Consider the following 53,181-nt stretch of genomic DNA (forward strand, 5'->3'; position numbering starts at 1 on the left):
GTATATTTGATAATGTAACACCTTACTAAGGTGGTAAGTCTGTTTGTCATTAGATGAATAGTGTAATTGTATATATAAAGTGCCTGCACATGTTAGCGTCTGTGCCTATATTGTGCCTTTGACGTTGTACATGTTTTTTACTATAATTACCATCAGATAGGCCTGTTCTTTACGGAATGTGCAGACTACGTGACCCAAATTTTACCTCCTTTCTCCCTCCTCGCCTCTCTTCTGCCCTCTATCCTCCATCCCTATCTATATCATACTCTCTCTTCCATAGCTTTCCCCATCTCCTAACTTTACCCCCGCTCACCCGTCCCCCAACTGACCTCTCCAACTTCCCCCTCTTCAGGGAAGGTCATTGTTAGTAATGTGGATTAATGAAGCCATTGCTAGCAATATGACATCCACGCGGTTTCTCCTGGAAACCATCGTGATAAATTCTTGGTGAATTTATCATGATGGTCGATGGTCTAACTGACCTGATCTCATGCTCATCTTATCATGTTCCACTGGTGCCCCGCGTATACCGTTAGCCCAGGCGGGTGCACCATTCCATAAAAAACCCTCTCCCCCTGCCCCTCTCCTCCTCCCCCCTCTGCCCCTCGGTGACCATATGTAGTATTTTCCAACTAAGTTTTTATCCATGTATTTGTTCTCTGTACGCAATTAAGAGTTATACCCCAAGAGCATCCTATTCCCCTCTAGTTTTCACGTAGTAATTTATGAATATGGTATGTTTCTGAAAAAGTTTGTAGTGCGATGTAGGTATTGTAATATTTGTCGACCAAGTTTTGCAGTATTCTGTAATATTTTAGCGTGTACCCATCGAAGACATTTGTAATACTCTGTAATTTTAAATAAATATTTTATACACAATAAATAATTTTTGTACAAGTATTTTGTAAATAAACGCATTTTGTACCAATATGTTTTTTTTTATTTATCTATTGCAATGTAATTGTTAGTGTTAATTTTCAAAATAGGATCGACCTCGTCTCAGTCCCTATCGTTTTTAATTCCTGATGAATTTTCCCCACGATGTGCCAACTGAATTAGTGCTAGTTTGTATTCACACACTTCAATTTAAGAATGTAAAATAACAATAAAATTATTTAAAAGAGCAACAACCAAGTTTCTTGCTCGTTCTTGTGATGAGACAGCTTTCCGAATGAGCGGTAGATTGAAAAAGTCACATTTTTTTCAATCTACCACTCAACCTACTCTACCGACTGTTCAAAAGTGTTTCAATATAACTTATATTAAAGGACTATTTGGATATATGATTTTCTATTCTATTCTACTGAACTGACTACATGCTTATCCTATCGTCCTTCTCGGAATCAGGTGGTAGCATTCTACCAGGACTCCTCTGGTGTTTGTCGCCCTGTAGATGTTTTTTTTTTTTTTATCGGTGATTATGAAATGGTGCACCCGCCTGCGCTAACGGTTTACGCTGGTGGGGCACCAGTGGAGGGTGATAAGATGAGAATGAGGTCAGGTCAGTTAGCCCATCGTGATAAATTCACCAAAATTTATTAAGATGGTTTCCAGGAGGAACCGCGTGGAGGTCGACCTGACATGGACATGGTACATTGCTAGTAATGAGGTTATGAATCCACATTACTACCAATCACCTTCCCCCCCTGTAGATGGTGTAGGTCAGGCGTCATCTCGTTAGAGCGACCTATTTTGCCCTCTGGGTATACGCACAAGCCTCCACGGCCATTTATATGCCTAGGCCAAGGGCGCTGCCGAGATTCGATCCCCTGTCGGTGCCCTCAGATTAAAGTTATATCCATCAGAAGGGAGTTGGTCTTCAGCCGCTCCATAAGTCCTACCTTTGTTTTGGAGTGCCATCTGCTCTCGCCACCTGTGGACCAGCTGTGCACAGTATTGGAATACTTCTAAACAAAAGCAGTTCGTAATAGAAAATCATTATTATTGTATTTATAGTTTATTGTTAAAAAACATTATAATAAATACAAAATTGTTACTTAGTTTTAAACTTAAAAAGCAAATATATATTTATTCAGCATTGTATGCAGTAAGGCATTTTTCTAAGATTTTTCAACATGTTTAAACACATTTCACAAGACATCCACAGAATTAATATTTTATCATAATTCCTCTAGTCCACACAAACAGACACTTTTCACGATTTTACAATACTACCTATAATCGCACATATAGTACAATACTAAATATCTCAAAAAATACAAACATTTTTCCTTATGGATGATAATGGAATGGTGCACACGTCTGCGCTAACAGCTTATGCTGGCGAGGCACCATTGGTGGATGATTAGAGAAAATGGAAAATTCAATCAAATTCGCCCAATTTACATAATATCTTTTTAATTTATAGCCTGTGTTATTCTGATGTATAAGCTATATTACTGTAAAGTTCATATAATATTCCATTCAGTAGTTTTTGCGTGAAAGAGTAACAAACATCCATCCACACTCTCGCGTTTATCATTTTAGTAAGATTCCAGTTAAATATTTATCCTAATTTAATTATTGATTATATTAGAACGTCATGGTCATAATCTATACATATAAATAAAATTGGAGTGTTTGTTTGTAATATTGAAATAACCGTTTTTTACTACATGCATATGAATATAAATACACACCATACCGGTGCGGTGCGGTGCGATGGTAAAAGGTAGCCGTGGGCATCATGTCAAACGATTTTCAACTTGATAAATCTAATTTCGAAACAAAATATATTTTATACTACCTAGCTGTCCCGGCAAATGTTGTTGTGTCATATAAATTAATAACGCTATAAAAAAATAAGGGTTGGTGACAGAAGGGTAAAAATTGCAAGTACGTTGTAGGCCTTATAAAAAGGAATAGCTCTTTTCTTGAAGGTTTCAATATCGCATCGGTTGTGTGACACGAGAGTTTTATATATTAAACCAATATTCTACTAGGTCTGCGATATGTATTGTAAAAATGATAATCACAATTTCGTATTCTAAATTTGAATTATTCCATTTCTATAGCTCAGAGATATGTATTATTAAAATGATAATCACAATTTCGTATTCTAAATTTGAATTATTCCATTTCTATAGCTCAGAGATATGTATTGTAAAAATGATAATCACAATTTTGTATTCTAAATTTGTATTTATTCAATTTCCATTCAAGAGGCCACCTTGGCGGCGGCTGCTGCTGCGGCCGCGGCGGCTTTCTTCTTGACCGCCAGCGCGGTCCGCTGCTTGGCTTGGATCTTGGCTTTTTGGCTTTTAGACAACTTCCGTTTCTTATTGGCTTCGTTTGTTGCGGCTGGAAAGAAACACATCATCATCATCATCATCGCAGCCTGGAAGACGTCCACTGCTGGACATGGGCCTCCCCTAAAGATCTCCAAGACGATCCGTCCTGCGCTCCTCGTATCCAATGCCTTCCAGCGATCTTGACCAGATCATAAAAAACACATACATACACCAAAATAACATTTCTTACAATTTTTGTCTATCTGTCTATTTGTTCCGGCTAATCTCTGAAATGGCGGGACTTTTATTGGCAAGTAGCTGATGTAATGAGTAACTTAGGCTACCTTTGTTTTAGAAAAATAAAGACATAATCCACGCGGAAGTCCCAGGTACAGCTACTCTTAAATAAAAACAAACAAACAAAACTATTGTATCATACCGGCAGTAAGAGCAGCTCTGTTGGATGCTGTGCGAGCAAGTTCGCCGAGCGTGTTGGCGAGCGTGGCCCCGAATCTAGCACAATCAGTCCTTGATGCTGAATGCGCACGAAGGGCCAGTGTTGCCAGTCTGTAATTGTAAAAACGACTATTAGTATTTACATTGAAATTGAATTGTAACTAAAAGTTCGAAATACCGAGTATAGACTGTAAAAACTCGTCTACCTCAGTCTCACCTACTACACCTATACGGTTGTAACCCACTCATGCATTAACGAAATATCTTTGGAAAGTATACACTCTGTCCTGAGGAGATAAAAACCATCGCTCCTAAGAGTATCCTTCAATTCTTGTCCCTGACGGGTCTAGGTAGTGAACTTTGAAAAAGGGCAAGTACAATAGATCTATGTAGGTCGCAGTGCTACAGGTCTTGGCACCTGACAATAGTCCAAAAGTCCTAATAAAAATAAAAAACTAACTCAAAATATGCAATTGTAAAAACTCGTCTGCGTGTGTACCTCAGTCTCAGCTATTTGAGCCGCCAAGCAGCTTGCTTTGTAAGCTGTTTCGGTTGTAGGGTGCAGATTAGGATGTGAAATTGTGACTGTACACACATTTACAGGAAATCATTTGATTGTTTGTTTGTAAATTTCAGTGCTTATATGTATGTAAAATGTTTTTTTTTTTCATTTCTTTTATGTTATTTTTTTTATTGTTTTTTATTCATATTGTAAAAGTACAGAATAAAAAATTCTCCTTTCTTTCTTATATTATAGATTACTCAAAATACACTCGACATCTTATAAAAATGATTTCTCGAATAAAAAAAAAACATAAAAGAAATGAAAAAAAAAACATTTTACATACATATAGGCACTGAAATTTACAAACAAACAATCAAATGATTTCCTGTAAATGTGGTTAGAAATAAAAATAATCTTTATTCATAATAAACTTAATAAGCACTTCTGAATAGCCATATATTTTTATTCCACCACTCATTCGGACGCAGACTCATCACAAGAAGAACGAGCGAGAAACTTGCGTGTTGCTTTGAGGTGTCTGTCATGCAATTACAAATTTAGACGACAAATTTATTTGGCACTACTCCAAGTATCTAAACGCCAATATTGAATTTATTACTGTTTTATAATTTACTTCGAAATCTTGATGATAATAATATCTAGTGAATGTAATATTATAAAGTCTTCGAGTGGCGACCGCGGACCGGAATGCGCAGCGTGGGAACCTCCAGCAAGGTGATCGTCGGTCGAGATGACGTCCAGAGGACGAGAACAGATATGCACATACAACTGCTCAAACAAGAGACTAAATGTGGATGTAGGGTCCAACATACATTACAACTTAAGATTGTTATTAATAGAATAGATATAGAAATAATCTTATTTCAAAGAAACTTAATACATACAAGCACTTTTGAATACTCACATTTTCTGTTCTACCACTCATTAGGAATGCAGATTTATCACAAGAAGATTAAGCAATGAAATTGGTGTTCCTCTTTAAAATAACTGTTAATGTGCTAACTAGCGGTGCCATCTATGTGCCGATATAAGAAACTTTGATCCCGCATCGACTCACACCGGCTCTACACGTCACAGGCGCAACAATATGCAACACGCAACAAAATTTCTTTTGCGTCGAGATGCGGTAATGGCGGCAGTGTTCAATTCAACTGATACTGTACTAAATTAAATTGCTAATAATAAACTGCTATTAGCAATTAGTTTAGTACAGCTTGACTATACTTCTCACTGCTTAAAGGCTAGCCTTTAGGCAGTAACAAGTGTAGTCAAGTTTTGGAAGACAATCTCGGAGAGCCTTCAAGAGATCGCCTCAGCCAGCTAGCCCAGCGCTAGCCTTTAGGCTCGTTTAGGTCCCCAAGTATTGTTTAGAAAAAGTTAATAAGTCTTTTATGGGAATAGGTATAAAAATTTACAATAAGATACCAAAGGATATGTTGGAATTTCCCTTAAATAAATTCAAAACATCTGTTAAATCATATTTACTGAGCAAAGCCTATGTATTACTCACTAAACGATTACTTGAATGACGAGCGTGCATGGCAATAGTTGTTCATGCACTGAATTTTCATTTAATGTTAGACATAGACACTTATATAAATATACATTGTAAATAAACTGGCTTTAAAAAAAAAGTAATTCAATTGAGTTTCTTGCCAGTTCTTCTCAATTGGATCTATATACCGAACTGGACGGTAGGGAAAAAAATAAATTTAGAATGTATAAATTTGACGTTCATAAGCGGCTAAAATGTCCTACATGAATAAATGATTTTTGAATTTGAATTTGAATTAGGCAGTGACAAGTGTAGTCAAGTTTTGGAAGACAATCTTCTGAGAGCCTTCAAGAGATCGCCTCCGCCATCAACTGTGAGTCTTTCCTTATTTGGTTATTATTATTGTTATTATTATTCAGGTTGCGATCACTGATTAGATTTTTTTGTTTTTTTTTCAATAGCATATGCTGATGGTCACTCTATACTCCCAAATGTGAATTTAAATGAAATTATATTACTGTAAATATGTACAACATTTAAAAAAAAAATACGAGCTGAGTTTCTTGTCAGTTCTTCTCATCTCGAAATCATTCTGAACTGACGGTAGATTTGATATATCATAAGAGTCTGTAATATACCTACATGAATAAATATATTTAGAATTTAGAATTTTTTTGAATTTTTACCTTATGCAAACTAGCCATTGTAGGCATCCCTACTTAACCGCATCTTTCAAAACTGAGCTAAGAAAGAAAGAAAGAAAAATATTTTATTCAGTGCAATGTAAAAAATACAATATAAACAACAAACGGAAAAAAAAGAGCAAATAAAATGTACATATAAATAAACTTAATTTACCATAATTAAAAAATAAACATAAAATAAACATTTTTACATCCAATAATGCACTGAAATGGTTCCACTCAGCTTTAATGTATGTCCTAGATGAACATACAGCTGGTTTTCAGTGGCACCAAAAATATATATATAAAAGGGGGGGGAGAGAGAGAGCACTATTTAAAATATTAATGATAATAATTAAAACAAAATTACAACTAATAAATACAAACCAATTACATATACTAGAGATAACAAAATAGAATAGCTATCTTCTTTTTAACCCCCCCTGGTCGGGTTCCAGATTATAAACGGAATAGAATAGAATAGAAAATCATTGATTCAAATAAACTTAATTTAAGCACTTTTGAATAGTCTACATTTTTTTTAAATCTACCGCTTATTCGGAAAGCTGTCTCATCACAAGAAGAATAAGCAAGAAACTTGTGTGTTGCTCTTTCGTTTCGTGGAAGTAATCCTTTTGAGGCCCGACCAGTTAATATGATAAATATAAATTTACCTGCCGGCTAACTCCTGCTGTTCAGGGTCCAGGTCGCAGGTGAAGGTGGTGGAATTCTTGTTCTTTCCACCCAACGGCATCTGGAACCATCGCGACTATATGACAAAATAACATAACATCCTTACTAACATTATAAATGTGGAAGTCGATATGTTTGTTACGCTTTCACGCAAAAACTACTGAACCGATCATCATGAAATTTTGTACACACGTTCTTGGAGGTACTAGAATGAATATAGGATACAATTATTTAAAAAACAACAAATATTTTTATAAAAAAAACAGATAAATATCAACACTTTGTTAATTCAGTGCCATGTAGCGGCCAGTAATGAAGTTATTTAATGGATTCAATGCGAGCCAAGCCGCAGGTAAAACCTAATAATATATATTGTTGACCTGCACTAATTAATTTTACACTAAACTTAGACATATTTAATATTTTATTATTTATATAAAGATAAATAAATATTATCATATACACATTGAGTTCTTCAGTTTCGTTATAAGGCTCATTTATCAGCCATTTAGAAACTAGCTTTTAATTACCTTAAAAGTCTGCGGGCAGATCCCAAACAAGTATCTATCCAGTATCTGCTTCAGTTCTTCGGCGAAAATAAACGCAGGACCACCTCCTTCATTCGTCTGTGAAATAAGACAGAAACCGAGGTAATAAATTATCTAAATTGGGAGAAAGTGATAGTTAATAATGGGATTAGCAGACACATTCCAAGAAAAGTACAATTTGCTGCTTGTGGGTGTTATATTAAAGGTAAAGAAGCTATCATTAAAGGTATAAAAGATATCCACTTCCGAGCGATTCCCCGTCATACTCCTCTGATCTAAATTAAACGGGGATCGAAATTACGACGAGGTTCAAACTCCTAGCGGTTCTCCTCGAAATTACGACGGCCTGAGCGACGAATTTCGAGCCCATACCGAAGCCTTCAGACTTAAGTCATATCCGTCAGGCGGGAGTTGGCCTTCAGCCGCTCCATAAGTCCTTCCTTTGGTTTGGAGTGTCATCTCTCCTCGCCCCCTATCGGCTGGTGAAGCTGTAAAGACCAGCTGCGGCCAACAGCACTAGAGACGCCGGAAAACATTAAAAAAATCAAGTATTTTTTAGAATCTGTTTATTGTGCTTTAGTTCTAATGACATGTTAATCGTTAAAAAGATTCTAAATAGGTACACGATAGTTAGGACTGGTCTGTTCTGGTTAAGAGCACTGATTAGACTATTTTCTTTTGACAAAATTGAAATAAGATATACTGGTGGTCATTCTATTCTCCCTAAATAGAATTTAAAAATGAATTTGTATTATTGTAATCATATACAAGCTCATCTGAAAAGAATAAGAGCTGAGTTTCTTCTCAGGTTTTCTTAGCTCGAAAGCACTCCGAAATGACGATAGCTTTCAACATACATATCATAAGAGTCTGTAATAAACCTAATTAAGATATTTTGATGTGTAATTTGCTATGATGATAATGCATGTAAATTGTATTACGAGGAATTTAAATAAACTAACTTTTATTTAAAAAAAATTGGAGTCGTTTATAAAAAAAAACTGTTCCCAAGTATGAGTTAAATAGTTTTTTCTTTTTTTTTTAATGTATACTCGCCCAAGGGGTTCTGAGCCAGTCGGAGGTTGTTGCCCCCGGAGTAGATGGCGAACCAAATGTGTTCGCGAGGCCCCAACCTTCACCTCCCCAAGGCGGTGCAGATGACCAAAGAGTTCAGTCGTTTATAGAATTATGCAAATAAAACCGCGCTGTCAAAAACTTCCACACTTTACCTACTCTGTGTTTTTGCGCGCCAATTTAAAAACAAACAAGTCTGCGTACTCGACAAGTGAAATACAGTACAATAATAAACCGGACGTTTACTGTTCACACTCGACTGGTTAAAAGCTTTTTGATGTTTGGACGAAACACCTGGTCTGATATACATACTACAATTATCAAAGACCTGCAAACACGCATCCAGGGTTGCCAACCTTAAAACTTTATTAAATTACTGCCACACGACACAGTTGTATTGTACTAGTTGGTTGCCTCTTCACTTTGCGACAAAGCATTCTCCATTTTTTAATTTGTAACACCGAAATGTATAACTATTACGTATGTATAGTAAGTACCTACGCCGTGAGACTCATCTAAACGTACAACGCATGCGCGTCGACCGACCAATAGGAGCGCGTGTCTCGCGCTTCCAGAATGTTCGCGACTAACGGACGATATAGTAAGGCGATGAGTGTTCCTATTAAAACAGCTGTTTAATAATAAATAATATAAATTGCTTTGTCTTTATTTGTTTGTCTATATTCCTCACTTCGTTCATATCTCAACCGACAAAATTTTTGACCATCCTGTTATTTTCCCGTTTTGATCATAAAGTTTTATTTAAAAGAATGACTTTGACATCTGACGATTTGAATGACATTGACCTCTAAAGATGTATGTCAAATTGACGTACAGCTTTAGAAGGTAAGATTTTAACATTACAGATTATATTAATCGAATAAATATCTATTTTAAATATATGTATGTTTTATACAAAATAAATTATAATTAACAAATAATGTTACACTATTAAGTTTTATTGTAATATACAATTTCATAATAAACATGTTCCTCCATTACATATTTCTATATCTCATGCATGCTATATGTTTGTACTTGATGAATAAAGCATTTATCTATCTACTATAATTAAATCTAAGTTTAAAAGTTGCGTTTATCAAAATCTAAGAGTAATTCCAGAAGGTTGAGTGGTGTCAGAAGGTTCTCGTGTCACGTTAGTTACTAAATTTTATAAGCATATTCTTAAATGCATATTCAGTGGGTCTGAGTGATACCCCTAAGTGATAAGGGCTGTCTACCCCTAACATTTTAGTTTTATTCTTGGACAATAATTTTTTTATAAAGTGGCATTAATACATTTTATACATTTAACCCTAAATTTTCACCCTTCTATCACCAACTACAAAATAATTAATAGCGATTTTAATTTAAATGGCAAAACAAAGATTTTTTCTACAAAAATTTTCGTGTTAAGACCCGTTTAACTATATTAATAATCTATATCTGATTATTTTACTGTTGGCAACCCTGCTCGTATCTTTGTAACAATGTTTACAATAAACATAACCATTTTAATGATACAGCATGTCGAAACATAGTCATTAACATTACGTTTTACGGGAGTTGGCACTGAAGCTACGAGAAACTGCCCTCGAATTGATCCCCCATCCAATACAAACTGGGATCGAAATTACGACGGTCTGACCCGTGGTTCAAACCCCTAGTGGTGCCCTCAGATTAAGTCGTATCCGTCAGGCAGGAGTTGGCCTTCAGCCGCTCCATAAGTCCTTCCTTTGGTTTGGAGTGCCATCTGCACTCGCCCTCTATCGTCCGGTGAAGCTGTAAAGGCCAGCTGTTGCCGACAGCATTAGAGAATTCCAAAAAGGATCGTGTTAAATTCTTGATAAATTTGTCACTATGGTCTAACTGACCTGACCTCATGCTCATCTTATCCTCCACTGGTGCCCCGCCAGCGTATACCATTGGTGCAGCATACCATATTCTTCTTTAAAAATATACATATATATATATATATATATATATATATATATATATATATATCTTATATATAAAATTCTCGTGTCACAGTTTTCGTTCCCATACTCCTCCGAAACGGCTTCACCGATTCTCATGAAGTTTTGTGAGCGTATGGAGTAGGTCTGAGAATCGGCCAACATCTATTTTTTCATCCCCCTAAATGTTAGGGGTAGTCCACCCCTAAATTTTTTTTTTATTTTAAGGCAAAACAACGTTTGCCGGGACAGCTAGTATATATATATATTTCAGTGCGTTCTGGTATAGTGGTTAACTCCCCGACGGTAGCAATTGTGATGAAATTTTGACAGAATATAATAATAATAATCTCAGGACAATTCACACAGCGTTATCTAGACCAAGTTAAGCTAGCTAAAGCTTATGTTATGGATACTAGATAACTGATACAAATATATAGATTTTTTTTTCGAAAATACATATTTTACATAGCGCCCAAACTGATACAAACAATCATACTCGTGAATAGAAATGTTTGTAGCGTGCGAGGAATCGAACCCGCGACCATTGGAATTTAAATTATTTCAATATTACAAACAGACACTCCAATTTTATTTATATATATAGAAGTTACTATCGATTTTTTAAAACATATCTCAAATGTTGGCTTCGTTTATTATTATAATGAGTATAGGTGGCCGTTACACTATCAAAATAAACTGTTTTATGTTTTTCAAACATTTTATGTAGCGGAAATCCTTTGACGTTTATACTCATATAACGTTGACTAAAACAATATTATAAGAATATATATGTAATACATGCGATACTATACCAGAACGCACTAAAATGTCAGAATTATTTATTAAATATAAACTAATAGTTTGTCGAGAACATCCAAAAATACATGGAAATATTCATAATCGCCTTGGCACCTTTCTGCTTCTAGAGTTGTATTAAATTTGATCGCGACTAGGGACGGGAAAACAATCGATTATTAAAATATCGATTACAAAAATAATAGACTTATATTAAAAAATATTCAATTCAAAATATCTTTATTCATATAGGTCTATTACAGACTCTTATGATATGTCAAATCTACCGACAGTATAAAAAATAAGATCATATATAAAATAGTTGTATTACATTTGATCGCAACTAGGGACGGGAAAACAATCGATTATTAAAATATCGATTACAAAAATAATAGAATTATATTAAAAAATATTGAATTCAAAATTCAAAATATCTTTATTCATATAGGTCTATTACAGACTCTTATGATATATCAAATCTACCGACAGTATAAAAAATAAGATCATATATAAAATATAAAATAACAAGCTGTGACTGCGGTTTCATCTGCATGACATAATTCAAATTCAAATTCAAAAATCATTTATTCATGTAGGACATTTTAGCCGCTTTTGAATGTCAAATTTTTAGATTATAATTTTATTTTTTCCCTACCGTCCAGTTCGGTATATAGATCCAATTGAGAAGAACTGGCAAGAAACTCAATTGAATTACTTTTTTTTTTTAAAGCCTGTTGCCTGTTGTTTTTTAAATGTCTAACATTAAATGAAAATCCAGTACATGAACAACTATTGCCATGCACGCTCGTCATTCAAGTAATCGTTTAATGAGTAATAGCCACTGCCTTAGTAGCCAGTGACTTAGTAGTTTATACTATTCAATGACGACACAGCCCTACTAGTATTTTGCAACGGATGCCGGCGCACGTAGATTTGACAAAAATACACATCTCACTTGACTTTGAACTGATACCTAATCTATTCATCATCATCTGCTTCTTCCTTATCCCATTTATTTGGGGTCGGCGTAATATGTTTTTCTCTTCCATTCATCTCTGTTCGTAGTCATTCCGTTATTTACTCCCTTTCTCACCATATCATCTTTCACACAGTCCATCCATCTCTTTTTCGGTCTTCCTCTACCCTTATAACCATCCACATTCATATGTAACACCGTCCTTAGGATATGATCTTCATTCCTACCTATGATACCTAATCTATTATAAACAAAATATATGATTTTCTATCGGGGCCGTAACTAGGCTTTACAATCTGTATATGTAATATATAATCTGTATATATAAAAACTAGTCGCACCCGTGACTTCGTTTGCGTGGACTTTAACATTAATTTTCTAAAATAAAAGTAGCCTAAGTTACTCCTTATTACATCAGCTACCTGCCAAAATAAGTCCCGTCAAAATTGGTCCAGCCGTTTCAGAGATGAGCCGGAACAAACAGACAGACAGTAAAAAATTGTAAAAAGTGTTGTTTTGGTATATGTACCGTATTTATATTCATATGTATGTAAAACGGTTATTTTAATATTACAAACAGACACTCCAATTTTATTTATATGTATAGATGAATTGCTGTTCGTTTGTCTCGCTAAAACTCGAGAACGGCTGAATCGATTTTGCTAATTTTAGCCTCGAAACATGGAAGTAGCCGCGAAATGTGGAAGTAGCCTCGAAATGTGGAAGTAGCCTCGAAATGTGGAAGTAGCCTCGAAATGTGGAAGTAGCCTCGAAATGTGGAAGTAGCCTCGAAATGTGGAAGTAGCCTCGAAATGTGGAAGTAGCCTCGAAATGTGGAAGTAGCCTCGAAATGTGGAAGTAGCCTCGAAATGTGGAAGTAGCCTCGAAATGTGGAAGTAGCCTCGAAATGTGGAAGTAGCCTCGAAATGTGGAAATGTGGACGTGGAAGTCCAGGGAAGGTTTAAACGGAGACAATATATGAAGAAATTGCATGTAAAATAGTAAAAACAACAATTATATTTTCCCATACAACCTGCTGACATCTGTCAACTAGGGTGCGTTCAGGAATTTTTTTTTTTCTTTGGCAAGAGGCTAGTGTCGCCTATTATGCCACTAGAAACAGGAAACGAGACGGGATAATGGAAAGAAACGGAATAGAATAGAATAGAATAGAAAATCATTTATTCAAATAAACTTACATTGAAGCACTTTTGAATAGTCATAACATTTTTTTTTTAATCTACCGCTCATTCGTAATGCTGTCTCATCACAAGAAGAACAAGCAAGAAACTTGTGTGTTGCTCTTTTAAATAATTTATTCTTACTTACAATTTAAGTTTAAGTGTGTGAATACAAAGGTTCAATTTTGAATATACTCGGAATTAGTGATCATGGGTTTTAAAGTTTAATGTTATTATGGGAAATAAAAGACGCAAGAGATTATTGCGTAAACTTCAAAAAACTTTTGACATATTTAATTTTGAGGCGAAACGGAGTTTGCGAGGTCAGCTAGTAATATTATAAATGAGAAAGTTGGTGAGTATGGATAATAATAATAATAATAATAACGGTTCACTCCCGGGAAAGATGCAGAAAGCGGTGCTGTTAGATTCTGCCCGCATTGTACGCCGGTTTCTGTCCCTGGGGCCCTGAACCCCGGCCGACTGTGCTTCTGCCGGGGGTATGTTGCCATTTCCTCTCCTTAAGAGGGGAGATGAGAATTTTTGGATAAAAATAGTAATAATAATAATAAGGACATTTATTCAGCATTACAGTATTCTTAGATGCTATCTATCTTATATACTATACAACTTAAAAGCTAAAAGCTAAAACATACTAGTAACGCTGAATGTGACTCCCACTCAGCATTTATACTGCAGTATATATGTATATACCACAGTGCTGATTTTCAGTGGGGCCACCACACACGAGAGAGCGTACGTAAAGATTACTAAAGAAAATAAAACGTTAAAATTAAGACCATTTTATAAATAGGTATGAAAATGTATGTAAAGATAAATGCAATTTTAATTAATGTATGTATTTAGTATATTCTGTATATTATTTAAGTAGGTATATTGCTATGTAATGAGATATTTATTATAATAAAATTTATTAATAATATTTAAATATATAACGTACATAAATGGTGTAGTTGGTACATGTTTTAGATGCTTATTATATTATATATGTTCCCTGCTACAATGATTTTTGTTCTTTAAAGAGGTGACTGAATAATTTATGTTTGAAAGAACTAACTGTCACTCTGTCTAGATGTTTGTTACTCTTTCACGCAAAAACTACTGAACGGATTGTGATGAAACTTTACAGTAATATAGCTTATACATCAGAATATCATATAGGCTATAATTTAAATAGATATTTCACCTATTATGTGTTGCGGTTGTAGGGTGAGATTCGGTGGTCTAGCTACGAGTATTTAGACCGCTTTACTTCCAACGGTCGCTGGTTCGATTTCTCACACTTTGCAAACATTTGTATTCATGAGTATGATTGTTTGTATCGGTCTGTATTTTCTATGTATATTATGTATGTATTAACAAAAAAAAATCTAAGTCTTTTTCCCAAATTTAAAATACCAGGTTTGAAAGTTCGAAAAACCAGGACTCTCCAGTTTAAAAACAAAACGCAGTAATAGTGTTGCAATAGTTATATTAATATATAGTAAAATTAATATAATTAGGTTCTTAATAAACAGTATTTGATAAAATTATACTGTTGAAATTCAGTAATTAAGAGGCGTGCATATATTAACACGTTGACGGACAGTAGGAACAAGCGAAGTTCGAAAATTGACACTATATGTTTTTGTGATTTTTAGAATGTTAGAAGTATAGTTTTACTCTTTCTGCTTAAATAAACTTATATATTATATATTATATTATATATATAATATATATTTATCATTTACATTAACATTATTTATTTATATTTCTAAAAATAAATTTTGTTTTTTTATTTCTGTTTAAAGTATAAAATGAATAATAAATAAATACATACCAGTACAGTTATATAAATAATAATAAATCGATCGCACTACTCCCTTCACAACCACGTGCATAATGAATCTGCAACTCGTATAACAGGTGAAATATGAACTTCAACCTAAAAAGATGTTTTCAAAACACGACACTATGCTTCTACGTATACGCCAGTAAGTGCACATTTGTGCTGCTATAGCCGTAGTGTCTAAAAACGACCGTTCGTTTTGGACGGCTATAGCAGTCATGCCACATTGTGAACTTCGCTTTGACGGCTATAGCCGCAATTGTCCGTCAACGTGTTAAAAAACAGGACGTTGACAAATAACTATTCAGAACTTCCCAGGACACTTCAAAAACTAGGACATGTCCTGGAAAAACAGGACGGTTGGCAACTCTGTTATCTGGAGAGGTACTAATGGAAGGATCTCGAGTGTTGACAGAAATATTACAAGTGTAGGCAGAATACAAATAAAAATCTACAATAATTCATGCAATGGACATGTAATGCGTAGGAACGAGGATAATATTTTAAGAAAGATGTTACAAATGAATGTGGATGGTTATAAGGGCAGAGGAAGGCCAAAAAAGAGATGGATGGACTGTGTGAAAGATGATATGGTAAGAAAGGAAGTAAATAACGCGATGACTGCGAACAGGGGTGAATGGAAACGAAAAAACATTACGCCGACCACAAATAAATGGGATAAGGATGAAGCAGATGATGATGAATAATTCATGCAATAAAACAATGGCCAGTGTTAACTTGCGGACAAGACTTTCAGACACAACTATAAATCACAGAAAAATGTTATTTTTACTGTAAATGTTTTCGTTTCGGGGAAACGTTATTTACCCAAATAAATAATCGCACTTTACTATTCTCGTTGAAAACTTGAATTGCATTTTGAGCCAAGAAACGGTTGAATATAAATAAATAATTATTACGCCAAAACAAACATGTGGTGGGGATTGTTAGTGTGGAGTACATTTTAATTCAAAGATTTGTTTAATCTGGATCTCAAGGGACCAAAAAGTATCTGCCAATTATTAAGGAATAGAATAGAAAATCAATTATTAAAATAAACTTAATTTAAGCACTTTTGAATAGTCATAACAACTTGTTTTTTATTTCCCACTCGTTCGGAAAGCTGGAGGAGTACATTTTAATTCAAAGATTTGTTTAATCTGGATCTCAAGGGACCAAAAAGTATCTGCCAATTATTAAGGAATAGAATAGAAAATCATTAATCAAATAAACTTAATTTAAGCACTTTTGAATAGTCATAACAACTTGTTTTTTATTTCCCACTCGTTCGGAAAGCTGGAGGAGTACATTTTAATTCAAAGATTTGTTTAATCTGGATCTCAAGGGACCAAAAAGTATCTGCGAATTATTAGGGAATAGAATAGAAAATCATTTATTCAAATAAACTTAATTTAAGCACTTTTGAATAGTCATAACAATTCGTTTTTTATCTACCACTCGTTCGGAAAGCTGTCTCATCACAAGGACGAGAAAGAAACTTGTGTGTTGCTCTTTTAAATAATCCTTGTAAGTTTACATTTACAAGTCGAAACGTGTGAATACAAAGTACCAACCAGCACTAATTTTTTGGGTCAAATATAAATATACAATAAGATTAAATCAGTCGTAGTGATAAGAGCAGACCAGTCCCTACAAGCAGCACTCGTTCACGAGTATGACGGATGAGCCAGCCATCACTGCACTCGACCATATTTTAGGGAGCCCAATGACCCGGCCCACCACGCCGCCACATGTCTGGACATTTTAGTGAGCATGACTACTCATTCTACTCGACCACGTCACAGCTACAAAAATTACTATATAGTAGTTACAGTATTCGCACTTTACATGAGGATGCATGCGGCAATCAATACAAAAGCCGCTACGCTAACATATATCAAGAAAGCAGTATGAAAAATAAATTATAACGTTGTCCGCAAATAAACTTATTCTTGCTATATATTGCTATCATCTATAAATTCATCTATCCTATAATAAGCTTTTTTACATAACATTTGTTTAATATAAATTTTGAATTGCCTCTCTGTAAGGGCATCCATTGATCTTTACCTATGCGTGTATCACAGTTACTTGCTGCTTGCATTATTTTGTGTTGTGTTGTATCTATTTATTGCATGTTGTTATGTATGTATGTATATATATATATAATATTTATATTGGTGTATACTGTTTATATATGTAATATGTTATGTTTGTCATTATTATTATTATGTTTCTTTTTCTCTTCTATTCTAGTGCCTTTTCTCCTCTACCCAAAGGTTGCATGGAAGAGATTGCTTAAGCGATAAGGCCGCCTTTTGTACCCTTTAATTTTAATTACTCTATTAATGTAATTTTCCTGGTGCAATAAAGAGTATATATATAAATAAAATAATAGAAATAGAAATAATCTTTAGTCAAATAAACTCATTACTAGCACTTTTGAATAGTCATATTTTGATTCTACCACTCATTCGGAATGCAGATTCATCACAAGAAGAATGAGCAAGAAACTTGTGTGTTGCTCTTTTTAATAGATTATTAATTATTATTATTATTAATAATAATTTGTCTCACTTATACAGTGAATTGATCTACAGAGTCCTAATTATAGAGGTAAAGGTTGAAAAAAACTTACAATCAAATCTCATTTTAGAGGTATCTTCCTTACCCAAATCCCATTTAAACAGGGTTCACTGTATAAAAATGTCTCTCTTATACAGTGAATTTACAGAGTCCCAATTATAGAGGTAAAGGTTGAAAAAAACTTACAATCAAATTTCATTTTAGTTTCGAAAATTTCCCATTAACAGAAGTAATTCAGCGTAACAGTACCGGGACGTTTGCAACTTCCAATGTTAGAGGTTTCTCCCTTATCCGAGTCCCATTCAGGGTTCACTGTATAAAAATGTATCTCTTATACAGTGAATTGATCTACAGAGTCCCAATTATAGAGGTAAAGGTTGAAAAAAACTTACAATCAAATCTCATTTTAGAGGTTTCTCCCTTACCCGAGTCCCATTTAATCAGGATTCACTGTATAAAAATGTATCTCTTATACAGTGAATTGATCTACAGAGTCCCAATTATAGAGGTAAAGGTTGAAAAATTTACAATCAAATCTCATTTTAGAGGTATCTCCCATACTCAAGTCCCATTTAATCAGGATTCACTGTATAAAAATGTCTCTCTTATACAGTGAATTGATCTACAGAGTCCCAATTTTTTTCAATCTTTACCTCTATAGGTAAAGATTGAAAAAAACTTACAATCAAATCTCATTTTAGTTTTGAAAAGTTCTTATTGACAGGAGTAATTCAACGAAACAGTACCGGGACGTTTGCAACTTCCAATGTTAGTGGTTTCTCCCTTATCCGAGTCCCATTCAGGGTTCACTGTATAAAAAACTATCATTCAAAAGCCACACATTATATTTCTAGAAGATTTAAAACTATTAATAAACTGAATAACGAGAAAAATCTATAAAATCCTCGCCAACTGTGCCGTAATTTTTTATTATGATCATAAAGACGCGGTTAGGGAAACGTATGAAATATGTTATATTGTTTATAATAGGAACTCTGATAATATATTGTCTGTGGTTGGTTGGTTAGCAAGGAATAGGGTTGCCAGTTGTACCGATTTGTAGCCTCTGTTTTAAAACCAATATTTTGACATTAGTTTTTTATCAGTTGTTACTGAGACTTCATTGGCCTTGAACAGAACTTTATTTTTCTAAAATAAAAGTATATGTAACTAGCTGTACTCACGACTTCGTCCGCTTGGAATTTAACAAAAAAGTTAATTACATAATTTTTCTTAATTTATCCCCTTAGGGGTGGAATTTATCAAAATCCTTTCTTAGGGGATGCGTCATAGTAGCTTTATGCATGCAAAGTCTCAACCCGATCGGTTTAAATTAACAAAGTTTCATACAATCTTTCATCCCCTTGGAAGTAGGATTAATCAAAATCCTTTCTTAGCGGATGCCTACGTCATAACATCTACCTGCATGCCAAATTTCAGCCCGATCCGTCCAGTGGTTTGTGCTGTGCGTTGATAGCTCACTATGTCAGTATGTCAGTCAGTCACCTTTGAGTTATATATATTTAGATTTGTTAGTAATATTGTGTTATCTGTGGTAATAGTATATAACTTATGAGTGCTATCGTCGTCGAAGATCTCTTATTGTATTAATCTATATACATATAAATAAAATTGGAGTGTCTGTTTGTAATATTGAAATAACTGTTTTTTACTACATGCATATGAATATAAATACGGCACATACACCAAAAAACCACTTTTTAAAATTTTTGTCTGTCTGTCTGTCAATCCGTTTGTTCCGGCTAATCTCTGAAATGGCTGGACCGATTTTAACGGAATTTTTTTGCCAGGTATCTAATGTAATAAGGAGTAACTTAGGCTACTATTATTTTAGAAAAATAAAGTTAAATTCCACGCGGACGAAGTCGTGGGAACAGCTAGTTATTATATAAATAAATTTAAAGAAAGATACATATTACAATATGAAATGTCGTCGAAATAGATTTCAATGCCGTTGGGACATTATTTTTCGGAATATGACGACAATGTTTGCGTGATACGAAAAAAAAATTCTAGATTATTTCAGTAGACAATATGTGGGAACATATATTATGTACAGGACCGGATCGACCTTGGCAGGGCCCCGAGATAATGTTTCTTACTTTATTGGAACTCAAAAATAACCTAAATCAATAGAATAGAAAATCTTTTATTCAAATAAACTTACATTGAAGCACTTTTGAATAGTCGTCACATTATTTTCAATCTACCGCTCGTTCGGAAAGCTGTGTCATCACAAGAAGAACGAGCAAGAAACTTGTGTGTTGAAAGAAAGAAAGAAAGAAAAATATTTTATTCAGTGCAATGTAAAAAATACAATATAAACAACAAACGAAAAAAAAAGAGCAAATAAAATGTTGCTCTTTTAAATAATTTTATTTTTACTTTACAATTTATGTTTAAGTGTGTGAATACAAAGTACTGATTAAATAACAGGAACCTATCGCATTACTAGAAAATTTATGAGTTTTACAATATAACATGTTCACACAGCGCAACCTCTCCCACACCTGGCTAAGGACCCCCTCCGATCGATCCCCCGTCCAATTCAAACGGGGATCAATATTTCGACGGCCTGAGTCGAGTGGTGCCCTCAGACTAAAGTCGTATCCGTCAGGCGGGAGTTGGCCTTCAGCCGCTCCATAAGTCCTTCCTTTGGTTGCTGTAAAGGCCAGCTGCGGCCAACAGCACTAGAGTAGTCTGAAAAAAACCTGCCTAAGGCCCGTATGGGTGAGTACCATCTTCTTTTAAATCAGTTAAAAGAAGAGAAAAGAAAAGAACATGATAAGAAAGACATTTATACAGCAATATATTAGTATTCCTATCATTATTATTATATAGTACAAGCTACTCGCGTACATGTATTATATATATGAACCTTCCTCTAGAATCACTCTATCTATTAAAAACCGCTTCAAAATCAGTTGCGTAATTTTAAAGATTTAAGCATATATAGGGACGGACAGACAGCAACAGCGACTTTATTTTATACTATGGAATGATAAAATGTATGCTGGTTTTTTTACGCTTTGTGGCGAATAACACCCTTACGGGCATTACACTTACCAAAACCAATAATATAATATAATAAACCAATAGAGTTTTTTTATACTAGGTAATATAGTGGCAATCACACGGCCCATCTGGTTACCGTAGTCTATGGACGCCTGAAACACCAGGGATGTCACGTGCGCGTTGCCGACCCTTAAGAAACCTTAATATACCCTTCTTGAAATTCCCCATACTGGAGTCTCGTGAGAAAACCTCGGCAGGTAAAACAGCAGGGGTGTCACATGCGTGTTGCCGACCCTTAAGAAACCTTAATATACCCTTCTTGAAAATCCCCATGATGGAGTCTCATGAGAAGAACTCGGCATGTAAGTGCAATGCAATGCAATTCAAAATACACTGGTCAATTTATTCTCCTGCCTTAAAAACAGACTGTAGGCAAATTAATATCTAAATATATATAACTCAAAGGTGACTGACTGACAAAGTGATCTATCAACGCACAGCCCAAACCACTGGACAGATTGGGTTGAGATTTGGCATGCAGGTAGATGTTATGACGTAGGCATCCGCTAAGAAAGGATTTTGATTAATTCTCCCCACAAAGTTATAAAATAGGGGATGTTTGTCTGTCTGTTTATTCCGGCAAATACCTGAAATGGGTGGACTGATTTTGAGGGGACTTTTTTTGGCAGGTAGCTGATATAATAAGGAGTAACTTAGGCTACTATTATCTTAGAAAAATAAAGTTAAATTCCACGCGGACGAAGTTGCTAGTACAGCGAGTATATAATAAAATATCTAAGAGAATAAAGCTTACTGATGAGGGGCCCTTCAAGTATTACGTAAGCACTATAGGGGGGCGGGGGGTCTTTTCTTTGCTTATTTTGGATGACATGGGGGTGGGGGAGTCTGTATGATGATTACGTCATCGGTTTTTTACACGAATGGCAACCCTCACATTGTCTTTGCTAAAAAAACAATACATTAATTGAGAAATGTTTACGTAAGCATGGGGGGAGGGGGTAAGAGCTTTGCTTACTTTTGCTGACAAGGGGGATGGGGGGTAAATAATTGTGATAAATCTGCTTACGTAATACTTGAACAGCCCCTGACATTAGACATTTTAAATTTATTTTGAAGAAATATTTATTAAAGAAAAATTATTATAGCGTAAATGAATTTCTGGATGACGAAGATCTGTACGCGTAATTACAGAAGACAGTGAATCTTCTATTTCCTTAAGACCTTTGTAACCTGTACTTCACAAATAATGAATTTGAATTTGAATTTGGATTTGAATCACTTTTTACAAAGTCTGCTCTTATTCATTCTTCTTGTGATTCTTGTGACTCTGCGTTCCGAATAAGCGGTAGAATAAAAAAACTTGACTATTCAAAAGTGCTTATATTAAGTTTATTTGAATAAAGATTTTCTATTTCTATTCCTATTCTATTTTATCCTATTTCTGCTTCTACTTCTATTTCTATTTCTGTTTCTGTCTTTTGAGCACGCGCGGGGCCCCGGTGTCTTATTTACTCTTCGTAATGTTTGATCCGGCCCTGTTTATATCACAAATCTGTTCTCTGGACATTCATTTTAATATTATAAAAAATAAAAATTTCATTGTTATATTTATTATTATCTATATATATAAATAAAATTGGAGTGTCTGTTTGTAATATTGAAATAACCGTTGTTTACTACATGCATATGAATATAAATACGGTACATACACCAAACTGACATTTTTTACAATTTTTGTCGGTCTGTCTGTTATTTGTTCCGGCTAATCTCTGAAATGGCTGAACCGATTCTGTATGATAAGGTATTCTGATGTAATACGGAGTAACTTAGGCTTTTATTTTAGAAATAGAAATATAAAGTTAATTTCCACTCGGACGAAGTCGCAGGAACAGCTAGAAATGATATAAAAATAATGATATTTCAGGACAATCACACAGCGCCATCAAGTCCCAAGCAAAGTAGAGCTTGTGTTATGGGAATAGAATAGAATAGAAAATCATTTATTCGAATAAACTGAATTTAAGCACTTTTGAATAGTCATAACAATCTGTTTTCTATCCACCACTCGTTCGGAAAGCTGTCTCATCACAAGAAGAACGAAACTTGTGTGTTGCTCTTTTAAATAATCCTTGTAAGTTTGTTTTTTTAATCATTTGGGAACTAAACAAGAGATATAAATACATTTTTTTGTAAATCATAACATAGTATAAAATAAAGTCGCTGTCGCTGTCTGTCCCTATAAATGCTTAAATCTTTAAAACTACGCAACGGATTTTGAAGCCGTTTTTTTTAATAGTTAGAGTGATTCAAGAGGGAGGTTTATATATATAATACATACATATATAATACACCCGTGCGAAGCCAAGGCGAATAGCTAGTATATATATATAATATACATAGAAAACACCCAGATCGTTATAAACAATCATACTCATGAATAGAAATGTTTGTACCGTGCGAGGAATCGAACCGGCGACAATCGGAAGTAGAGCGGTGTGCTAAACCGGTAGACCACTGAAGGCGTCGATAATGACTGGCATGGAAAACAGGAAAGTTAAAATAATAAAATTATTACTCACGTAGAAACCTTTTGATTAAGAGTTTTTGTGAACCCAAAATAATGTTTATAACGCTACGTTTACATTCAGCCGCTTCCCCTGCCACTCGTGCTGCCGGAAATATTGCCGGGCGACAACTGAGCGAGAGGGCTGAATGTAAAAACACGCTGCCACTCGCGCTGCCAGTCCTTTGACTCGCGCACGAAAAACCGACAATCGAGCGAGCGCCGGGCAGCGCGAGTGGCAGCGACAATGGCATGGGAAGTGTTTCCACTCGTGTTTACACTCTCGCGCTGCTCACTTCTCAGCCCACTCGGGCTGAGTGTAAATTGGACTTAAGTAATGTTGTATGTTAGTCGGAGTCTTTGTCGATAAAGTATTACTTCAAATTGCTGTCCCCAAGTATCGTTTACAAAAAGTTAATAGGTCTTTTATGGGAATAGGTATAAAAATTTACAATAAGATACCAAAGGATATATTGGAATTACCCTTAAATAAATTCAAAACATCTGTTAAATCATATTTACTGAGCAAAGCCTATTACTCACTAAACGATTACTTGAATGACGAGTGTGCATGGCAATAGTTGTTCATGCACTGAATTTTCATTTAATGTTAGACATAGACACCTATATAAAAATACATTGTATTTCTTGAGTTTCTTGCCAGTTCTTCTCAATTGGATCTATATACTGAACTGGACGGTAGGGAAAAAATAAAATTATAATATAAAAATTTGACGTTCATAAGCGGCTAAAATGTCCTACATGAATAAATGATTTTTGAATTTGAATTTGAATTTGAAATATTGTAATTGCAGAGTCGTCTTTCACCTGTTACAGACTCTGGGCACATTAGAATAATAGGGCACCTATGACCATAGTAATAAAGCACTTTTTTTATACTACTATGGTGGCAAACAAGCATACGGCCCATCTGATGGTAAATGGTTACCGTAGCCTATGGTCGCCTGAAACATCAGGTGTGTCACGTGCGCGTTGCCGACTCTTAAGAAACCTTAATATACCCTTCTTGAAAAACCCCATGCTGTAGTCTCGTGAGAAAACCTCGGCAGGATGTTCATTCCACAACCTAAGTGTACGCGGGAGGAAGCTCCTCTGAAACCGCACTGTCCGAGACCACTTAGGTTCTAGCGTGTGGGAATGAATTCCCTGTCGATGGCGAGCGGTGCGATGGTAAAAGGTGGCCGTAGGCATCATGTCGAACAATTCCTCAGAACACAGTCCGTTGTATAATCGGTAGAACACACAAAGCGAAGAGAAGTTTCGCCTCAAACTAAGTGGTTCGATACTGCTAGAGAGATTCGGATCATCGACAATTCTCATAGCACGTCTCTGAACCGAGTCAAAAGGACCGAGCTGGTATCCAGGTGCTCCTGCCCAAAGATGAGAGCAGTACTCCTTGTGCGGCCGAACTTGAGACTTATATAAGAGGAGTCTCTGGTCCGCAGTGAGGTACCGCTTCGATCTATTAAACACACCGAGTTTTTTGGACGCCAGCTTGACCTTTTAACTATTTTGTTAGAGACAAAGTCATTTTTGAACATGACTCTTTTGTTATCTGGGGATGCCCTACCTTCAAAAGAAACCAGGCAAAAATAACTTTAAAAAGTCGTTCTGTGATGAGGGGTTGGAGTTCTTGTTAGACATTTAAAAAAAAAAATAAGAAAAACAAACAAATTGACCGTAGTCGGTAAGCATTTGTTAAGACTGATTTTCAGGCGAGAGTATCGTTGCTATCGGTTATCGTTTGCTAATGGAGTAACAACTAGACTAGACCAGGGGGCCCCAATCCATCGCGGGGCCCTGCACGTGTCCAGTGAGCCCAGTGGGGACGAGGGGACTGTGTGATTATTTTATTCCAATCTATACATATAATAAAACTGGAGTGTCTGTTTGTAATATTGAAATAACCGTTTTTTACTACATGCATATGAATATAAATACCTTAAATACAGCAAAAAATCACTTTTTAAAATTTTTGTCTGTCTGTCTGTCGATCCGTTTGTTCCGGCTAATCTCTGAAATGGCTGGACCAATTTTAACGGGACTTTTTTTGCCAGGTATCTAATGTAATAAGGAGTAACTTAGGCTACTATTATTTTAGAAAAATAAAGTTAATTTTCACGCGGACGAAGTCATGGGAACAGCTAGTTATTATATAAATAAATTACATTAGTTATCGTATGCATGTAGTAATTAGTTTTTTACTACATGCATACGAATATGTATACGGTACATATACCAAAATATTTTTTTTTATAATTTTCGTCTGTCTGATATTTGTACCGGATAATCTGTGAAATGGCTGGACCGACGGGAGTTTTATTGGCAGGTAGGTATTACTTAAGCTACTTTACTGTTTGTTCCGGCTAATCTCTGAAATGGCTGGACCGATTTTGATGGGACTTTTTATGGCAGGTAGCTGATGTTGTGAAGAAAAATTCTTTTATTTTAGTAAAATAAAGTTAAATTCCACGCGGACGGAGTAATATAAGGAAAGCTGACCCCGCCTCCATGTGGGGTATACAGTTAGGGAGAGTTATAATAAAGTTGTGAACTTAAAAGTTTTGTTTTTCCGTACATAATACATAATCTGGAGAGGATTGTTAATAATGTCAATTATTTATTCAATGTCAGGTTAACCTCCACGTGGTTACCCCTGGAACCCATCGTGATAATTTCCTGGTAAATTTACCACGATAAGACAACTGACCTGCCTCATGTTTATCTTATCATCCTCCACTGGTGCCCCGCCAGCGTATACCGTTAGCGCAGGCGGGTGCCTTGCATTATCATCCATAAGAAAAAAAACATAATTTTACCAGAAGTAAACTGTAAAAACTGGTTTATATCAGTTTAACCTTTTCAGCCGTCAAAGCAGCTTGCTTTGTAAGCTGTTTGGTTGTAGGGTGCAGATTAGGATGTGAAATTACAAGGTAAGAGGCGTGACAGCTTAGTACTCTGGAATGGCGACGCATGAGTGGTATCATGGGTGTCACATGATAATGTCTCCAATTTAAACGGGGATCGAAATTACAACGGCCTGAGCCGAGGTTCGAACCCCTAGCGGTGCCCTCAGACTAAAGTCGTATCCGTCAGGCGGGAGTTGGACTTCAGCCCCTCCATAAGGACTAGATGGCGCTGTGTTGATTTGTCCAGGATATTATTACGTCTTCGTGTGTATCTCAACTTCATCAGTACCCGCCTCCAGGCAGTTTTGTAAGCTATACTTTCTAAAGAATGAAACAGAAGTTTTGTAGACCCTATTTTCAGAAGAATGTAATATTTAACTGGGTATTGAGGCTAAACATCTTAGTTCTCCGGAATGGCAACCCAAGAGGACCACGTCCGTCACATGATGACGTGATGTCCATGGTGCTATTCATCTTTCAGTCAGTTCGGCTTTCCAGTTACATAAAAAAAGAAATTAAAAAAATAATTGTACTAAATTACCTTTGGCGATTTCTGATTGCTGCTTTTCTGTACAGGCTGTACCGCCTCTTCGGAAATCTGTACATTCTCATTGGATTCGCTTTCCGCTGATTTGCAACTGCCAATTTCACATAAACATATCAGCAAAAACATTACGAACAGTCTTAGCACTATTGTTTTGGACGCCATTTAAAAAGTTTAATTTAAAAATAATAATTTAAAAATAAACTCATAAAAGTGTCTTTACACTATTCTTTATTTGAAATTACTGAAAGAGAAGTTCATTGTATATTCAATAAGAATGCCTTTGCATGATTTGTTTTTAATTTAAAAAAAAAATAGGTCGTGACGTTTTTAAATTCACGGTCGGTGCACGCATTCGGAAATGGAATGGACATAAAAAGCGCGGGTAAATGTTTGAGCTGTCAAACTGTTATGGCGGACTCCAGGCGACTGGAGAAGATCAGACTGCAAGACGTATGTTATTTTTAGAGAATTGAAGGGGCGTCGAGTATTAGCGGGTCTGAATGCGTCAATAAATTAGTCTTGCGTAGTTGACGAACGAACTAGTTCGTAGATCCGCCGCTCTTTAGTACTTTATTTCATTCGAAGAAATACAATAAAGTCTTAAAAAAAATTTACTCTATCTTTCATCGAATGAACCAACGATTATATATACAATTAAAAAAAATACGTTTCTTCGCTCTTTACACCGTTAGTTCATTTGATGAAAGATGATTTCGCTCAATAAAAAATAGTAAAGTGTGGGACGTCGCTAAAAAACTATAACGAACTGTACTTGGGTCTAAAGAAGCGAAACCATATTTGTGACCAACAAAAACACTAACCACTAAAACCGAATACTTATACGCCTGGAGGTTAGCCCGAGTACTGCCTTCCTCTGGTTTGAGTTGAGAGCGAACGAACGAGCGTAATAGTTCGATGAAGAGAAAGATTTGTATCCTTGTACTATAAATACAAATTAGTTTTAATATTAGTCATTGTAGTTAATAAGTAATGTATGATTTCTATAACATACTTTAAGCAGCATAATATAATTACGGTAGTGTACCTGTACTCGCGACGTCGTCCGCGTGGAATTTAACTTTATTTTTCTAAAATAAAAGTAGCCTAAGTTACTCCTTATTACATCAGCTACATGCCAATAAAAGTCCCGTCATAATCGGTCCAGCCATTTCAGAGACTAGCCGGACAAAATTTAAATAAATGTTATTTCGGTGTACTGTATTTATATTCATAACCATGTAGTAAAAAACGGTTATTTCAATATTACAAACAGACACTCCAATTTTATTTATATGTATAGATAGATGCCTTAAGCCAGATGTATAATGTGTAACTGTTTGTTGATTAATAAATAAAAAAAATTGCTGTACTGCTAAGAAAAAGAGCGACGAACTAAACTGAGGGATCTCAGTCGGGAACTATACGCAATACTATATATACGCGCGGTTATACTATAATAAATACTATCTTGAGACAAAAATATAACTTTACAAGTGTGCTTTATATCAACAACGTTTTAATCAATGTAGGTAACAGACGTTCATGTTTTTTTAACGTATGATAATGTAATGGTGCACCCTCGTGTGCTAACGGTTTACACTGGCGGGGCACCAGTGGAGGATAAGTTGAGTATGAGAACCATAAGTTGAGTATGAGATCGTGTTTTAGCGAGAGTTAGTACAGTAGGATTACGAATCCTTATAAATTAATATATAAAAGAGGGAGTGTATTTATTGAAAAGAAAATAATTAATGGAAAAGGAAGTAAAAATACGATTTCGACCTGGAAGAACGTCTTCCACACTCCGAACACCCCAAAGTAAGCAATGTAACACCAAACTTACTCAACTTTGCTCAGTAACGTCCCGATGTGTAGTACTGTTTAGTGGCCACGCACTCTACAGTGTATATTTTCATCAAAAACAATTATATTGTGTTAAATAAATCATTAATTATCTTGTTTTATATAGATAAAAATACGGAGCGTCCTTTTAATTCCAGTTCTTATGTTCAATTGTTTTATTATTCTTTTTTTGAAATTTAAGTGGCCACATGGTTTTATACTTGACGGCCTCGGTGGTCCAGCGGTCTAGCACACCGCTTTACGTCCAATGGTCGCGGGTTCGATTCCTCGCACGGCACAAACATTTGTATTCATAAGTATGATTGTTTGTATCGGTCTGGGTGTTTTCTATGTATGATATGTATGTATTTACGAAAAAAAAAAATCTATGTATTTGTATCAGTTATCTAGTACCCATAACACAAGCTTTAGCTAGCTTAACTTGTGTCTAGATGGCGCTGTGTGAATTGTCTTGAGATTATTATTATTATTATTACATGTGGCCAGTATGACCGAGCGCCCTTTGCTCCAGTAAGCAAGCCGGTGATACAACCTGGTTAGACTAAGGTTCGGAATACGGAACAAGCACATCGTGGTAAATTCACCAGGAATTTATAACGATGGTTTCTAAGGGAAACTGCATGGGTAACCTGACATGGTAGATTCCTAGCAATCCCCTTCTGAGGGACGTGTTAATTTTTTAGGGGGTGATAATGGAATGGTGTACTCGTCTGCACTAACGGTATACGCTGGCGGGGCACCAGTGGAGGATGATAGGATGAGCATGAGCTCAGGTCTGTTAGACCATCGTGACAAATTAAACAGGAAGAAAGAAAGAATATTTATTCAGTGCTTTTCAACAATGTTACAATATAAAAAACAAGAAAACGACAAAAGATTAAATAAAATGTATATATAATTAAACTTAATTTGTTTAGTACTAAACTAGTTTTCCACGGTGAACCGAGATCAAACCTGACATGGTACATTGCTAGCAACAGGTTCATTGACGAAACGAGACGTACCGCTTTTTTTATACCACGTAGGTGGTAAACTACCTTACGGTCTGATGGTAAATGTTTACCATAGCGTAAGGACGTCTGAAACACCATGGGTGTCACGTGCGCATTGCTGATCCTTAAGAAACCTACCCTTCTCCTAGGTGCTGTAAAGTTTCATCAAAATCTGTTCAGTAATTTTTGCGTGAACGAGTAACAAACATCCATGCTCACAAAATTTCGTGTTTAAATTATTAGTCATTACGTAGTATAAAACGAAGTGGCTGTCGCTGTCTGTCCGTCCCTATGTATGCTTAAATCTTTAAAACTACGCAACGGATTTTGAAGCGGTTTTTTTAGTAGATAGAGTGATTTAAGAGGAAGGTTTATATATATAATACATGTACACCCGTGCGAAGCCGGGGTGAGTAGCTAGTGATTTAATATATTACGATTATATATAAGATGTAATATATATAATGTATATGACGAAATATATACGATAAATCTGTGCATATTGACAGATATTTTTCCAACACTATTAAAATATTATACTAACAGAGCAATTAAAAGTCAATCGAAAATTGATGACTCTACGCCAACCAAAACAAAGCAGTTGCTTTCATGTTGCCTTTGCCACAGCGCGTAAAAAAAACAAACACGAATGATGGACATCGACGTCGAGATGTTGGCAGCGTTTGACATGACAGCTTGTTTTGGCGGGAGATTGGCGGTGTTAAATCAAGTTCAATGTGTTTACAGCGTTAAATCATTATTTATAGGTTATGGGATTGTAGTGTAGACTAAACGAAATTGTGTTTTAAACTGATCATCACCATCATCATCATCATCATGATCAGTCAACTGCAGTTCTCCGCAGGCCTCTCCCAAGGCACGATCTTCACTCCTCTTCCAGTTTTTGCCGCAACCCTACATATGTCGACACTCCACCTAGCTTCTTACACTACGTTTGCAAATTCACGGTTTATAGTTTATGGGATTGTATTGTAGACTAAACGAATCTGTGTTTTATACCGGTCATCATCATCATCATCATCAGCCAACTGCAGTTCTCCGCAGGCCTCTCCCAAGGCACGATCTTCACTCCTCTCCAGTTTTTGCCGCAACCCTACATATGTCGTCACTCCACCTACATAGTTTCTTACACTACGTTTGCAAATTCGCGGTTTATAGGTTATGGGATTGTATTGTAGACTAAACGAATCTGTGTTTTATACCGGTCATCATCATCATCATCATCATCAGCCAACTGCAGTTCTCCGCAGGCCTCTCCCAAGGCACAATCTTCACTCCTCTCCAGTTTTTGCCGCAACCCTACATATGTCGTTATTCCACCTAGCTTCTTACACTACGTTTGCAAATTCGCGGTTTATAGGTTATGGGATTGTAGTGTAGACTAAACGAATCTGTGTTTTATACCGGTCATCATCATCATCATCATCATCATCATCATCAGCCAACTGCAGTTCTCCGCAGGCCTCTCCCAAGGCACCATCTTCACTCCTCTTCCAGTTTTTGCCGCAACTCTACGTAAGTCGTGACTCCACCTAGCTGCAGAGCGTCCTACACTACGTTTGCCAATTCGCGGTCTCCACTTTAAAACACGCCTACTCCAGCGAGCATCGGTTCTGCGACAGATATACAATCTTTATCGTCTAATATTTTTTACAAATACAAATAATTTAAGTCCCTGAATTCTGAGGTAGGTATAGAAAATACCTGTGTTTCAGAAGTCAGTGTCCTCTTCAATATTGAGGTGTTATTTATGTGAGTTTGTTATGATATTTTACAATTTAAGTAGGTTGATGTAGTGGCGATTCTACTATCATCGTGTGGTACCACCGTTGTATTGGTTACGATGGGACAAGAAGAATAACAAGCTTGTCTTTCGAGACCGAATCACCTTGTATATATATACATCACAGAAGACCGAAGAGCTGGCAGCTACCTTGGACAAAGAATTAGTCTAGCTATTCAAAGAGGAAACGCTGCCAGTATCTTCGGAACGTTGCCTAAAGGGACCCCTTTTAATAATATATTTTAGTCATCATTTTTTTTTGTATGTAAAGGGAGGGGACGTTCTAAGAAAAGATGGATAGATTATGTGAAAGATGATATGAATAAAAGAAGAGTATGTTCAGATATGACGACCGATAGAGAGCAGTGGAAGAGAATGACATACTGCGCCGACCACAAATAATGAGATAAAGGCAAGGCAATGATGATGATGATTTTTTTAAGCTTTTTAATTTTAGATTCTTATTTGTACAATTAGGTTATGTAAATACTAGTAATAAATATTGGTTAATTTAATAACTAAAATATCCGATGACATCAACACTAACATTACATAAAGTCGTTCAACTTAAAAATGTAAGTAATTATATCAATTGTAAATATTTTGTTAATATACATAATATAATTGGAATCACTGGATTTATAACTTCATCATCTTTCCTGCTGCTTCTACATGAACACAAGAATCATCATACTGTCCTGAGTTACTTTCAAAATTTAATTTTAATGTACCAGCTAAACGTACCAGATTTACTCCTTCTATTTCTATACCTTCTGTATCATCTAACTATAGGCAAAACAGTTATATGTGGCGAGCAAGTAAAAACTTCAATAGATTAAGTAGGGTGTTAGATATTGATTTGTTTTCCGATAGAATATCTTTAGCGAGGGCCGTGATGAGCAGGCAATTCTTTGAGTTATAAGTATCGAATTTAATGTTACTTATATGCATTTCCATTTTTCAAAAATGTTTGTTTGTTAATTTCAGCTTATGTTTTAATTTAGTGGATTGTTATTTTTTGATATATGATTTTATGAGTATTTATGACACAAGCACGCCTCTCGTGTTGGTACTGTAATTTATTTTATATTACGTTTCTATCCGTGAAAACCTATAAGTGGCCGTTCTCATTTAATTATGTTTATAACTATGTTTGTAAATAGCCTTCGTTTTCCGAAAAAAAAAAATAGTGGCCCCATCTTACACGCTAAAGTGTAATCGTAGGAGTGTGTGTGTGTGTGTATGTGTGTTCGGTAACGTAGTTTATTGGAAAGAGTTTGAATGCGTTCAGGTAGTGAGTTCCAGAGCCGTGACGATTGTTCATATTAGCGTCCACTATACAGTCACGATCTAATTGAGATGTTAGCTAGTTGTAGAAGATATCTCATAATAATCTCAGGACAATTCACACAGCGCCATCTAGACGCAAGTTAAGCTAGCTAAAACCTGCGTTATGGGTACTAGATAACTGATACAAATACATAGATATTTTTTTTATTGAATGATTAATTTTAATAATAATAATAAATAACCCAGGATTAACACAGCGCCATCTAGTCCCACGGTAAGCAGAGCTTGTGTTATGGGTACTAAGCAATTGATATAAACACTTTTTGTAAATACATACATATACATAGAAAATACCCAGACCGATACAAACAATCATACTCGTGAATACAAATGTTTGTGCCGTGCGAGGAATCGAACCCGCGACCATTGGACGTAAAGCGGTGTGCAAGACCGCTAGACCACCGAGGTCGTCTACATGTTTCTATCTATTCTGGAATTGTCCCCAGAAGGGCAACTAGCTCCTTACATATCTGTCAAACATTCGTAACTCCAGACCTGGTGATTTGTAATTTTTATATATTCAGATCCTGATATATTCCTATTTACATTTTTTATTTTTGACAAATTAGGCGATGGATGTGAGCAGCGCAGGACCGATCGTCGTGGAGATCTTTGGGGGAGGCCTATGTCCAGCAGTGGACGTCTTCCGGGCTGCGATGATGATTACGATGACAGAACATTCTCAACTTTTTTTTTTTTTCATTTGCACCAATTATTACCCACTCAGTACCACATATCCCACTGTTTTAGGTTGACTGGAAGAGATCTCTTCTAGGGATAAGTCCACCTTTGCTCACATTGTCTTTAAATTATAATATCTTTTTATTATCTGTGCAATAAAGAACTTTCGTTTTCATTGTCAACCACTTTGTATGATATCACCTCTTCGTATTATTTTACAAGCATACTCTCATCGCAATCTTTTTCAACTAACAAACTTTCTATTATAATCATAATAATAAGAATAACAGCCTCAAGATATTACAACTTCACCCACTTACTTTCATACTTCTCCAAAAAGCTGTAATATTAAACACTTGTAGAATAGTCCGCAAATTTTTGTCTTCCACATAAACATTATCCATCCTCATCATTCATCATTTATACTATCATTGTTTGGTGATTTTTACCCGCAATGATCAGTCTATTACCCCATCAAAGGGAGATATATAATATATATATAAAAAAAAATAATAATAATCCCAACCAGTCTGGAACAACATCTCAGACGGTTGGGATTCCGAGGTGGCTCACTCCCGGGAAAGATGCAGAAAGCGGTGCTCTTAGATTCTGCCCGCATTGTACGCCGGTTTCTCTCCCGGGGGCCCTGAACCCCGGCCGACTGTGCTTCTGCCGGGGGTAAGTTGAGCATTTTTGCACCATTCCATTATCAAGACTGTACAAGTAGAAACTTACGCAATAAAAATAAGCTAACATTACCTAAATGCCGTCTACATAAAGTTAGTCATTCATTTTATGGTAATTGCGTAAGATTCTATAATAAACTGCCAGAATCTACGCTAAATCTAACAGAGAGGAAATTCAAATCTTATATTAAACAAATGTTATGTACAAAAGCCTATTATAGGATAGATGAATTTATAGATGATAGCAATATATAGCAAGTATAAGTTTATTTGCGGACAACGTTATAATTTATTTTTCATACTGCTTTCTTGATATATGATAGTGTAACGGCTTTTGTATTGATTGCCGCATGCATCCTCATGTAAAGTGCGAATACTATAACTACCATATAGTAATTTTAACTAAGTTACTCCTTATGACATCAACTACCTGCCAAAAAAAGTCCCGTCAAAATCGGTCCCGTCATTTCAGAGATTAGCCGGAACAAACAGACAGACAGACAAAAATTGTAAATAATGATATTTTGGCGTATGTACCGTAATTATATTCATATGCATGTAGTAAAAAACGGTTATTTCAATATTACAAACAGACACTCCAATTTTATTTATATGTATAGATGTATAGATGTCTAGATTGTCATATATTTATACGCATATTCAGTAGGTCTGAGAATCGGCTACTATCTATTTTTCATAACCCAAGTGTTAAGGGTTGTCCACCCCTAGCATTTTTTTTTTATTTTTAATCAACAGCCTAAAAAGTAACCTTCTAGCTTTAAAAATGACGATATTTCCTTACAACTTTCCAACTCCCCTTTCAACCCCTTACAACCCTTTCGTAGCATTAAAAAGTAGCCTATGTTCTGTCTCAAAGTCTGGACTATCTGTGTGCCCAATTTCATTTAAATTGGTTCAGTAGGTTTGGCTTGAAAGCGCGACTGACAGACAGATAGAGTGACTTTCGCATTATAAAGCTGAAGGTTTGTTTGTTTGTTTGAACGCGCTAATCTCAGGAACTACTGGTTCGAATTGAAAATTATTTTTGTGTGGGTTAGTCCATTTATCGAGGAAGGCTTTGAGTATAACAATACGCTACGACCAATAGAAACGTAGCCTCAGTGAAAAAAACGGGGAAAATTATTCATATTTGAGGGTTTACGTTGGGTGCGCTGCGCGGACGAAGTCGCGGGCACAGCGAGTAAAGATACTTACCACTAACGTTGCTAGACGGTCCGTATATCCCGCGACGTCCCGTATAGTTTAAAATGTCTCGACGACGGGACTGACTCTGTCCCGTATTCCAATCGTGCTCCATTTTTTTGTTATTAAATCGATCAATGTACGCTAGAGATAGAGTCTTTTGATAATTTGTCCCGGGTAAGAAACTAAATTCCCGTATTTTTTTGCCTATTTAATCGTTTGCCCCTTAGACCACAATACCAGCTACTTCCATTTGACCGCATTCAGAACCGAGCAGCAAGAAACATTGGTAATCAACGTCTATGTGACAGAGTCGACCCATTGGCTTTTCGGCGAGATATTGCTTCTCTGTGCATTTGCTACCGCATATATCACGGGGAGTGTTCTGAGGAATTGTTCGGATTAATACCAGCTGCTGAGTTTTACCACCGTACCACCCGCCAGAAACTAAAATACCATCCTTATCATCTGGATGAATGGCGGTCTTCCACAGTGCGGTTTTCTAGAAACTTTTTGCCACGCACAACCACATTGTGGAATCACCTTCCAGCAATGGTATTTCCAAACCGATACGATATTGAAACCTTCAAGAAAAGAGCTTATTCCTTTTTAAAAGGCCGACAACGTACTTGCAATTCCCCTGGTGTTGCGGGTGCTCATGGGCGGCGGTAATCACTTACCATCAGGTGAGACGCATGCTCGTTTGTCCCTTGTGTTATAAAAAAAGGCGGAAAAAAACTGGGAACTCTGCTTACCACAATTAATAAGGATAATAAAAGAAAGGTATAGAAAATATATACAGGCTTGTTATCATTATCATCATCATCGCAGCCCGGAAGACGTCCACTGCTAGACATAGGCCTCCCCCAAAGATCTCCACGACGATCGGTCCTGCGCTACTCGCATCCAATGCCTTCCAGCGATCTTGCCCAGATCGTCGGTCCACCTTGCTGGAGGCCTTCCCACGCTGCGTCTTCCGGTCCGCGGTCGCCACTCGAGGACTTTACTGCCCAACGGCCATCTGTCCTACGAGCTATGTGCCCTGCCCATTGCCACTTCAGAGTCGCAATTCTTCGGGCTATGTCGGTCACTCTGGTTCTTCTGCGGATCTCCTCATTTCTGATTCGATCACGCAGAGTAACTCCGAGCATAGCCCTCTCCATTGCCCTCTGAGTGACTCTGAGCTTGTTCATGGGGCCCATAGTTAGCGACCACGTCTCTGTTCCGTTGTTGTTGGCTTGTTAAGCTTAAGAGGCCTTTCACATTTTTTGGCCTAAAAGCAGTGTCTTTGGGGTTCTGGTTCTAAGAAATTAAGAGTCGGATATACATTTTGATTCCTGAATTATATAGATAGATATCTAATCTTAAAAACAACATCTTTGAAATGTTAATTTTCTCTTTGTTAGTCTTCCTAATTTCTAAAATAGTTTATTCAAAAACGCTAAATGACAGAAGTTTGGGGTCGTCGTTCATTAATAAACAAACATAAATTGATATGATATCTTTACTAAAACTTGATAATTACTTTATAAATTGAGACAGCATCGTCCTTTTTTTCATTTTCAACTTAAATATCTAAAAAATTGATCATAATTAAACCCGAAATTTCAACAAAACTTTGCCATAATCATTTCTAATTTTCTCATAAATACAACGAAATTTTTGCATAAAAAAAACATAATAATAAAGTTAATATACTTATAAATTAGAAATATGAAAAAAAAATATAAGTTTCTAAGAAAAAAATAAACAATAATAATAATTTAAAGTTGTATAAATTCCGTTGCGCCAAAAGTAAATTCTCAGTGCTGCGCTAGCGCTCGTCGAGGTAGGACCTATGCCATTTTTTACAACACCGCTAAGATAGACATTGGTCAGTGAACATTAGTATAGAGCGACTAAACAATTTTGATAATTTAAGCAATATTTAATTAATTTTGCTAATATATACTTATTTCTACGAATATTAATTTAAAGTTGTTGTTAAATATATATATATATATATAATATTTATTTTAGCATGCCAAGACAAAAGTACAGTTATGCTACAAATAAAACCTACCTACCCTGCTGGACTATGAAAAGCACAAGAGCATGGTATTTCGTCACACTAATGGCAATTAATTGTTAAAATTAAAAAAGAGAACATTTTAGTATTTTTAAAAATAACGCTTATCTGAGAGAAAAATGTAAGAAAATGTAAACCAATTTTACTCTATGTTTATTTTGTAGTTTTTTTTCTAAATTAAAATAGGGTTATTGTTTATAAAAATACCATTATTATTTTTACGTACATTTGTCTTGTGTTATATAGTGTATATCATCTAGTATGCAATGTGGATTGTAAATAAATTACCAAATTATATATAAATTATATTCCTTAATGTTTAGAGATATTTTATCCAATTTTATTTTATTTTACACAATACAGATATTTCTAAATTGCAGCTATTCTGTTATTATACTCGTTGGACTTTCATTACTGTACAGTTATGTCAAATAATTATGCGTGTTTGGGTGAAAAGTCAACAACATTATAAATGTTTTTATTTAGAGACTAGCTTTTAGCTCGCGGTTTCGTTTTAGCTCGCGGCTTCGCCCGCGTGAATATGGGATATATAGGTTATCGCGCGTTTAAAGATCCGTGTACAGTATTGGGACGTTATATATAAACCTTCCTCTTGAGTCTATCTATTCTGTCTATTAAATAACAACGAATCAAAATCTGCGTAGTTTTTTAAGATCAAAACATACATAGATCTATTACATGTGTAGATGATATTTTAACCGGAAATTGAAGCCGTTAAAATGGTATTGGCAGATCAGTTGGAATCATCGGTATTCTTGGTATATAAGCTGGTTGCCCAGCTAACGTACCGGTTATAATGGTCTACAATTAAATTGTCTTTCAATTCTTTAGTAAGCAATATATCCAATGGGACGCCATTGCACATGTTCGGCGGGCTTAAATTTCATGACTGGATCATGCTTTTGAGAAATTCCTTCCTCAAGTTTGAGCATTTAGTGTGGGAAATCACTATCTGTGCTTCCATAAAAATGAGCTCTCAAATTTGTCAGTAGTTTTAAACTTTCAATTAAAGTCCATAAGGGAGACGATGTTAATGACACAGAGAGTCTTTCAGAAATCTCCAGCAAAAGTATAAAAGTAATCCCGCCAATGAGAGCAGAGGTGTTTCTAAGGTCTTTTAAGGTTCTGTCCAAAATCTCTATAGCTCATGGTGATTTCATTACATATAATCAATGAGGCGTCTTATAATAATTTATAAAAAGGTTTGACATTAACAATTAATTATTTATCAAGAATCAAGAATCGGCCAACCAAGAACGAGAAGCTGCAATATCAGCCAATATCATGCGGCGACGTCAATGATGCAGGAACAGCAATGATAGCAGTTGAAGCTTTTTTTTTACAACTTAGAATGGCAAACAAGCTGACGGCTCTCCTGATGGAAAGGGGTAACCGTAGCCTATATACATGAGCAGTACCTGACATGTTCATATCAGCACATTGTTTCCCTCATGCGTTGCCATTCCTGAAAACTCGGGTGTTATTCCCCTGTACCTTGTAAATTCACTACCATATATATACACAGGTAGTCTATATAGATAGATATACATATACACAGATAGTATACCCTGAGAAAGGTCATAGACTACTTTATAGTGCGAAAAAAGTATTGTAAGGGATTAAAAGCGGAGATGAAAGGTTGTTTTAAAGTATCGTCATTGTTTAAGTGAAACAAAGAAACTTTTTTAGGTTATAATCTAAATATATTTCCTTTATTTGGTCAATTTCATTATACCACGCTGACGAAGTCGCGGACACACCTAATATACATATAAGGATGGGACCTTTAAATCAAAACAAAGCCTTGAAAACACAACTATTATATATAAATAAAATAATTATTTGCTAAGTATAATATTTAGAACAAGTGAATATGGCAATAATGTATCCGACTCTTATAATAAATTATATTGTATCTATTAATAAATAAACTGAATTAATACGTAAGAAGAATTAATTAGTAAGTTTATGTTATAGTAATTTCGTCTTCCTGTCCCAATTATTTGTTACTCATATTACTTAAGGTTTTGGGTTTTAGTTGTACAATCGGCCAGCATCCTGACATCAACCCTCTAGGAATAATATAATAAAAAAATATGGTCATTATTAGCACTTTGATAATTAAGATAAATCACGTTATTTAAAAAAATACGTATATATATAAGTAGTTTATGTTACTTAGTTAAGTAGAAACATATCACATTATTAATTAAAATATTACGAGGATCAAAATGGTTCATACTAAATCCACACCGATTGAGCTACACGGTTATTTGCGTCTGTGTGCGTGTATTACTGTATGTGTGCGTAAATCCATGCGATTATACCTAAAGTTGAGCGGCATCATTTTGTAATAGGCCTCTTAAAGATATTCGTACCTTGAATCCTGAACAGCTAGTTGCTCTTCAATTGTTGGTTGTTTATCAAATAAATGCAAATGTTGCAGTAGATGTCACTTACGAGAAGTCTTAACCAAATCACACACTAGTTAATGCACAATATCACATAGCTTAAATAAATTTGTACTGTATTTAAATATTAAAATAAATAATTTTGCTTTTCATATTTAATTAGGGCGTTCCCGCCATTTTTACAACACAGACTCCTCAACTGCACAGAGTACGTTACAAAAATCATAGACTATATTTATACTATATGATTATATCTTAGACATAGATAATACTTAAGACTATATACATATACTACAATCCCTAATAGTTCACAATATTTATAACATCTATGAATTTTACATTTTATAATTAACGACAGTCAACAACTATTGCTAGGCAACACTCACCATAGGTGTCACACCGCAATAGTCTCTGACAGATCACTAATCTGTGGCGATATATATATATATGTGTGTATATGTTTAAATATTTATTATACGATGAAGTAAGTAATTTTCATTGGACACAGTATTTGTTGACCTAAACGAAATAAAAAAAAATAAACAAGAAAATTACATTTTTACTCTCCAAATATCAGTTTTCTGAAATTTGATAGTGTTTGACGCAACTTAACCCTTGGAACGTTTTGACATAAATCTGTGCATCCCTCTTAAACCGTGTTAGCACATTGTTAAAGATCTGTGCCCGTAAAACAGTGATTGCTTATTAACTAATTTTATCCTTATTTGAAGCAAAATAAGATGGAAACGCATTTGAAAAAATACAACTGGCGCGCGAATAACGCCTCTTTACTCTCGGTCGCTGCGACAGACGACAAACATTCGAAAGGTTACAGCAACGTAAGTAATTAAATAGTTTGAATTGGCCGCCATTTTTGCAGATGGCACCCAATGGGCTTTGACATTTGTGAATATTATATTGTACTCTGTGCCATTCAAGGAGGAACGCGGGAAATCTCAAACAGGCCAACAGTATTTTCAACCTTTCTTGATCAGCCAAGTATAAATTGTGTATTTGTAGTATTCAAAATTATTTTTATGTATATATATATTTATATTAACCTGTAATTATCGGTAAGTCGTTGTTATAATAATTCTATAGGTAGTTAGTCGGTATGGGGACTGACGATCCTGAGGGAGATCCATGCCTGAAAACTGTATTTCATATGTATAGGCAGCAAAATTAAATTCACCAGTAAGAAAACCTTATGTAGACATTGTTAAAACTCCCTTCTCAATCCATAAACTGCAATAACTCTAGTTTTCTAATTCAGACTAATTATTATTTACCAACTACATCATCATATAAGAAAACTGTATTTCTGAAACCATAGACTACTCGAAAAACAACAAAGGGATAGAATAAAATTGCACAAGGACTACAATATTCGTACTACCTAGCAGTCCCATATTTAATAATATATGAAATGTCTACTAAAGATATTATATTTAGTCTTATACAGTTTTTAAAAGATGATAATGTAATGGTGCACCTGCCTGCGCTAACGGTAACAGTAACGCTTAACGGTTTACGCGGGCGGGGCACCAGTGGAGGATGATAGGATGAACAATAAATCAAATCAGTTAGCCCATCGTGACAAATTCACCTAGAATTCATCACGATGGTTTCCAGGGGGAGCCACGTGGAGGTCAACCTGACGTGGTACATTGCTAGCAATAAGATCAGCAGTCCACATTACTAACCATCCCCTTCCCCCCAGTCTTATACAGTTATTAACCGCTAACAATTTAAGTTTACCGTCCAATGCTGCCTCTTTAATAGATTTCATAGTTAAAATTCCCAGCTGCCCTGGCTTAAAAAGGCAAATTAATTCAGTGGAATTATTGTAGTACAATAAATAAAAAACATTTTCTTATTTATTTGTAAATATATACAATCCATTTATTGACACTGTTACTGAAAGCTGAGTTAAATCATATGTGTTTTAAGATTCCAGGTTATGCTGCCTTAGAGAAGACAGATCTGATGGGAATGGTGGAGTTACTGTACCCATTAAAAACTCTTCTAGCTTTTGCTTTTCCACTTTCTAACTACAGTAATGATTATTCAGTAATTGCCACTACGTTCCACAAATAATGTACAAATTTTACTCATATGAAGCTAAAAACCATTGCTCCAACTAATATCCTTCTTGTCCCTGACGGGACTATGCAGCAGACTCTAAAAAAAAGGCCAATGCAATATATCTATGTAGATGCTACAGATCTAAAACACTGAGGAATAGCCAAAATTCCCTTGATAAAGAAAACATTATGATGTCCAATTGTGATAAGTCTGTTTTCCAAATGGTGGTACAATAAAAATATGACTATTCAAAAGTTTTATTAGGTAATAAAGAATATTTTTTCTATGTTCCATTATGCTTTTTTCAATGAGAATATACAGAACTGTCCATTTTCAAATTTCTCTTTTCAATACCAAATTTTATATAGATTATAAAACGTTTGTTACAAAAATCAAAATTATATTGTATTTCATTGGAATATAAAAGCATGTTGAGAAATTGCAGTAAACTATAGAAAATAAATTTTCACCACCACATGGTACAGCAAGGTCGCGCTGGTTCAGAAATATTTTGTAAATTCGCTGACTGATTAATAACATCCTAGGCTTGTTACTCGCAATATATTGGGCTTGAACTCCTGGAGACATCTAAATAGATATTGCGCATTTCACAATGACAAAACGTTATAAACACTTCAAATGTAATCCAAATTCTATATAGCAGTGTGCACGAAGGTCGATTGCACAAAACACGACAGATTTTCAATTTTTGAAGTGAATAGATGCACAATTGCAGGACAAAGGTATAATTTTACAGGTACATACATCTTGTGTACAAAATCACAAATACACAGATCAGTAAAATAACATATACAAACTTTCAGTCAGTCAGATCAGTAAAATAACATATACAAATTAATACTGCAATTTTCTTAATGGTGATACAACATGTGCCTGGTTAAACTTTTATTCATTCTAAAACATTTGTTACAAATATCACAACTATACGGCTATTCATTGGTATGTAAAATTATATGTCTGGTTAAACCGATCTTGATTTTAAAATATTTGTTACAAACATCACAAACATATGGCTTTTCATCGGAATGTATACCCATGTGTCTGGTTTTTTTTTTTTTGTGAATGATAGTGGAATGGAGCACCCGCCTGCGCTAACGGTTTACGCTGGCGGGGCACCAGTGGAGGATGACAAGATGAGCATGAGGTCAGGTCAATTAGCCCATCGTGGTAAATTCGCCATGAATTTATCACGATGGTTTCCAGGGGGAACCGTGTGGAGGTCAACCTGACATAGTACATTGCCAGTAATAGGGTCATGAGACCATATTACTTACAATCCCCTTCCCCCCCCATGTGTCTGGTTATTTTTATGGATGATAATGGAATGGCTCACACGCCTGCGCTAACGGTTTACGCTGGCGGGACACCAGTGGAGGATGATAAGATGAATATGAGGTCAGGTCAGTTCCATCGTGACAAATTTACCACACAATTGAATTTGACAATTTATCACGATGGTTTCCAGGGGGAACCGCGTGGAGGTCAACCTGACATGGTACATTGCTAGCAATGGGGTTATCAATCCACATTACTAACAATCCCTTTCCACCCCCATGTGTCTGGTTAGATAGCCCTTGTTTCTGAAAGATTTGTTACAAACATTACAACTATATGGCTTTTCATTGGTATGTACAAGCAAGTACCTGGTTAAATTGTTCTTAACTTCAAAATGTTTGTTACAAACCTCACACCTATGTGGCTTTTCATTGGTCTGTACAAGCAAGTACCTGGTTAAATTGTTCTTAACTTCAAAATGTTTGTTACAAACCTCACACCTATGTGGCTTTTCATTGGTCTGTACAAGCAAGTACCTGGTTAAATTGTTCTTAACTTCAAAATGTTTGTTACAAACCTCACACCTATGTGGCTTTTCATTGGTCTGTACAAGCATATGCCTGGTTAAATTGCTCTTAATTTCAAAATGTTTGTTACAAACCTCACACCTATGTGGCTTTTCATTGGTTTTTCTTTGGAATGTATTTGCATGTGTCTGCTTAAATAGTTCCTTTTTCTAAAACATTTGTTACAAACATCACAACTGTATGGTTTCTCATTGCTATGTACAAGCATGTGCCTGGTTAAACATCTCTTCGTTACAAAATATTTGTTACAAACATCACAACTGTATGGCTTTTCATTTGAATGTACAAGCAAGTGTGTGTTTAAATTACTCTTCACTTTAAAACATTTGTTACAAACATCACAACTATATGGTTTTTCTTTGGAATGTATTTGCATGTGTTTGGTTAGATAGTTCTTGGTTCTAAAACATTTGTTACAAACATCACAACTGTATGGTTTTTCATTGGAATGTACAAGCATGTGTGTGGTTAAACGACCCTTTATTCGAAAATATTTGTTACAAACACCACAATTATATGGTTTTTCATTGGTATGTATTTGCATGTGTGTGCTTAGATAGTCCTTGTATCTAAAACATTTGTTACAAACATCACAACTGTATGGTTTTTCATTGGTATGTACAAGCATGTGCCTGATTAAATTTATCGGAATTCTAAAACCTTTGTTACAAACATCGCAACTATATGGTATTTCATTGGTATGTACAAACATGTGTTGTTTCAAATTATTCTTCAGTTTAAAACATTTGTTACAAACACCACAATTATATGGTTTTTCATTGGTATGTATTTGCATGTGTATGCTTAGATAGTCCTTGTATCTAAAACATTTGTTACAAACATCACAACTGTATGGTTTTTCATTGGTATGTACACGCATGTGCCTGATTAAATTTATCTTAATTCTAAAACCTTTGTTACAAACATCGCAACTATATGGTTTTTCATTGGTATGTACAAACATGTGTTGTTTCAAAGTATTCTTCAGTTTAAAATATTTGTTACAAACACCACAATTATATGGTTTTTCATTGGTATGTATTTGCATGTGTGTGCTTAGATAGTCCTTGTATCTAAAACATTTGTTACAAACATCACAACTGTATGGTTTTTCATTGGTATGTACACGCATGTGCCTGATTAATTTTATCTTAATTCTAAAACCTTTGTTACAAACATCACAACTATATGGTTTTTCTTTGGAATGTATTTGCATGTGTTTGGTTAGATAGTTCTTGGTTCTAAAACCTTTGTTACAAACATCGCAACTATATGGTTTTTCATTGGTATGTACAAACATGTGTTGTTTCAAAGTATTCTTCAGTTTAAAATATTTGTTACAAACACCACAATTATATGGTTTTTCATTGGTATGTATTTGCATGTGTGTGCTTAGATAGTCCTTGTATCTAAAACATTTGTTACAAACATCACAACTGTATGGTTTTTCATTGGTATGTACACGCATGTGCCTGATTAATTTTATCTTAATTCTAAAACCTTTGTTACAAACATCACAACTATATGGTTTTTCTTTGGAATGTATTTGCATGTGTTTGGTTAGATAGTTCTTGGTTCTAAAACATTTGTTACAAACATCACAACTGTATGGTTTTTCATTGGTATGTATTTGCATGTGTGTGCTTAGATAGTCCTTGTATCTAAAACATTTGTTACAAACATCACAACTGTATGGTTTTTCATTGGAATGTACCAACATGTGTCTGGGTAGATAGTTCTTGTTTTTAAAACATTTGTTACAAACATTGCAACTATATGGCTTTTCAACAACATGGTTTTTCAATAACACATGGTCTTTTAGTGTTTTATGATCCTTGAATGTCTTCCTGCATATATCACACATATGGACTTGTTTACTGTTAGATGGTCCTCTTCTCTTCTGTTGTATTGATTTTTGTATATCATGCTTCATGCATTTACTAGACTCCACTTGTACAACTGTAGGTCCTATAACCATCTCGTTTTTTATTTCATGATCCTCATACAGTTCTAGGACATTATCATTTACCTCACCACAAAATATATCATTAACATCTGCTGGTTCTTCGTTTTCATCAACATACTCAGTCTTTACAACCACTACTCTATCTACGTCCTGCCCATTACCCTCTGTTTCAGTCCACTGCTCCTCTTCAGTACTTCTACCTTCATTGTATTGCCGATACTCCTCATCTAGTGGAAGCGACTGTTGTTTAGTGTCACCAGTAACATGCAGATTGTCTCCCCGTATATTGACTGCCGCTACATCTGATACTGAGTACCAAGGCTCCTCCTTTACTTGTGCGTCGTGGTGGTCGGTGATTGAATGCATTTCGGCAACCTAACAGACTTTTTCACTTCATATATAATATTGTGATAGAATAATAAAACCAGTAATGGATTTAGTGTATTTTAGGGAATTTGACAGTGGTCAGTGTATACAATTATTTATAACGGGTTTTTTTAATTCAGAGCAAAGATTATACTATAATAATATAAATAGTCATATTTTTAATTACACGAAGTCAACTGACGTTTACTGTGTTGTCAGTATTTGATGAAATAAAAATAGTGTTGTGACAAAGTGAATCATTGAAAAAACTCCTGAATTAATGGAATTGCCTCGATTGTCTAGTGAATAGTTAGTGTGCCGAACTGCCGATATCGGGTACGGGGTTTGAATTTTAGCCGTGCTTTATACATACCAACGAGTTTACGACGATTATGTTCCTATTGTATCTACCTATACTGAATACCGAGTATTTTAAACGTAAAGAAAAAATTGCGTGGAAACTTTTAAGACTGTCCTAATTACAATTCATAATGTAATTGAAACTATACATGTACAAAATATAACAATATATAACATAATATAGTTAGGTAATAAAAATAAAAAACTGCGCTTATTACAAAATTTGTTTTTATTCATCATCAGATAAAAAAAACATTGTCGCTTTCAGTGACATTAATTATAAATCTGTCTAAAAATTGATAATAAATAATCTTTGAAACAGTGTTTCGCTCCACGTTTCTCCGGAGACTTAAATTGTTCACTTTGTATTATTTTAATACATTGTAGACTGAGGTCACACCAATTCCCAAAATGTCAGCTGTTTTCGAAATACATTTGTTTTTTTGGGAGCCTCAATAGGTAATAGTGAAGCAGCTTTCTCAAATACGTATTTGTAGACGTTTTGTATCATAAGTTTTTCGGTAACGTCTTTCTTGGAGACAAGCTTTGGCTTGACGTGCTTGGTTGAGGATCCATATTATTTGTATGAAACAATATAGTAAATATACAATATACCCAACAATTACCACAAACACAACATGAGGAAAAACTTAACAAAACAGCGTGAGCGCAAAAAAAAACATTGGTGCTCTCAGACCAGAGGTTAGAAGCCGAATTACGAACAAAATGGCGACAGACGCTCGCGACGTTGATTTGTGTTGGCACTAGTAGCCGCGCGCTTTGTAATAAGCCGTCAAAAAACTGATTGTAGTTACTAGTAACTTATATCAGAGCACTTTTATACAATTTTCTTTTGTAGTTTGTAATGATTAACTATTCACACTCATTGTTCATTCATCTAACTGAGAACTGAACGCATCACTATTACTTTAAATATGGCAACATTATTTTACAATGTGACATTAGCTACTGTCAGCTAGCTTCGTCTAATTAAAAATACGACTAGGATACCTATATTCAAAAGCTTCAGAGACAAATTTCACTTTAACTATGTTGCCAGCTTGTTATTGTTACGGTTTTTAGGGTTGTGACACTATCGGAAACTAATATTTATTACCGATTTTTATGGCAATATTACATACAGATACCCCATCCCATACAAGAAAATGGTTCCTTCCTAACTCGGGTTATTCTTCGGGCTATTTTATTTCGCCACCGTAGCCGCTAGATGTCGCTAGATCTGAAGCAGTTCGGATTACTAGTGGGTGCTTAGTAACAAAGCATGAAAATAGATGGCAGTCAATTCAGTCTACATGACATCTGTTTTGCAAAGATATGTATATAATAGATATGTAGGTAACTGTATCGTGTACCTCATTAGGGACGATTCAAGATTCAATGTAAATGTGTAGGTATAATATCGTTAGCCGACACTCTGCAGATATGGCTTATGTACATTGGCACATCAAATCAAAAATCGGGCTATACGATTTTTTATTTCAATCGTTATATGTATGAGACTGATTTTAGCTACAATTAATTTACTGGTATATACCTCATGTATTCTACGATGTACCCCTCTTTTACCTAATGAGAATTCCGCTATATCTTATATATAAATTTTGTATCACAGTGTTAGTTGCCATATTTCTCCCACATTTTGATGAAATTTGATATGTATACTTGCCAGGTCTGAGGTAGGGTTGTTATCTATTTTTTATACCCCTAAGTCATAGGGGTGGCCTACCCCGAAAAAATATTTTTTTGTATTATGGACAATTTTTTATTTATTAATAATGTTACATTGAAAATACATACACGCCTAAATTTTCACCCGTCTTTCACCAACCCCTATTTTTAATAGCGATATTCTTACAAATATTATAAATGCTAAAGTAACTCAGTCTGTCTGTTTGTCTCGCTTTCACGCCAAAACTACTGAACTGATTTAATTGAAATTTGGTAGACAGATAATGTAGACCCTGAGAAAGGCTACTTTTTAATGCGAAAAAGTATTGAAAGGGGAAATGAAAGGCTATATGAGGATATCGTAATTTTTAAAGTCAGATCTTGTAAGATTAAGTGAACAGGGTCGGTCTAGGTTTTTCATTATTAGAAATGTGTAACGGGGTAACACGTTATTTAGTGCGAAATTGTGTATATTACAATAAAATTTAACGAGAAAATATTATACTGATGTCACTGGGACACTCATTGCCTTACTACTATATCGTCCGTTAGTCGCGAACTTTCTGGAAACACGAGAGGCGCGCTCCTATTGGTCGGTCGGCGCGGTTACCGCGCGTAGATGAGTAGATGAGGTAGACGAGTCTCACGGCGCCGCAGCGTAAGTACTTACTATACATACGTACATATGGGTGTTACAAATGTTTTTATTACGAGTAATATTTGTATATTACAATAAAATTTTACGAGAAAATATTATACTGATGTCACTGGGACACTCATTGCCTTACTACTATATCGTCCGTTAGTCGCGAACTTTCTGGAAACACGAGAGGCGCGCTCCTATTGGTCGGTATGTTACCGCGCGTAGATGAGTAGATGAGGTAGACGAGTCTCACGGCGCCGCAGCGTAAGTACTTACTATACATACGTACATATGGGTGTTACAAATGTTTTTATTACGAGTAATATTACTCTGTTATCTAAGCAAGTAATGTGTGCTTATTTTGAACTTGATAACATTCTGAATTACTCGTATATCTTTCAATATCTTTAGCGGTATAAACCAGGTTACGTACTACTACTAGTATTGTTAGTGAGGGATAAAGTTGATGAACAAAAATAAAACAATATTCGTATTAAAAATATATTCATCTAATATTTTTGGCATTATTTTTAAGTTTCTTCCAAATACAAGGGGTCTGACATGGGGTGTTATGTACCTACATTAAAAGATAATTTTTGAAATGTATGAAAGAAACGTATTGTATGAAATTTTTGAAATGTGTGAAATGTATGTACCTACATTAAAAGATAATTTTTGACATGTATGAAATGTATGTGCCTACATTAAAATATAATTTTTGAAATGTATGAGATGTATGAAAGAAATGTATGTACCTACATAAAAAGTTCATTTTTGAAATGTATGAAATGTATGAAAGAAATGTATGTATGTACCTACATTAGAAGATAATTTTTGACATGTATGAAATGTATGTACCTACATTAAAATATATTTTTTTAAATGTATGAGATGTATGAAAGAAATGTATGTACCTACATTAAAAGATAATTTTTTACATGTATGAAATGTATGAAAGAAATGTGTGTACCTACATTAAAAGATAATTTTTGACATGTATGAAATGTATGAAAGAAATGTATGTACCTACATTAAAATATAATTTTTGAAATGTATGCACCGTACAATAACAATACTCGTTAAACATCATACCACAGAGTCATACGCAAGTTAAAAACAAACTGCTATGATATTAATGAGAAAGGAAAATCAACTTTATGGTATTCGAGTTAGGGTCGATTTCTCTCTTTTTTTTAAATACTATTTTAATCTTACCAGTTGCCAGTATTCGAAGACAGACGATTCGTACTCGATATTTTAAATTATTATATAATCGATTTTTCAGTACAAATGTAAATAACCAACGACACTAGTAATGTACTACTATATTCCGTTCTTTGAAACGGAACACTGCTATAATACAAAATAATGAAAATTTACTGTTCACAACGACTCATTAAAAGCATCATCGAATAATGCGCTGTAATAAAATCCTGTTATCGATTATTAAAAAAAATGTATTTATTTTTAATATGACAACACTTCATACATAAGTATTATTGGAAATAGTATTACTTGCTTGTTCGGCTATTTTTAATTTACTTAAAATTTTTTTATATGTTTAATTTACAATAATAATATATTAAGTGCTTATTATTGGAAAATATAAAAAAGACAGTTAATTAGGCCGATACAAATGACGACAATGCCATCTATGAAAGCATTTTGAAAACATTGAGCCCCATATTAGCACTGATTAAAGTGTAATTAAGTACTGGAAAATAACAAAATGAGTAAATATATGAAAATTACTTTTCTAAACGCATTATTTTATTTTAACATGTATATATAACTTTTTAAAAATTGATTAAACATTTTTGAAAACACAGTTTTGTTTTTTAAAACGTTTGCAAAACTATGAAGAATTCCATCGATACCAATCACGCCATCTATATGCAACTTTTAGCAATAATAATGGCTACTTCCTCATTGAGTGCCACTGGTAGTATATTCCTTACAATTAGTTAAGACACACGCGATTTGGTCTGCATAAAGTTTTGTGTATTTTAACAAATAAAACAGCTTTCCATAAGAGAGTCTTTAAATCTCACCATAAAAACCCTGAGAACCTCACGCGCCCATATCTTGTGCCCCAAAACCGCTAAATTTGAATATTTTACACTTACACCACAATTTAGCCTCCGAGATTAAAAGGCATACTATAATCCAAAAACATTAAAGCATACAATAACATTAAACTAGAGACCAATACGAATTGAACATACATTTACTCTAATGAATTGTCCAGGGTTGATTTGTAACTTGTTGAATGAAACTTGAGTTGAATTCTTCCAACTCGAATTGGGGGAATTCAACCGGTAAATGAACTCAAGTGAAAGAGCGTGAGAATGACAAGTCGAACCGATAATGACCAGAAGCTTTCCGATCATTTTATGTCTTACCATTTTCACTCGTCACAAATTTCTCATTATATTTTTTAGGTTTGAGATTATGTTATCATTAAAATGATTAGGTGCATTAGCGGTTGTCAGTTATCATTTGTTTGTTACCTTTAAATACCAAGTACATTTTTATAAATTCCGTGACTTATGAGGAAATCCCTGAATCACCAGCAAGTATAGACGTAAAATGTAAAAAATGCTTGGATTTATTTTAAATATGTAGGAAATACAGAAAAAGCTACGGCAGGGCTAGCTCGAGTTGTCTATTAATAGATACCGGACGTACGCTGCTCTGTGTCCGGAAACTAGCGGTAGCGGGCTGGCAACCGAACGGTGCGTTTCGGGAGATTGCTATCGCTATTCTCTACAAAGCACTCAAATACGAGGAGTTGACAGACATGCGTAAGTCCTTCCACGCGTTTGAAGTGCCATTTCCACTCACCCCTTGTGGTAGTATAGAAACTCTTTATAATACTATGATTTGTTTTTTTATTGTCTTGTCATATTGTAACATTTCAACATGTATATCTTACTAGCATTTTAGTTGAATTAAACCAATATTTCCTTATGGTCTATATCGTTTTGTATCAATTAATTCAACTAATAAAATACAATTAACAATGTCAAGAAAAAGTCGCAGTAAAAAGATTGAAGCAGATATAATGTCGATACCAGGGCCGGCTTCCACAAGTTTTGCACGATATCTACGTCCGGAAAGATTTGAGTTAGACCAGAGTTCTACTGATGCTGATATTGAATGGACGCATTGGCTATATACATTTAACAATTTCCTATCAGAAAATAATGGTGAGTTTACTGATGACCATAAACTAAAAATTTTAATTAATCACTTATCTCCCAGTGTGTATGTAAACATAAAAGAATGTATTGATTATGAATCGGCTATTTTAATTTTGAATGGAATCTACATTAAACAGAAAAATGAAATACATGCACGTCATATTCTTGGCACTCGAAAGCAACGTAGTGATGAATCTATAGATCAATACTTACGTCAACTTAAATTACTTGCTCAAAAATGCTCTTTCAAGGATGTCAAAGCAGAACAATATCGATCAGAATATATCAGGGACGCATTTATTGCTGGTATTTCTTCACACAAAATACGCCAACGTTTACTAGAAAATCTGGAACTGTCACTTGATCAAGCATTTAACCAAGCACTTTCACTAGAAATGGCAGAAACAAATTCTCGATCTTTCAATGATAACATACCGCTTAACGCAGTGGATTCCATATCTACCTTATCTAATTCACAGAATAATAAAACCAAAACTTTGTCTTCTTACGATAATGAAGCGTCTACATCCATATCAGGAGATAATATAGCAGAAACCGTTATAGCTGCCACAACAAATAAAAGAAGATGTTTCTTTTGTGGTAGTAATGTAATTCATCAGCGGATAAAATGTCCAGCTTTAAATAGCACTTGTCAAATTTGTTTTAAAAAGGGACATTTTGCTAATGCTTGCCGAAGCAAACAAACTATGAATGCTGTCATAGTAAATGAGACTAATAATAGTAAATCTGCAGAGGTTGC

General features: G+C 35.0%; 2 protein-coding genes across 3 annotated transcripts; both read right to left on the minus strand.

The window, feature by feature from the left end:
- Positions 1-2,870: 2,870 nt before the first annotated feature.
- Positions 2,871-27,714, minus strand: LOC131840754 (uncharacterized). Of its 2 annotated transcripts, none has more exons than XM_059188946.1 (5): positions 27,142-27,714; positions 7,614-7,709; positions 7,065-7,159; positions 3,670-3,797; positions 2,871-3,300 (listed from the first exon to the last, which is right to left on the minus strand). In XM_059188946.1, the coding sequence occupies exons 1-5, from the start codon at positions 27,307-27,309 to the stop codon at positions 3,158-3,160; spliced, it is 630 nt and encodes a 209-aa protein (XP_059044929.1). In that variant the 5' UTR covers positions 27,310-27,714; the 3' UTR covers positions 2,871-3,157. The 2 variants fall into 2 exon arrangements, with proteins under 2 accessions (XP_059044929.1, XP_059044930.1); XM_059188947.1 differs by having other exon boundaries at positions 7,065-7,144; positions 27,142-27,708.
- Positions 27,715-44,131: 16,417 nt separating this feature from the next.
- On the minus strand, positions 44,132-46,674 carry LOC131840748 (zinc finger protein 271-like). Its single transcript, XM_059188939.1, has 2 exons — positions 45,443-46,674; positions 44,132-45,358 (listed from the first exon to the last, which is right to left on the minus strand). The coding sequence occupies exons 1-2, from the start codon at positions 46,524-46,526 to the stop codon at positions 44,232-44,234; spliced, it is 2,211 nt and encodes a 736-aa protein (XP_059044922.1). The 5' UTR covers positions 46,527-46,674; the 3' UTR covers positions 44,132-44,231.
- Positions 46,675-53,181: the final 6,507 nt, after the last annotated feature.

The sequence above is a fragment of the Achroia grisella genome, unplaced genomic scaffold (genome assembly GCF_030625045.1).
Source record: "Achroia grisella isolate CSIRO2021 unplaced genomic scaffold, CSIRO_AGI_Agris_v1 utg149, whole genome shotgun sequence".
Taxonomy (NCBI): Eukaryota; Metazoa; Arthropoda; class Insecta; order Lepidoptera; family Pyralidae; genus Achroia; species Achroia grisella.

What these genes read in the sequence shown, in the direction of transcription:
- LOC131840754 (XM_059188946.1), bottom strand. Translation starts at nt 27,309, where the DNA reads ATGGCGTCCAAAACAATAGTGCTAAGACTGTTCGTAATGTTTTTGCTG. An exon ending in TCTGCCCGCAGACTTTTAAG is followed by an intron (nt 7,160 to 7,613) that starts GTAATTAAAAGC and finishes TTTGTCATATAG; the next exon opens with TCGCGATGGTTCCAGATGCC. An exon ending in CAGAGCTGCTCTTACTGCCG is followed by an intron (nt 3,301 to 3,669) that starts GTATGATACAAT and finishes GTTTCTTTCCAG; the next exon opens with CCGCAACAAACGAAGCCAAT.
- LOC131840748 (XM_059188939.1), bottom strand. Translation starts at nt 46,526, where the DNA reads ATGCATTCAATCACCGACCACCACGACGCACAAGTAAAGGAGGAGCCT. An exon ending in TTGCGATGTTTGTAACAAAG is followed by an intron (nt 45,359 to 45,442) that starts GTTTTAGAACCA and finishes TTTGTAACAAAG; the next exon opens with GTTTTAGAATTAAGATAAAA.